At 40.9% G+C, this 72089-nt stretch overlaps 3 protein-coding genes across 3 annotated transcripts; 1 reads left to right on the plus strand and 2 right to left on the minus strand.

The window, feature by feature from the left end:
* The first annotated feature begins 1864 nt into the window (after positions 1 to 1864).
* On the plus strand, positions 1865 to 7221 carry LOC112584407 (testis-specific H1 histone-like). The gene is made up of 3 exons (XM_045165518.1): positions 1865 to 1883; positions 2448 to 2515; positions 5331 to 7221. The coding sequence occupies exons 1-3, from the start codon at positions 1865 to 1867 to the stop codon at positions 6096 to 6098; spliced, it is 855 nt and encodes a 284-aa protein (XP_045021453.1). The 3' UTR covers positions 6099 to 7221.
* Positions 7222 to 15920: 8699 nt separating this feature from the next.
* ZNF641 (zinc finger protein 641) lies at positions 15921 to 26788 on the minus strand. Its single transcript, XM_025284062.2, has 6 exons — positions 26657 to 26788; positions 23807 to 24015; positions 23095 to 23186; positions 21252 to 21381; positions 20513 to 20626; positions 15921 to 19663 (listed from the first exon to the last, which is right to left on the minus strand). The coding sequence occupies exons 2-6, from the start codon at positions 23988 to 23990 to the stop codon at positions 18909 to 18911; spliced, it is 1275 nt and encodes a 424-aa protein (XP_025139847.1). The 5' UTR covers positions 23991 to 24015; positions 26657 to 26788; the 3' UTR covers positions 15921 to 18908.
* A 16663-nt stretch (positions 26789 to 43451) lies between these two features.
* On the minus strand, positions 43452 to 44381 carry LOC102404042 (olfactory receptor 8S1-like). Its single transcript, XM_025282526.3, has one exon. It carries the CDS (start codon positions 44379 to 44381, stop codon positions 43452 to 43454), a length of 930 nt encoding a protein of 309 aa, XP_025138311.3.
* Positions 44382 to 72089: the final 27708 nt, after the last annotated feature.

Below are 72089 nucleotides of genomic sequence, written 5' to 3' on the forward strand. Positions count from 1 at the left end.
CAGGCCCCTCACCCATAAGATGCATTTTGGGATAGTCTTGACACCAAATGGTTCATCCTGGGCCATAGAACGATTAACTTGAATCTTGAAGAAGGGCAGGTTACCATACAAATAGTTTAATTTACGTAGATTAGGGGAACAATATCTGAGTATAACATGCTGGTTTGTCAAGTAGGTTCTGAGTCATGAGGCAGAACCAACTTGAAGACAGAGTTTGGGGTAAATGCATAGTACATTAGCATAGCTTAAGACAAACATTTTCATAAGAAAAATGCACTGGTTATCTCAAGGTTTGAGAATAGTTAACTTCAGGTGAAACCAGGTGTCATTATGGCAACACAGTATTTTAAGAGAAACCTTTTAAATTTGTATAGAGAAGGAAAAAAATACTGCTAGTTTGTTTCCTCCTGCCGCTTAAAAGAGATAAAAATGTCTGACACTTGCAGGCTGTTTCCTCCTTTTGGAGAACCCTGGCCTTCCTGCATGTTACCATCTCACAATCACCATCTGCAGTGGTTTTGGAGTCCAAAAAATAAAGTCTGACACCACTTCCACTGTTTCCCCATCTATTTCCCATGAAGTGATGGGATCAGATGCCAGGATCTTCGTTTTCTGAATGTTGAGCTTTAAGCCAACTTTTTCACTGTCCACTTTCACTTTCATCAAGAGGCTTTTTAGCTCTTCTTCACTTTCTGCCATAAGGGTGGTGTCATCTGCATATCTGAGGTTATTGATATTTCTCCCAGCAATCTTGAATCCAGCTTGTGCTTCTTCCAGTCCAGCATTTCTCATGATGTACTCTGCATAGAAGTTAAATAAACAGGGTGACAATATACAGCCTTGATGTACTCCTTTTCCTATTTGGAACCAGTCTGTTGTTCCATGTCCAGTTCTAACTGTTGCTTCCTGACCTGCATACAGATTTCTCAAGAGGAAGATCAGGTGGTCTGGTATTCCCATCTCTCTCAGAATTTTCCACAGTTTTTTGTGGAGTGTACTTCCCTCTAAATCCAAACAAATCCACCTCTTACTTATCACTGTGTCTCTCACTGAATTTTTTGCAATGAGGCATCAAGAGCCTGAGCTTCATTCATTAGGTCCTAAAACCAGACACCATGGGTTTTGGCCGGTTTCAAGTCCCAGTCAGATATGACTGAGTGACTAAGCATAGTACAGAGTCCCTGCCATGTGGGTTTGAGTCCCAATCTTAGGTAAATGGTTTCAAGCGCAACTTTCATGAATGGAAAGATGATAACCTGCCCAATACTTGGTAAGCAGTGGCATAGATGGAGAGAGGAGCTGAAGGATGGGAGGAAAAAGGAGTGGGAAAAACGTGCCAAGAAATCCCCTTCATAACCTGCCAGAAAATCTGCTGAATACCTGACCTGTGCTCACAGTTTTCATTGGCCTGATCTTTGGCACAAAGAAGATTAAGGACAGAAGAATCCCCACCCACTTGGGCAACAGCTATTAGGGCACCGCAGATAGTGGAGCCTTCGGGACACCCTGGGCACCCACTGCTGTGCGCCTGTTTGCAGGGGGTTCAAGGAAACAAGAGATTGTAAAGGAATTAAAATTTTGTTAGCCATATGTCCTTCCAGCCACAGGAGTGAGGACTTCCTACCGGAATTGGTGGTCTCTGGAGTCTGAGACTGAGCCGGGTGAGCTTTCCGCTGTTTGTTTTTGCTGTCCCGGTTTCCAGCACGGTGGGATTTTTGTCACTTCTCCTGCACTGGGTTTTCTTCGTGTTCAACTTCCACCGTGGAAGCTTTCACTGAGTTGGGCTTCTGCTGTGCTTGGCATCTTGACTCGTGGGGGCTGAGCTGAGATTGTTTCAGCCAGGTTAAACCTGAGTCATGGCACCATGTACGTCGGAGGAGCGTGTAATTCCCTCGGTTCTGTCTTACCGCAGCAAAAATTTGAAGTGGCGGATGGACCAGTGTTATAGCTCAGTTTTATTGGCAAGCAAAGGAAAATACACCCTCAAAGCATGCGGGTGGGCCGACCCAAAAGACATGAAGAGAAGCCCCTGGTTCAATTTTGGCTCCTCTTTTTATGTTTTTTTCTCCTCTCCCTGAGCCTGCTCTATGTAAATTGCACTAGCCAGGAGGGCTGTTTGTTTTACCTGAGGTCCTCACTGTGGTCCTCAGACCTTCCTTTGTTCTATTTTCGCAGGCTTTTCCCTTGTCTTTTAGCCACTGCCATTTTGGACTCCTTTTTCCTATTCTAACTACCTAACTCTATGAAAGATGTCAACTGGCTTTCTTATCCTCTGAGTCATCTGAGTGGTGGTAGGGGCATTTGTTTTCTACCTCCCATTTTTAGTTATTCCTCTCTTATTTACAGCATACTTATACAGAAATCTATGTGAAATGAATGGTTATATATAAATAAAGATGTTTTCTCTTTTTTGTCATAGGTGTTGGTATTTTTTTTTTTTTCCATAGGTTTCCTTTCCTTTGAGTTCAGCCTCAAAGGTTTCCAATTTGCCTCTTTTGTGATCACAGGGGTATCAGTAAACATGGTTTTTTATTTGGTTCTTTCCTTATGATGATACCGTTGTATGCAGTATCATACATAAAAAAACAACCTGTTTTTACCTGGAATCAGCTGATATGAAGGTGATACTTCATTTACTTCCCTCCTGTTCTCAAAGCAAACACTTTTGTCTGTTTTTCTTTTTCTCTGGTGGTTGCCCCTTCCTGTGACCACTGGCCTATGCAACCAGGAAGAATAGCCAGGCCAAGAGACTCTACAAATGGGAGAGATCTAGCACCATGTAGTTCTGCCTCTGCATCTGGTGCATTGTCCCTGTGCTGCTGTGTTAGCCCTTGCCCCTGGAGATCCTCAGGGTCACAGAACTCTGCCCTGATCGAAAGCTTTGGAAAAAGTACAGTCATTGCTTGTAAATACGCTTGACTCTGAGCTGTGATTATAAACTTCCCTCTACTCTATGTATTCAGCTGCTCAGTCATGTCCAACTCTTTGCAGCCCCATGGACTATAGCCCACCAGGCTCCTCCGTCCATAGAGTTTTCCAGGCAGGAATATTGGAGCAGACTGCCATTTCCTACTCCAGGGGATCTTCCCAGTCCAGGGATTGAACCTGTGTCTCTTGCTTCTTCTGCATTAGCAGGCAGATTCTTTACCACCAGGACCACCTGGAAGGCCCCTCTACTCTATAATGGAGATACATAAGGCGGTGGGGAGAAAAGGAAACCTAACATAGTAATTTTAAGAACTCAGGCCTTACAATTAAGTGGAAAGTGAAAGTGAAGTCTCAGTTGTGTCCAACTCTTTGCAATCCCGTGGACTGTAGCCTACCAGGGTACAGTCATCCATCCAGGGGATTCTCCAGGCAAGAATACTGGAGTGGGTTGCCATTTCCTTCTCCAGGGGATCTTTCCTACCCAGGGATCAAACCCAGGTCTCCTGCATTGCAGGCAGATACTTTACCCTCTGAGCCACCAGGGAAGCTCAGAATTAAGTAGACTCAGGTTTAAATCCAAACTCTACCACTTAACTGCTGTGTGACCTATAACATCTGTGTCATTATAATGGTATCTGTCCTTCACAACCTGACCCTCATCTACGTTTCCAGTCTTATCTTCCGCCACTTTCCTTCTCATTGTCTACTCTCCTCTACCCCAGCACTTGTGTTTTATCCAGGAACTACGTGGGACCTTGTTGGTAAAATCTCTGGATCCATCTCAGATCTAATGTATTGGAAGCTGTGCTTTATGAAGTAGGTGCACGTTAAAACTTAACAAGCTCTGGTCTAAGCAACTTCCTGGAACTTTGATTCCTGGAAGGAACAATGCCACACTCCAGCCTATGTCTGCTGATGATATGTGAATGTCCTCTGGAAAAGTATGACATGCTTTGTAACTTGAGGTATTCTTTGAATTATTCCCAACTAAACCGTGTCTTAAATTAGAGGTCCTTGAACAACTAGCTTCCTTGGTTGCCTTCATTTCCAGCCCTTTGAAATTCATCCTGCTCTTTTCTCATGTTTTTCTGGGACTTTCCTTCTGAATCCAGAAAAAGCCTCCTCACCAGCAAGGAGCTTAAGCAGACTCAAATCAAATGCTTGCTATATATAATAATGCTGTATTAGGTACAGCACGGGGTATAGAAATTCAAAGACTGTCTGACTCTGAGCGACCTTTTTATTTCATTGGAAAGATATACAGATCCAGAGTGAAATAACTTTTATGCTTCTTTGTCTATTATCACATCTTTGAAGTTTTGCAGTATGGTGTGTTTCTGTGATGTTGGTAGGAAGGGATTATTAAACGTTTTGCTTAGATCAGGAAGTCAGGTTAAAAAATATTAAGGATTATTAATGTCATATGGCTATTAAAGAGCTAGGATATGTATTCATATCTTCCAGCTCCAGTTTTTTTCTTTTTTAAAATATTGTGCCACACTGTACCTTCTAATATCAAATTAACTTACAGTAAAGAGAAACCATATAGAGTTACAGAAGTAATTGTGGTATTAAGAGGAAAGACATTCTTTTACTGAAGGAGTCTCAGGAGGCTTCAGTGAAGGAGCATTTAGTAGGATTTTGAAAGACAAGCAGGATTTATCTGGACAGAGATGGGATAAGCAATCTAAGAAGAGGACAAGAAGCAGAAAATCACAGAGTCTGTTTAAAGAATATTGATTAGACCAGTGTTCTTAGGCTGTTCTGAATTGTAATCTGGATTGTTCCAATCCAATTGAACGAGGCACCTGAACTTTGCAGGTGTGCGAACTATGTTTAGGGTAGACGGACCACAGTGATACCTTACTTTGTTTCATACTCTTGCACAAAATCCACTGTGCTGAGAGCCAGGGAGATATGACTGCATACATTTTCCTGGTGGGACCTAAAAATGGGAGTTTCTCGGTTGGGTTGTGTTTTATAGACTACCACAGCCACTTGTTAAAGGCAGTGTATTACTTGCGGGTGGTTGGGAGCAACTTCTCTTCCTTTTTAGGAGAATGTGGGTAGATGGTGTGCAGGACCACAGAAAAAGGTGACCTTCAGAAAGCGGCTGAGATCAAGAGCACTGAGAAGTATGAACTTAAGACCAGGAAACAGAACCCTGGATATTATAAAGGGGATTTTTCAGGTGTGCGGAGGCTCTGAAAATCCGAATTGGTTTAGACCTAGAAGGAAACGGTGTCTGATTGGTTTTTCTTTTTTTTTCAAAGTGAGAAAGACCCCCCCCCCCCCCCCCCCCCCATTGGGTCGGTCGCCCTCGTAATAGGACCTGCCTTTGTGACGTGGCCAGGCAGCCGGTCTTATTAGCTCATACCTGGGTGAGTGAGGTTCAGAGCTAGTGGCCCCGCGGGAGCGGGAGCGGAAGCGGGGCCATGGCTGAAGGGGTTGAGCCCATGGACGAATCCCAAGGTACTGAAGTTAAAACCCAGCAGCCCACGGAAAGAGGCCTCGCGGGACCCCTGAGGCGGAGCTCGGGCTCCGTGCTCAAGGTGTCCCAGCTGTTGCTCCGCGCCATCGCCTCACACAAAAGGCTGACCCTGGCGGCTCTCAAGAAGGAGTTCAGAAATGGGGGCTACGAGGTGCACAGGAATTGCGGCCGCCTCTCGGGCGAAAGGTCCAGGTCTGAAGGGAAGGGCCTTCACCTCCGGGTGACCGGCAGCGAAGGCGCCGGCTACTTTAGGATCTGGAAGGTTCCGAAGCCGAAGAGAAAGCCAGGACGCCCAAGGCTGGAGGAGGGAGGGCGCTCGCTAAGGACCCCTCTAGGGGCGCGGAACTCACGCAGGGGCTCTGCGCGCCGAACGGTGGCCAGGAAGGTGAGGAGGGGGCGCTCCAGGGCAGACTCGAGGACGGAGAGGTCAAGGGCCAAGGACCTGGTGAGTTCCAGAACCAAGGAGGAAGGGAGGGCCAAGAAGGAAGACATCAGGCCCAGATCCCGAAATGCGAAGAGGCCAAGCTCCAAGGCCAGGGAAGAAAAGAAGCAGGACCCGGGGAGGCCGGGGAAACGGACGGTCCAGAGGCCAACGGCGAAGACGTGCGACTCGAGGGCTACTCGCACCAAGACTTCTGCTAAAGCTGAAGGTGCTCGGAGTGCCACCGGGAGTCCATAGTGTGGGAGCCACGCCCCTTCCTCCAGGCACAGATGCCTTTCCCCCCATAGGCTCCAGAGAGAGCAGCTCTCCACACTCGTTGAAATGAACAAAATATATACAAGACCTTTCCACCGCATTGTGTGTGTTTCCTCTTTGCCGCACTCGACGGGGAAAGGGTGAGTGTTGAGCTGAGACCTGTAGCAGAAGCCTGTCCAGTGAAGACGGAACAAGGTGTATGACGTTCTGTTTCTGCTGCAGGAGCCAGGAAAATGCCTTTTAAAAGGAAAGAAAACAGGTAGAAGAAAGCCAGCAACTTCACGGGGTTACAGTATGTGTTGGATTAATGTTAGACAGCCTAGCAAATCTAAATTGAGTTTTGGAGAGAAGGGCAAGTAAGGAGAGAAGTAGGGGCATCACTGGGGCAGGAGAATAGACAGCCTTTAGGTTAAGTGGTCCCACTAATCCAAAGTGTTCTTACTGGAAATTCCTTTTAGAAGACGGCCTGTCTCCCGCAATTGATTGTAATGCGTTTGTAATTTTTGCCCTGATTTGACAATTGTTTTAACTTAGAAAAATGTCTTATATGTTAATCCTCAATTGAGTGACAGTGTGTGTGAAAGCGTCTAGCACAAGGCTTGAGTCATGGTAGGTGCTTATCACAAGAATTATATATGAGTATAAATGATTTGTGATAGAGCGATAATGTGCTACCACAGAAAACTATACTGATCAGTACTTAATGAGACCAGGATCCTAGTCAAAGTGCTGCCACTCGGACCTTAACTAGGTTATTTAATCACTCATGGTCTTGGTTTCCTTCTCTGTTTAAAAAAATGCTGAAATTAGAGTAGGATTATTTTAGGTGATCTTAAGTGTCTGTAAAATGATAAGAGGGACTTAGACATCATGGTGTGTGCTTTGATTGACAAAATTCATTAAGGGAATTATCATCTGGGAAAGTACTGTCTCCTACTGAGGAAACTACTAAGATATACAGAATGCATATCAGAAATAAAAGAAGATGGGGAAGGCTAAGTAATGAACAGCTAGATCTTTGCTCTTCTCAAAACACATGTGCTAAGCACTATATACCAAATTGAAGCAAATATATGATTTCTTTGGGTTCTCAAAGCAGGCATAAAGCACACTATGAGAACAGTTCTCATGCCATCGGCTATGACAGGATACAGAAATGGTTCCTTGGGAAGTAAACATACGAGTTTTTTAGAGTATACCTGACCAAACTTTCCCCAGAAAATTCTGATATCTTTTATAAGGGGGCACGGGATTTATATTTAAAACAAACTTCAGTGATACTAATATTCACTGACACCTTTAAATGAAGATCACTCCTTTAGGCCTATACAATGTAACAGCAAAATGCTTGCCCTGTATTTCATCTATAGATGATCTGAACTTTGAAATCTCCCCCTGCTATAGTTTTACTATGCACTTGAATTGTCTGTAAGAGGCAGAATGAAGCAAACCATCAGAAAATAGCCACTTGAAAAAAAGGCAAAGAGAAACATTGTCTACTGAACAGAATTAGAACAGATTAATCAAATGCCTATTTGATCAGCAGATGTTACTGCCCCTTTATAGTTCCAGGATGTTTTTACTTAAAGAACAAGATCATCTCAAATTAGAAATCCCTTTCCCCTAAATTAGGATGGGAGGGACACTGGCAACAACTTGTTTTCTATATTTCCTAGGAATCTTCATGCTTCTGTTTGTATTATGATGTTTTTCTTCATTTAAGCAAATGTTATTAATCACTCAGTAAACTTACAAATTAAGTAAATTATGTATATAGTTTACATAGCTACCAATGGTCATTTCAGATTATTTTCATTGATAAGCTTTAGGGTGACTGTACTCTGATTAAATATAAGGCATGATCTTAACTCATAGGTAGGCCATCCAGATTGTTTAGGTCATGATTCTAACTGGATACTTCCATGGAGAAACTGCCAAGAATAGTTCACTTCATCCCTAGTGTTCATTGATGACTAAGTGTCTGCAAGATTCTGAATGTTTTGCTGAGAATAAAGATGGATAAAACATAATTCCCACTTTTTAGTGCTCACATTCTAGTGGCATATTTAGGTATTTAACTTTGGTCAGAGCAAATAGAACATCCCTGCCCTCAATTCTTTGCTTTCCTTTTTATCTCAACTGCCTAGTGCAATTATGGTCAGAAAATTTTTGGACTTTAGAGTTGTAATGCCATCTCACATCGAATATTCAGAGGTTCTTGAAAAAACAAATGGCCTTGAAAAATATGGAAAAAAGTATAATTTTACTCATAAAGGAAATGTACATTAAAACAATAAGATAACATTTTTAATCAAAATATTTGAGAACCTACTCTATTGGTGAGGCTGTGGGGAAACAGGCACTCATATACAATGCTCAGTTCAGTTCAGTTGCTCAGTCGTGTCTGACTCTCTGCGACCCCATGAATTGCAGCACACCAAGAGGAACTAAAAAGCCTCTTGATGAAGGTGAAAAAGGAGAGTGAAAAAGTTGGCTTAAAGCTCAACATTCAGAGAATGAAGATCATGCCATCCGGTCCCATCACTTCATGGGAAATAGATGGGGAAACAGTGGAAACAGTGGCAGACTTTATTTTTCTGGGCTCCAAAATCACTGCAGATGGTGACTGCAGCCATGAAATTAAAAGACGCTTACTCCTTGGAAGGAAAGTTATGGCCAACCTAGATAGCATATTCAAAAGCAGAGACATTACTTTGCCAACAAAGATTCGCCTAGTCAAGGCTATGGTTTTTCCTGTGGTCATGTATGGGTGTGAGAGTTGGACTGTGAAGAAGGCTGAGTGCCGAAAAATTGATGCTTTTGAACTGTGGTGTTGGAGAAGAGTCTTGAGAGTCCCTTGGCCTGCAAGGAGATCTAACCAGTCCATTCTAAAGGAGATCAGCCCTGGGATTTCTTTGGAAAGAATGATGTTAAAGCTGAAACGCCAGTTCTTTGGCCACCTCATGCGATGAGTTGACTCATTCGAAAAGACTCAGATGCTGGGAGGGATTGGGGGCAGGAGGAAAAGGGGACAACAGAGGATGAGATGGCTGGATGGCATCACTGACTCGATGGACATGAGTCTGAGTGAACTCCGGGAGTTGGTGATGGACAGAGAGGCCTGGCGTGCTGCGATTCATGGGGTCGCAAAGAGTCAGACATGACTGAGCAACTGATCTGATCTGAGGCCTCCCTGTCCATCACCAGCTCCCAGAGTTTACTCAAACTCATGTCCATCAAGTCAGTGATGCCATCCAGCCATCTCATCCTCTGTCGTCCCCTTTTCATCCTGCCCCCAATCCATCCCAGCATCAGAGTCTTTTCCAATGAGTCAACTCTTCGCATGAGATGGCCAAAGGACTGGAATTTCAGCTTTAGCATCAGTCCTTCCAGTGAACACCCAGGACTGATCTCGTTTAGAATGGACTGGTTGGACCTCCTTACAGTCCGAGGCACTCTCAAGAGTCTTCTCCAACACCACAGTTCAAAAGCATCAGTTCTTCAGCTCTCAGCTTTCTTCACAGTCCAACTCTCACATCCATACATGACCACTGGAAAAACCATAGCCTTGACTAGATGGACCTTTGTTCATAAAGTAATGTCTCTGCTTTTGAATATGCTATCTAGGTTGGTCATAACTTTCCTTCCAAGGAGTAAGCGTCTTTTAATTTCATGGCTGCAATCGAAAGGTTGTTGCTGAAAGAAAAGATGCTGGGATTCTTGGCCCTGGAGGAGAAGAATTCAATCCGGGGCCAGAGTCGAGGCTTGATTGCTCAGAGCTTTTGTGTAATAAAGTTTTATTAAAGTATGAAGGAGCTAGAGAAAGCTTTTGACATAGGCATCAGAAGGGGGGCAGAAAGAGTACCCCCCTGCTAGTCTTCAGCTGGATGTTATATAGTCACTAGCAGTCTGTTAATGAAAGAAAGGAATGACTTAAAACTCAGAATGGCACCAGGCCCCTCACCCATAAGATGCATTTTGGGATAATCTTCGCACCAAATGGTTCATCCTGGGCCATAGAATGATTAACTTGAATCTTGTAGAAGGGCAGATTACCATACAAATAGTTTCATTTACATAGATTAGGGGAACAATATCTGAGTATAACATGCTGGTTTGTCAAGTAGTTTCTGAGTCATGAGGCAGAACTAACTTGAAGACAGAGTTTGGGGTAAATGCATAGTACATTAGCATAGCTTAAGACAAACATTTTCATAAGAAAAATGCACTGGTTATCTCAAGGTTTGAGAATAGTTAACTTCACGTGAAACCAGGTGTCATTATGGCAACACAGTATTTTAAGAGAAACCTTTTAAATTTGTATAGAAAAGGAAAAAAAAGACTGCTAGTTTGTTTCCTCCTGCCGCTTAAAAGAGATAAAAATGTCTGACACTTGCAGGCTGTTTCCTCCTTTTGGAGACCCCTGGCCTTCCTGCCTGTTAGCCTCTCACAATCACCATCTGCAGTGGTTTTGGAGCCCAAAAAATACAGTTTGACACTGCTTCCACTGTTTCCCCATCTATTTCCGATGAAGTGATGGGATCAGATGCCAGGATCTTCGTTTTCTGAATGTTGAGCTTTAAGCCAACCTTTTCACTCTCCTCTTTCACTTTCATCAAGAGGCTTTGTAGCTCCTCTTCACTTTCTGCCATATGGGTGGTGTCATATGCATATCTGAGGTTTTTGATATTTCTCCTGGCAATCTTGATTCCAGCTTGTGCTTCTTTCAATCCAGGGTTTCTCATGATGTACTCTGCATATAAGTTAAATAAGCAGAGTAACAATAACACAATGCTAGTGAGAGTGTAAATCTCCATGACCCCAGTGGAAGAAATTTGGCTTTGATAATTATAAATGCAAATGTCCTTTGATTCAGTGGAACCACTTTTAGGAATTTACTTTTTAGATATTAATGCATTTGTGTAAAGACTTATGTGCAAGGTATTTAATTGCAGCATTGCAATAACAACAACAAAAATAGAAAGTAAGGTAATGGCATTAGGGGATTGATTAAACTGTGAAACTTCCATACAGTGAAATAGTACACAGCTAACGATTCTCTATGTATTATGACAAACTCCCCAATATAGATGAAGTAAAAAAAATTCAGGACACTGAGTATACCAAACTACCTTTTGTGTAAAGTGAAGGAAAATGTGTCTCTTTGCAACTGTATAAAAAACTGGAAGGATACACAAAATCCTGTTTGTGTTGTGAGGGGAAGGTAATGGGAACTGTAGAAAACACATAGAAATAAAACTCTCAAAAAAAAAAAAAAAAAAAAAACCAAAACTCTACCATATCTTTTCTTGTATTTGTTTTCAGAATCATGTAAATTGTAACTTGTTCAAAGATAAGGTAGAAATTTCCACATAATTGTCAATTATAGCCTTTTCACTTATACAGTGGTTTATACTTTTGGATGCATTGTTTCATTTTACTTCATGACAGTCTCTTAGATTTTAAGTGAAAAATCTAATGTTAGAAAATGTACAATTAGAAATTGACTTTTAACTGCAAATTCAGTGCTCTCTTCACTATAGTTGTAGTTGAGTAGGGCCTCTACAAGAGTTAATTTAGAGAAAGGTCAGAAGTTTAGAATTCATTTATACACTTGAGTATTTTAATAATTTAGCAATTTCTTGTAGGGAAAGATGTTCAACACATGGTGTGTCGGGGGCGTTGTTTTCTGATCATGAAACTATTTCCATTTGTTAGTGGTCTCAAAACAATAGATTTCTCCTGTTCTTCCTTCTCCTCTGGAGATAGACAGCAAGGCTGTCTGGTTGGACTGCAGATTCAGCCAAAACCTAAGTGCCTAGTAAGGACAGGAAGATAGGCCATTTGGGGAATTGATAGAGGGACACCATGCTGAAAGGGGCTCAAAGAAAGCCAGAGGATTTGGAAGAGAGGGACTGAAGACTGGCTGAGGGGGTGTTAGCATGAGTCCCGTCAATGCTAGGAAAGACATTGATATGGTAAGAAGGAAGTCAGGAAGTCAGTAGTCCCCTGGAGTTGGCGGAGAGGACAGGCCCATCGATGAACAATCACAGTTGTGTTTCTCCTCCTCCTCTTGTCAGTTCCTTCCCTCTTCCCCGTTTTGGTTAGGGGAAAGGCTAGACATGTCAAAAGCTTTATTCCAAGTGACTGGGGGGGGGGGGGTGGCGGGAATTAAGAGTGAATGCAAAAAAATAAGGAAACACATGGAGCACAAGGCAGGTGGCAAACAGCCTGGCTGGTGTTCAGAAAGCTGCAGAGACACATCACCCCTAAGCAGTAGGACTGAAGCTCTTGAAGGCAACTCCCATGGAGAAGAGCAAAGCCTTTGGGGTGTACCCAGTGCCTGCAGAGCGGTTTCCTGCCCCATCCCAGTGAAGCTCCATGGGTAAAAGGCCACGTCAGTGGGTCACAGGCTGGGTGGTTTCCCCTAGGCCAGCTTTCCATTTTTCCCCATGTTGTTTGTCACCCTGTCCTCTTGATACCCTCTAGCAGATGCCCATCCTCTTCACCCTCAACGATGAATGTATCTGGTGGACTCAACTGTGCAGGTTTCTTCTGGGTCCCCCCAAACTTCCAGTACTTGTGAATTTGTCTGGGAGGTCAATTCAATCACCACCTCAGGTTCCAGACTTAGGCTCAGCACTCTAAGGGTCTCCTGAGAGTGGGTCAGCACTTAATCAACCCTGAGATGGAATGCCTCCTTACATTTGTGTGCAAGGCCCTTGTTCCCTCACCCTTGGCCTGGCCTCCTCAGCACTCTGCTCCCTCAGTCTCCAGAATGTGTTGCATCCCCAGATGATGTAAGTGACATCTGGGAGCCAAGGCACTAGGAGGAAGGTGGGAAGACCTAACATGGGTACCTTAAGGTGTTTGTTTCAGGAAGGGAAGCAAGGGGGCTCCTGCATGGCTGTGTGACTCCCCCTAGAGCTGTCTGGTGTTCCCCACTTTGTTGTATCAGGAAAGAAGAGCTGAGAATGGAGGGGAGAGGAGAGGATGGAGAGAGGAAGTCAGAGACACAGCCAGTACATCCTTTATTCAACTGACAAGGACCATGAAGAGTAGATTATAGATCTCTATAGATAGAGATGAAGGTCCCTGGTTGGATGATCCATGGGAAGTTCACTATCCATCAGAGGGAACTAAGTCAGTCAACAGCTAGAAATCTGGAAGGCATTAGGTAGTTAGGCTGGATGGCCAGTGGGTATACAGCCCTGAGGCTGCCTGATGCATGGTGTTCTGAGGTATGGTAGCAAAGTGCTGGCAAGGGAGGGGTCAGCTGAGAAAGATGCTGAGTATAGGGACCATGGCCATACTCAGTCCTCCAGGCCTGGGACAGCCCACACCTGGCACATAGTAAGCACACAAAAAATGGCTTGTAGAATTGAAGCTTATTCTCAGGAGCCAAAAAGAGACAGGGGGGGACTGAGTTTTGGAGACTGCATCAAGGGAAGAAGAGTCTGTAGGGAGGGTGTAAACGGCCTGGGTTTGGCAGTACAGGCAACGTTGGCCTTGTCCAGATGTCGGAAGGTATGTACAAGAGAGAGGCGTAGAATAGGGTGATGGTGGCTGAGCTGCTACAGCCAAGCCAAGAATCTGAGGGAAGAAAGTGACGAAAGGACCCTTCTTAGTGGGCTTGAAGATGACAGAAAAGAAACTGGACAATAGGCAGAGGTACAGGTAGCAAGTAGGCTCACAATAGAATGGAACTCGCTAGAAACTGGAAGAGAGAAACTACAATGGAAGGGTAGGAATTGGGAAAAACAAACGCCCTTGGGAAGGTGTGGCATTCCCCAGGAAAAACAAAAGAGAGAACCAAACCAAATTGAAAAAGAGAAGTGGGAGTGAAGAGTGGAAGAAAAGCTGTTTATTGGACAGGCGGAGGCAGTGACAGGAGAGGGGCAGAGCTTGAGGCCTAGAGTTTCTCTGCCTTAGGAGAGAGGAGCTGATCATTTCCAAAGAGACTGGGGTTCATGCTAACCTTTTGACCTTCCAGAGTCCCAAAGAGGTAGCAGGTTTGCAAGGATCCTCATGGGTATGTCTAGGACAGAGGGTGAAGGAGGTATCAGGGCCAAGACAGAATCTTCAAAGCAGGAAAATGCATTTTTTATATAAGCACTGTGGCTTAATTAGTTACAACCTCTACCTAGTAAACAGTCTAGGTTCAGATTTCATGTCATATCTTACTAAATGAGCATGGTCTCCTCCTATGTCTTGGGGGTCTCTCTGAATCCTCCTGCTGCCGTTGCCCACAGGATTGGCCAAATCATCGTGAGAAATCCTTTGCATGGCACCTTATTGGTCTTCAGTGCAAATGGGAGGTAAGAATACTTGGGTCCTTAAGGGCTTGAGACAGATGGCCTTACTCTGCCTCTGTGCTGAATAAATAAATGCCCACCCCTTTGCCTCCAGGGAAGCTCATATTAGGCCTGAAAAAGACCAGATAAGGAGGACCATTTCTTTGGATGTCCATTTTTATGTTGGATTTACCATCTTTGAGATGTCTGCTCCTTTTTGTCTTTTTAGATTTCTAGACCAGTGAAACCTCAGTACCCGTTTTAGAAGCTCCAGCCTCAACCAATTACAGAAGCTTAGTAGCTACCCCACCACAATTTCTGAAATTGGTGACTAACCCAGTTCTTTTTCTGACTTAAGGTTGGTGGGATACCTTGGGACTCAAGAGGAATTGAACTGAGGAACAACTATCCTAGGAGTTTGCAGAAAATAAATCTAAGAACACGGGTGTTAAGATTCCATCTCTCCCTATTTGAAAATGGAGAAGGCAATGGCAACCCACTCCAGTACTCTTGCCTGGAAAATCCCATGGATGGAGGAGCCTGGTAGGCCGCAGTCCATGGGGTTGCTAAGAGTCGGACATGACTGAGCGATTTCACTCTCACTTTTCACTTTCCTGCATTAGAGAAGGAAATGGCAACCCACTCCAGTGTTCTTGCCTGGAGAATCCCAGGGACAGGGGAGCCTGGTGGGCTGCTGTCTATGGGGTCGCACAGAGTCGGACACGACTGAAGTGACTTAGCAGCAACAACAGCAGCAATTTGAAGAGGGTGAGGAACCACTGGTTAAAATGGAATCTGGATCTCCTAGCCATTGGTTCCATCCGACTTGGGTCCACATCAAATACCCTGGGAGGCAGGTTAAAGACCAATTGCTGGATTCCATCCCCAGTATCTGAATCAGTTTGTCCAGGGTGAAAATTTACATTTCTAAGATAACTTCTTCTAGGTGATGTTGATGTTGCTGGTCCAAAGATTCATTTGAGACCCATAAATATTGCCATCTCAGAATCTCTAAGGGATCCAAGGGAATAGATTTCACTCTCTGTTGTTGCCCAGCCCTGCTCACCCTCATCCAGAGCACTCAACTGAACAGAGCTGGAAAGAACTTGTTCTCTGGAACCTCTGGTTCTGGGTCAGGGTTCACTTTGCCCTTGATGGAAACAAGAAATAGTGATTTGATTGTGGGAGTGCTGGAAAGGGGAGGATTTTATCCCAAATTATCACCTCTTTGCTCCCTGAATGCATAACATCATTTTAACATGAAAACTTTTCCTTCTTCCACTATCAGCTGCTGCTGCTGCTGCTAAGTCGCTATCAGAGCTACAGCTTAAAATGTAGATAGCTCTGGGAAAGTCAACCCTTTGGGTATAGTCTCCATTGTAAGGGATTCTTTGCAGAGATACCCTAATGGGGTGGAAAGGCAGGGATACTTGGGCTCTGAATAGGGTGGAGGCACCACACAGAGGAAAAAAGGTGACAGGTTCCTAAAGACAGACTTCCCTATTTTACATTTTGTCCAGAGAGAACACGGAGACATTTTTTTATTTAAAGGGGATAGGGTAGGGTAGACATGTGGCAGAGGGAGTTGGGAGGAAGATGGGAGTTTTCCCTGAGGGAAAAATCACTCAAATCTCTTTACCCAGCTGGTGGCTGTTGCTTATTTTATTTTTTGTCCAAGGGAAGTGCTGTTGGACGGAGGTAGAGAAGACAGTGGTACAGTAGAAATGACCTAAAGGGATGCCCCTTCTGCCAAATGCCCTTAGACTCCACGATGCCTTTCAGTTGGGTGCTGAGTGCACCTACACTTTGGGGGCTTCATTTTCCCTCCTTAAAATTACAAGAGATCAAAGGCTGGAGGTTAACACCTGGTTTTTAAGAGGTGTGATCCAATGGTATGGAGGGTCACCTCATACAAGTCTTTAGAACAAGGTTTGTGAGAAACTCGATTTGTCACCAAGTCATATAAATTTTTAAGAAAGCACAGAGTGTAAGCAATACCCTTCAAATCATTAAAGACTGAACACTCTCCTGATATCCTACTGCCTCTGGTATCTTAGTCCTTAAAATGTTTAGAGATCCTTGCCATGTAATTCTTGACACAAATATATAATGACCATATTGGATCAGGGTAACTCCTCTTTGACCCCCATTTAGTGATTCCATGGATGAGCTCTGACCCTGCTGAATGTGTATGCAAAATTGAGTGAACTACTAATGTCTTTTCTTCTCAAAAGTGAGTTTCTGTTTTTTATCAGATTCTCAAAAGGGTCTGTGATCCAAAACAGGTTCTGGATGATGCTCACATAGAGCTGATTGTGTTAATGTATGAGGCACAGTGGAAGGTAAAAGAAATGGCATCATTCAGTTTTGCCAATGGAATCCAGTATTTTCCTATGCCCTGGGGTGTCTCCTAATACTGATCCTAAAATGCTCCTGTCTCAGAGGACCTGGGACAAGGATGCCTTACAAATGGCTGGCCATTTTGCTCTATTCATAGGAACATAAGCGAGAGAAGTGCATTCTAGGCAAAATGGGAAGGCTGCCCTGAGCAGAAGGGAGGTAGGGGCTGGATTGCTCAAGTTATATCCACTGTAAGAAGCTCATTCAGTAAAATGACCCTATTTTCGACTCCATTTGGGCCCAGGACTCTGAGGAGCTATGATTCACTCAGTTTTTCCTAAGCAAGTGTAAAAGCCATTAAACTAGATTGTTGCAGCTCACTTCCTCGTCTCTCTGGTTAATTCCACCAACTGTGGTTGAGAAACAAGTGTGTTAAGGAAAAACCAGAATCTAAGCATTAAAGAGAAAATATCCCACTTCCATCCTCTTCGCTCTTCTCCCTCCCTACCCACAAGCTGCTCTTACATACAAGGTAATTTTTAAATTATAAGACTGGTATTAACACATTATCAATAAAGAGAAACAATGACCAATGCATTAAACAATGCTAGAATACTTATACAAGTTAAGAGTCAGTGCATTTTCCCAGAACTGGGAGGAGAACCAACCAGAAAGCTCATTACCCTGCATCAGCCAAATAGCTAAGCCACAGCCATTTTCCTTAAAGTTCTATTTAGGGGAATGAGATCGCAAGAATAACTCTGCCCCTTGATGAGGCAATCAACGTCAAACAAGAGTGACGACAACAACCTGCAAGCACCATGACTCCTGCTGTAACTTCTCAGCACTTAAAACAAGACCCCAAAACCCACTCAGCACACAGCTGCTATATGCACCTGACTTGAAATTAATAAGACATAGCTCACCTCACAGAGGATGTCTCTCTCTCCACTTAGGCAAAAAGAATCTGTGGCCCAGAGATTCAGACCTAGACTTACATATCCAAGTTGTCTTGCTCTCAGTGATCCTGGGGAAGGCTGTATACCTCAACCCCCAAAACTTAAGCCTTTCTACTAGGGCTCCCTTAATCTCTCAGCTTGCTTATTATCTTGAAACAAAACAAACCAAAAACCCCATACAATCCCCACTACCCTCATCCCCAGAACACAGCCCCTAGAAAATCTAGCTTATACAGTTTGCACTTGGCATGCTCTCTTCAAAGACCCTGCACACAGATACACAGACACATAAAGACACTGTCAAGAGGAGAGGGGTCTGTTCAAGGGAATGAAGTATTTTTCTTCTGTGTGGGCCTGGGTTACCTGGGGGTATAAAGTCCATCTCTTAACACTGTAGCGCGATCTCTCAGTTAGATATATGTATATGCAGGGTGAAGGGAGCAGGAACAGGGGGTGAGAAGATTACTGTTTGTTTTTCAGCAGGTGGGGTGAGAGGTGTGGATGTATATTCAGATGATTGGAGTAGGGGTGATGGGCCCACACAGGAATGAGGTCTGCCCCTCAGCTTTCATTGGGATAAAAAAGGGGGCTCTGGGTGCCTGATCACTCTCTGTCTTCTGTTTCCTTATTACTCTGTAACCCAGTGTTCACCAGTGTGGTTCAAGGAGTCACCAGTTCTGTGAGATGCGAGACAAAAAGGATACTGAGGTCAAATAAATTTAGGAAACACTGCAGTAAGAAAGGTTAAACCATTTGCTCTAATGCATAAATTTTCGAGCCTTTAATAAGCTAGTATGTTTTCTCTCTCTCTCTATACATATAGACAGAATATTTATGTTATAGAAGCATGATACTCAAAATATTTAACAACTGGTATGGCACAGGCTTCCACCAATCAGAATGGGCCTTAGCCACAAACTGCTGGTACCACTGTACCCTGGAGAACGGGATCAGGCCGAATATCAGCCCACCCAGTAAGCAGCGTTTCCCAAAAGTTTTGCCCAAAGAACTCTACTTTGTGTGGCATCTCACAGAACTGGGGAGAAAGGCTCTGGCTGATGCTGGAACTGCATCTCTCTAGGGATGGGGCCAGGACTCGTGATTCTGACCACGGGGGCGCAGGAGAGGTGGCAGCTCGGGCAGAGACTCCTGGTAGCACCGGCTGACGGATGTGACTCCAGCTGCAGCAGAAATAGATTTCAAAAGCCAGATGCCCCTCTGTCCCAGCTGCTCCGGGGACTCTGTCCCTGGTGGGTCAGCAGGTGCCTGTCCAGGTGATGTTTGCGGCCGAAGCTCTTCTCACAGCGTGGGCACTGGAAGGGCTTCTCCCCGGTGTGTGTCAGCCAGTGTCTCACCAGGTGGTGCCGTCGGCCAAAGCTCTTCCCACACTCAGTGCACACGTGGCACTTTGGCACAGGTGGTGCACGCTGCCGCTTCCTAGCCCCAGGGCTCTCTCCAACCTCTTGGCCCTTGCAGGATTTGCCATCTGCATGCACTCTCTGGTGGCTGGCTAGATGGGAGTTGCATCGGAAATTCTTGCCACACTCAGGGCACCTGCTGGGCTTGTCATGAAGGTGGGTTTTCTGGTGTCGGATCAGGTGATGTCTTCTCCCAAAGCTCTTCTCACACTTGAGGCAGCTGTAGGGCCTCTCCCCGGTGTGTGTCTGCTGGTGCCTGGCCAGGTGGGAGCCCCACACAAACTGCTTACCACACTGGGGGCATGTGTGTGGTCTTAACAGGGAATCCATTTCTGTGCTACACAGAAGGTTTGAGAAGCTATCTTCCTGAAGAAAAGGTGGGCCTAGGAGCATGCCTCTGGAGCTTCTGGGCATGGAATCCCAGTTCGCATCCTGCTCTGGGTTCCAGAGAACAGTATCTTGAGACACACTAGATAATATTCTGGGAGGCTCTGCTTCTAGTTCAGGGGTATCCCCCTCGTGCTCACTTCCATCTCCTGTGGAAAAAGGAAAATACAGACCTCAAGAGGTGAGTCACAAGGGAGCAGCCCAGGACTTAGTCACAAATGAGGCTGTATGATGCCTGTTAGGGTCTAAACCTCACCCCATAAGGGCTGAGAGAACAGATTTTAATGGTGTACAAGACAGTATAACAGGTACAGTGGTTAAAGCTTAGACTTAGGAGACAGATACCCAGAAAATCTCAGTTTTCCCACTACACTTCTGTAGGCCTTCATGTCTTCTTCTGCAAAATGCGAATAATTATAAGGTAGATGTTATAAGACAGATAGACTAGTACCTGCATATGTTAGACACTATTAAATAGTCCATGCTATTGTTGTTATCTATTTATTACTATTATTTATTTAGCACGTAAAAAAAACTATTAATCACCATCACCATGAAGAGAGGTGAGGAATGGTCTGAAATCACTGGCCAGGTGACACCTTGTCAGCAACACTGGAGACATTGTGGAAGGCATTTCTACGATGGGTGGGAGGTTGAACAACAACAACTAACATTTATTGAGTGCTTACTATGTGCTTGGTACTGTTCAACTATGGTAACATATTTAAATCTCGTAATAATTTATAGATGAGGAACCCAAAGAGAAGTTAATTACTTTTCCAAGGTTCCACAGGAATGGTCCTAGATTCAGATCCACAAAGTTTGGCTCTAGAGCCTGCCCTCTAAATTATTATGTTACAGTCTTGCTTTTGAAGAAAAAGATCTCTAAACCATTCAGTGCTATAACTGTTTGAGGCAGAGGAGGGGTTGGAGGGACATGTAATGATAAACCTCCAAAAGGGGCGAAGGTCGCGGCTGAGTCTATCATACATCATCACCTGTGTATGTGACCTTCAGAATGTCCCTCTCTTCTAAGTCTGGGGGGTCAGGGACCCATTGTTCTTCTCCTCCTCCTAGTTGAGAAAGCATATCCAGTTTGGGAATTGGAAATCCTGACCATGGGAGAAGAAAACAGAGATGTCAGTTTATTCAACTGTAATTTTCATTTCTGAAAAAAGCTTTTTCCTAGATTATTCCTTTGAACTCTATAGATAAAGAAGGCCAGATACAACAAGCCTTTCCCTCTCCCCACTCTCATTTCTGTTAAGTCCCCTCTTCTTTCAGAAAATCATATTCTCTTTCCAACAAGTGTTCTCTTTTGTGCAAATTTCAAATACTTTCAGCTCAACTGTTCTTTCTGGTCATAACTTCACTTAATTAGCCCTACTACAGCTGTCTCACCCCCACCCCCATTCTCATCTTTCCCTAGATGGTTTCTGAGTTTCCAAGGACTCAGTTTCACTTCTTAGGTGTCCTTCTCTCTGAAAGAACCTCCCAATTCCCAACCAAGAATTGCCTAAAGTTCTCTAATAACTCACAGCATTTTGTTGTTGATTTTAAAAAAGTGACGCTTCTATTCTCTTTGGATTAACCCTAGTGCTCTTTCCCTAGTGGAAACCCAGACAGATTCCCTGCCAAGAAAAGAACCCCAAATGGACACTATGCAACAGTCCCAGAGCAGATGGCTCCACTCTCCTAGAGAACAGTCACTGAGTGGCTGGGGAGGGTCGTGCTTACTCAGGGAGACCACTATCCCACAGTTTTCCTGCATGACATATTCTCCATAGAAGTCTGTTTGAGAAGGGTCCAGGCTCCTCCACTCCTCCTGAGAGAAGCACAGTGACACATCCTTGATGGTTACCAGGCCCTGAAACAAAATGCAGCAGCATCTGTCAGCAGCTGTTCTTTAAGGAAAAGAGGGTCTCAGTATAGAAGGCTAAGGTGGTAGTAGAGGAGAGGTGGCAAGAGAAGGTCTAGAAAAAGAACTGCCCAGAGGTTCCTGGGCAGGGAACATGGTTTTGGTGACGAGGAAAGGGGTAAAAGTAATGGTCAGGGTGTGAGCAATAATGTCTGTAGAGGAGATTCCCAAGTTGGGACCATGAGAAGTTGGAGGCACCACAAACTCATTGGTCCCTCTGTGTAGTTACAAGTGTCTACCCAGTCTCTTCTCACCTGCCTTTCTTGGCCTATTCTTGCTGCCTTTCTTCAGTGCAGAAATTGTGTACAAGTTCCTCCTTTCTCTACTTGACCTTTCCTTTCCTATCTGTACAAAACAATATGGATAAAATATTCTTTCTGGCCTCCTCCCCCTATTATGCCATGTCCTTATCTTTTAAGGCAGCAGAGTCTGGCAGTTAGGAGCCCAGATTCTGGAGCCAAATGACTCCTAGCTCTGTCACTTACATTAGCAGTATGACCTTACACAAGTGCCTTAACCTCTTCCTGTCCAATTTTCTTGTCTGGGGATAACTGTGTTTCTCTCAGGGTTAAACGAGTTAATGTACATAAAGCACTCAAAGAGCAGCAAGCATGGTAAGCACTCTGGGAGCGTGGATACTACAACTACTATTATTACTAACTTCCCATGGCTCTCCCCTTGCCCTCTGAATATAAACTTGTTTTCTGTCTCTGGTGCTGCCCCTCTTCATCTCTTTCTATCTTTTATTCATGTCCATAAATGCTCCATCATCCACCTAATCCAGTCTACTTTATGTTCTTCCAAGCTTCCTTCAGGTCCTCTTTTCCTCATCTTTCCAGATTTCTGTTTTTAAATTTAAAATAATTTATTTATTTTTGGCTGTGCTGCGTCTTTGTTGCTGTGCATGGGCTTTCTCTAGTTGTGGTGAGCAGGGGGCTACTCTCCAGTTGCGGTGAATGGGCTTCTCATTGCGGTGGCTTCTCTTGTTATTGAGCTCGGGCTCTAGGGTGCATGGGCTTCAGTAGTTGTGGCACTTGGGCTTTGTTGCCCCATGGCATGTGGAATCTTCCCAGACCAGGGATCAAACCTGTGTCCCCTTCATTGGCAGGTAGATTCCTAAGCATTGGACAAACAGGAAAGCCCAAGATTTATTTCTTAATAAACATTAATGAATTTTTCTTAAATTCTCCCTGTGGCTAGCACAGCTATCTATTAAAACAAAACAAACTCAATCTGTAGGAATTTTCTTCTTCTCATCATGCCTCCATTCATTTTTCAAAAGGGTATAAGTTCCTTAGAAAGGGGTAGAATCTGTGAGGATATCAGACTAAATACCAATAGTGATCAAGTGAAATGACAAATTAATTAAATGAAATAAAGTAAAAGTCACTCAGTCGTGTCTGACTCTTTACAACCCCATGGACTGTGTAGCCTGCCAGGCTCCTCTGTCCATGGAATTTTCCAGGCCAGAATACTGGAGTGGGTAGCCGTTCCCTTCTCCAAGGGATCTTCCCAACCCAGGGATCAAACTCAGGTCTCCCGCACTGCAGGAAGATTCTTTACCATCTGAGCCACCAGGGAACCCAATGGAATGACACAAAGGCTACAAAAAGGCAGCAGTGATTAGACCTTGAGAGAGGCCAAGAGAAGAGCATAGCCCACCTGTGATCCCGCCGCAAGAAGCGCAGCTGCCATCTCCCAATCTGCAGTGCTGCCTTCCTGGGCAATGGCAGGAACCCAGGGAGTGGACTGAGCTGGTGAGGGGAGAGAGGAACCATGAGAGATGGAGCGTCCATCTTTTTCCAGTTACAGCCTGCGCCCTATTTTAGTGAGGCTTAAGCGTCATATTTTTCCCCTATATCTATGTCCACTGGTAAGACTCAAATGCATAAATGTACTGTAGTAGAAGAGACCTTCCCTCAAATGTTCTGAAAGGGTACTGAGTGGTTTTTAGTAGAGCATTTATGTCATTCATTTCTATTAAACTAGCTGTGGTTTGAATTTATATTATTCAAATGTAATTTTCATCTTGTAAAGTGCATTTTACTGGGTGTGTTTTCCAGTGGCAGTCAGTGTTTCTGTCACTTCCTTTGTCTCCCATATTTGTTACCACTAACCGTGTAACAGGTGGAGGGAGTGATTATGTAAGAAATGGGAGAAACCCAGTTACATGGTTTGCAGAATCCAGATGCTGCTTATATTTTTCTGACTAGGGCCTGTAAGTTCTTTCTATTTCTGTGGCCTAGTCCTGGTACTAACTGTGCTGTTCACTCACTCCATGGCCATTTGGAGATTTTTAATTCTACTTTTTCAATAGAGATTAGAAGATTATTCTCTGCATTGTGCTTCCCACACACACCCTATGGGCTCTCACCCTTCTCCTGAAGGGACTGTGGCTCCTCTTCAAGGTCACAGCATAGGTGCTCCAATGGCCCTGGAGCTGTTCTCCATGGCCCCTCTTCCTGGCTTCCCCTTTCCACCTGGGGCTCTGCTCTATCCAGCTGGACATTCATTGACTCCCATCCTGTCCCCAGGGCTGCTGTCTGTTCTGAAAGCATTTTTGCTGCAAACCCAAATTGTGACCTGGAACAAATTCATATCAGTTATGCCCATGACAATGGAAAGGGGTGATAGTCCTAAGGGAGAACAGTCCAGGGATAAAAGATGAAACTGGATAGGAAGAGCTTGATGGAAGATGAACTTTAAAAGTTTGATGTGTTCCAGTCAACTGAACCTGAGCCAGAAATGAGCAAGTGCTATATAGTCAAGTCACTAATGGTTATTTTGGGGACCTCATGATTGGCAGAACTTCATTTAAAAAAATCCTGGAAATTCAAAAGCTATCAATTAATTTCAACCATGGAAAATACTTAATCTGGGAATCTCAACCACTGAAAATAAGCAATCTGGAAATATGCAGGAGGGAATGCAAACAGATTTGCATTCAACAAAAATGGAGGTAATCCCACATAAGATTTTCTGCCACAAACTCCATTCTCATCAGTTTAGAATGAAATGATTATTATAGGTAGAAGTCCTAGTCAAACGGTGTATTTCTCATAAGGCTGAACCAAATGGTGTCTTAGAACAAGCCTCAACTAAGAGACTTACAACCTATCATTCTGTTGTTGAAAATCAGAACTGGTAGTAAATATGGTGGACAGATCAATAACTTGGAAAGCAGATGTAAGACTCTAAAGCAACCCTAACAGATAAGAGAAACTGCTGGCAGTGAGGAGCTATGTCTAAAGAAAAAAAAAAAAAAAAAAGAACAGAAAGAATTTCATATAGGGAGAAAAAGGGGAAACAGGTGTTGCTAACATGACCCTGGGGTGAATAACAGCCCTGTGATTTAAGACACAGCAAAGAACCTGAGACACATGATAGAACCAGCCAGATCTAATTATAAAAACATATTCAATTTTAAAGAAGGGTATGGTGAAGCCAGAGTGTATTCCATCACAAGAAACAAAAGTTAAGAAAGGGATGGGAAATGTGTCCATTAGGGAAACGTTCAAAACAATGGACCTAGTCTTCTCTTGCCTTGGGAAGAAGGCTCATGAATGATGCTGCCAATGAATAAAAAGAGAGATGTTTTCTTTCTCTATGTAGATCTGTTCTCTTGATTGCAAGAGAATAGATTTAGGTAAGATTTAAAAATTCTTAATAATCCTGCAGAGCACAGAGTTGAAGGCTCTTTGCTCTGGACCTCTTCGGAGCACGACAGTTTGTGTTGTGATAGCAGTCTTTCTGCCTTACAGCAGAGAAAGCCTATAATACTGTGCAGAGTCACTTTTTGCTTGGCAACATCATATTTTTGTGATTCTTATTCAATGTCCAAGCAATCAGAGCCAAAGTGTTCCAAAAACAGGTCAGAACCTCTGTAACTGTTCTGGCTCACTCACATTCATCTAATGACATCTGCAAGAACCCAGAAGCCTGGAACAGATAATGACAAATGTCAAGTCGTTTATTTTCTTGCCTATCTGTCTTTGACAAAAGAGGTAAATGAGAACCCTAAGCTCAATGAACAGCAAGGGAACAAATTCCCCTTTCATCTCAGATGTCCAAAGATGTCTCAGGGCCTCTTGGGAACATTCTGGACTGATTCCCAGCTTAGGAGGTTTCCTTTTCAGAGACTTCTCATGAGAAAGGAAAATTCCCAATAAAGCAATAAAGGGGGAGTTCCATTTTAGATTTCTCCTCTGAATTCCAGCCCCTGTGTTCTCGTCACTTCTAATATGTAAAGCATGGATTCCCCCTCTTCACCAAAGGTCTTCCTCATCCACTAGCTTCCTTGGAAAGTCCTACCTCAGGGCTTTACCTCTAGGTAAATATCTGGACACCTGTCTGGGATCCATTTCTCCATCTCCCTAGCAGCAGAGTCCCTTGATAGGAAGCCTCTTTCTCAGGCCAGATGTGAGACTCTCCAGACCACTGACAAAACCTGTGGAAGAAATCTCAGCAAAGGAGGGGGCGAGTACTTGTCCTCAGATTGCCTTTGCTAAGATGTGCATGCTGTCGGAGCCAGCACCTAGGCAGTTAAGGTGTCAGCCCTAACCTGGATTTTCCTGGTTCCAGGATGTACCTCGGGCCTACTGGAGTCAGGGTTCTAGAAGTTTCGTTTCCCCTTTTGCTTCACATATCTTAGGGGGGCATGGCACCTGCAGAAGTTAGTTTCTGCAGCGAGTGTTGTTGGACAGAGAAAGGGCCACGCTACCGAAATGAGTAGTAGCCCAAGGGCATAGGGACAGTCGCTGTCAGAGAAGCCTGGCCCCGGTCCCGGGCGGGGTGTGGGCGGGGCGGGTGCCCACTCCAGAGTTGGGTTGCTTCGTCCCTCTTCGTCTCCGTGCCCCAGGAGAGGGTCAGGTTTCAGAGAACTCGAGAGAGAGGCAGAGCTGGAGCAGGGGAAGTGAGGTCAGAAAACAGGTTGCCCGTGAACTGGGACAGGAGCAAGTGAAGAAAAAGGAGCCACGGGGAAACCTGCGCGCGGTGACAGCGGCGGGAACCCGCGGGGCCTGACAGCGACGACGCTGGGGACGAAGAGACAGGAGAGGGGCGGGCACAGAATGTCAGCGCAGCCGAACCTGGGAATGGCAAGCGACCCAGAGGCCGCGTCGACCCTCCTCCCCGCCCCCACGGGTGACCAGCCCCACTCGCCGCCCGGGGAAGCCAGGTGTCCCTCCCTCCAGCCGTGACTCCCGCCGGCCCGGTCCCAACTCACCCGGGTCGGCTTGGCCTGCAGCCCGGTGTCTCCCTCCCGGGCGCCGGCTGCCCCTCCCCTCCGCCCTCGCTTCGTCGGAGCCGGCGTCCGCGGAGCCAGCGACAGGCGGAGACGGCGGCCCGGCGGGCGCGGGTGGGGCGGGCACAGGAAATCCCCGCCCGCTTCCGGGGCTCGGCGGCCGCGGCGGCGCTAAGAGGGGAGGGGCCGGTGCGGGGGACGGGCTGCGGCTCCGGCGACCCCCGGCCGGCCCAGCCCCGCACTTCAGCGCCCGCCACCCCGGGGCGTCGCTGGCCCGAGCGCGTGGATCCCGGCTGAAGGTGGTCGCTCAGCCCCGCCCTCTCCCTGACTGGTCACCTTCCCTCCCGGCCACTCGGCCCCCCGCCGGGTCCTTTGCGCTTGGGTTCGTTAATTACCTTGACATTATAACAACCGCTGGTTATACGCCGGCAATCGCTATGAGGCTGATTTCTAGAGACAACGGTCTGAATTCTTCAAGGAATGAATGATGGTGATGATAAGGGGCTGAGAGAGCGCTGAGAAGGAGTCACTAATTCTGAACGAGGTTGACTTCACCCAAGACGTGTCTCAAGTAGGCCTTGCGGCTGCATTGTCCAGTTTGCGAAAGCCACCAGCCACAGTCCAGACAGAGAGGTGTGTTGTAACATACGCATCAGATAATTCGGAAGACAAAATTAGCGAAATGTACAATAGCTAATAAACAATATTTTGAATATGTTGAGCTAAAATGTTTAAATTCACTTCACCTACTTCTTTTAGCTTTTTAAATATGGCCACTAAGGTGTTTGTATATGTGGCTTACGTATTTCTATTGGACAAAGCTACTTTGAAACAGTAAGATAGATTTGACTGGAAAAGATGAGAAAGGGCCTACAAAACAGAATAAACACACTAGTCTTAGAATCTGTTTATAATCTACAAATCGCGTTCTTTGTCGTCAGAACAATTTTGTACAATTGTATTTTATAGGCTTAACAAGTGACTCACTTAAGATCATAGGGGACAGACATTCCTTTAATATATAGTTATTTTTGCTATGTGCCAGGCACTGTAACTAAATCCTGGAAGTCAAAGATCCCAAAGGAATTGTCTGCCCCTAGAGTCAAAAACTCGGTCTGTGGAAACACATGTTAACAAATATTTGCAAAAAAATATAACAGATGCAAAAGTGGAAGAGTATACTTTGCACTAGGAGCAAAGAAGTAAATGTGCATGGGTGGGAGGTCAGAGAAGGCCTGACAGAAGTCTTGAGGGAGAGAAGGGTGGGGAAGACTCCATTAATGAAAGAGAATGTGCTAGACATGCAGTTGCAAAAGGATATAGACCATATTCAAGAGCCAATCATAGGGTATTTTGCAGAAGTAGTAGAGCCAGGATTTATATCTCAGTTCCTGGAACTAAATCCAGAGGTTCTTTTCATTTATATTTCCAAAAATGAGAAATACAAGGTATGTTAATCTGGGTATTTAGTAATACCAATATCTCAGTGACTGAACATAATAAGAGCTTATGTTTCATGTAAGTCAGTGTGTAGCAGGCTTGTTGGGGCCAGTGAATGGGTTACGTGCTCCTTGCAATTATGGAAAGACCAGGTTTCTTCCATCTTGTGGCTCCACCATCCCTTGTTGCCTTGGAATCATCCAATCTGTGGGCTGACTTGGTGGAGGTATCAGGGCCCAGCCCTGGAAGTGCTATACATCATTTATACCCCATTTCCTTAGCCAGGGTTCAGGTACATGATTACAGGGCTGCACCTAACTGCAGGGGGTGTCTGTGAAGTGTGTGTACCCCAATAGAAAAGGAAATGGGGTTTGATGAATGGTTAGCATTGCTTCTGTCACACATATAATTAATCAAACACCTAAACCTGACTTTACCTGAAGGAGATATTTGGGGAGTGGTGGCAGATTATATATATATTAAAAAAAACAAAGAAAAAGGCAAAATAGTCATCTTTGGCCTGATGACACAGTAATGGGACATTAATATTTAATAAACATCTACTTTATGCCAGAAATTTGTTTTTTTAACATCACGGGGCAAAATATAAAATGTCTTTATTATTAGCTTTAATGTGCCATCTCTTTAGATATCAGTCAGCAAGCTGTGAGGTGTAGATATCATCTCAGCAAGGATTTAAGAGCATTCAGTGAGCCAAAAGGCAAAATTAGGAATTGAACTCTGGTCTTCGATTTATAATCTGGTGCACCTGTCACCAGAGTGTTACTTTACCTTTCACAGTAATACATGGATGAATCAAATTCCTATGTAAGGTGGAATAATTAAACATGCAGGGAGTAGCAGGCAGATGATTCCATCTTTTTAAGACTTTCCCGTCTTAGATCAAGACTGGATCAGCTTTGAAGGCAAGATGTAGGAACAGCATCTTGTGTACATGCTGTGGGGTGAAGAACATATGCAGATGTGCCTATTTAGAGAAGAAATGAGGAAAATGATAGAAAGATTAGAATAGTGGGTCCAAGACTTCTAACTTGCCATGTCAAGTTATAGAGAGTCACTATATTTAGTGTTATAAGCAAGAGATAAACCTGATAGGTCTAATTATATCATTCTAAGGAGACTCTTTTACCCAGGACTGCCCTATTGATAGAGTTCAGAACAATAGAATGGGATGAGTTGGACCTAAAGCCAGATTCTAGTGTGTATAGTACAGAGTTCCTCAGGACATAGCAGTATTCTTCCTGGGGCTCAGGGAAGTCACAGTCATTTAAAGTTCCAAGTTCTCTGTGAGGACTTCAAAAGACCTTAAGAGGCTCAGTCTCTTGTCTGTCAGCCTTGGCTCCTTCATTTCTGAACTCTTGTTCTGCCATGGTTTGAATAAAAAAGTATAATTCAGGTGTTCACCAGTTTATGATTGTGTTATGAGTTTATCAGTTAGTTGATTGTAATAAATTATCAGCTTGGCTTATAAAAATGTGTTCCACTGTAATAAACATACCTCCAATTGCTAATTAGAGCCCAACCACCATTTATAACACTGCTTTTCTTCCACTCAAAGTTTCTGAAGCTTGATGTTGGAGATGAGTTTTCACTAACAGGGCAGTGCAGTTATTTGCTTCCTCTATGTCTGTGTCTATAAAAGAAAGAGGAAGGTCAAGGAAACTGTAGTAGGACTCCTGTGGAAAGAAAGGTAAGGGCGCCTTCAGTTCAGTTCAGTTCAGTCGCTCAGTCGTGTCCGACTCTTTGTGACCCCATGAATTGCAGCACACCAGGCCTCCCTGTCCATCACCAACTCCCGAAGTTCACTCAGACTCACGTCCATTGAGTCAGTGATGCCATCCAGCCATCTCATCCTCAGTCGTCCCCTCTCCCCCTATCCCAAACCCTCCCAGCATCAGAGTCTTTTCCAATGAGTCAACACTTCGCATGAGGTGGCCAAAGTACTGGAGTTTCAGCTTCAGCATCATTCCTTCCAAAGAAATCCCAGGGCTGATCTCCTTCAGAATGGACTGGTTGGATCTCCTTGCAGTCCAAGGGACTCTCAAGAGTCTTCTCCAACACCACAGTTCAAAAGCATCAATTCTTTGGCACTCAGCTTTCTTCACAGTCCAACTATCACATCCATACATGGCCACTGGAAAAACCATAGCCTTGACTAGATGGACCTTTGTTGGCAAAATAATTTCTCTGCTTTTGAATATGCTATCTAGGTTGGTCATAACTTTCCTTCCAAGGAGTAAGTGTCTTTTAATTTCATGGCTGCAGTCACCATCTGTAGTGATTTTGGAGCCCTCCACAATAAAGTCTGACACTGTTTCCCCATCTGTTTCCCATGAAGTGATGGGACCAGATGCCATGATCTTAGTTTTCTATGCTTAGTCAGTAGTTAATAATTAAAACTGGTACTTGTAGAGCGCTTTAAAATTTACAAAGTACTTCTGTATACATGTGATCTTCATAGCTCAGGGAGAGAGACTAATCATCTTTATCCCTAGTCTTCACAAAGAGATACAACTGAGCAACAACAATAATAATCCCTGGTTTGCATTTAAGGAAATAGCAGTTCAGATATTTAAAATTGCAGAACCTCACTTTTTATTTCTATAATTCTGGGCAGATTTATATAGATATATCTGTTTTCTAATCAATAAAATGAATGTCATTATACCTACTCTGTAGGGTTGTTCTGAAGAATAAATGAGATAATATAAATTGCCACCTAAAAATTGTCACTCACCATTTGCCTCTACAAGGATTAGGTCACTAGCTGCTGTTGTCACTGACCTTCAACACATCTTAAAAAGACTTCAGGGTGGAGATCAAGGATGAGGCACTCTGTGCTCTGGGAAAAACGGGCAGAACAGGCTTTCAGATAGTTAGATATTTTCAGAAGGTTTTGTGAGCCTAGTTTCTTGTATCTTCTCATATCTAGGTAAGCACTAATATCATTAATGAGGACATTCTCTCCTTGTGACTATCAGCAATCTTCTGTGACTAGCAGTAACCTGCCAAAGTATATGCTGGATACATGTATCCCCCCTTCAGCAAAATCAGGTATATACTGACCTCCCCCCTACCTCTTTAAAGCAGTTCCTCAGAGCTATCTGAGAGGGCATCTCCCAGGCTATAGTCCTCATTTTGCTCCAAATAAAACTTAACACACAACTCTCACATTGTGGATTTTTTTTCTGTCAACAGAATAGATAATTTAACACATAGGAACAATTCAGTAAATGATAAGACCTAGGTATGGAGCTGTATAATTGGTGAAAAGAGGACTTTAGTAGGGTGGGACAGAGCAAAGATGGGATAGAAGATAATTTATTCCTGAGTCTCAGTGAGGTAGACAAATTGATTGGAGCTGAAGGTGTAGGTGGCAGAGTGGGAGCTTTAACTGCAGCTTGGGATAGGGGCTACACTTATTGGTAATAACTAGGTATAGGGTATGACTGTAAAAGTGAATGACTGAGGTTGTGGACAAGATTATTTAAGGTAAGAGAAAGTCAAGGAATGGAGAGGCTGGGTATTAGTGGGGATAGTAATCAAAATATTAAACTACCAGTACTGGTGTGGGCATAGGTCCATTAAAATGAAGTAGCTTATAGTTCTGTGCAGGGTCCTGGCGGCACTAGTGGCAATGGCAGCGTTTCAGTATTTTAATGATCATGCTTGCACAGTTGAACCCAGGGCATAAGATGGGTCATCCACATGGACACTACCATGAATGATGATGAGGTTACATACAGTGAGATAGCAAGCTAGTTGAGGGAGTCTTTAATGAAAGAAGGAGAATGACCAGGACTATGGTAGGTGATAATAACAAGGAAGGGTAATGTGCGGAATGGCCTGACGTCTCAAAGGAGCAGGACATTACTTGGGGAGAAAGGAGGATAGTGGTACTTGAGGCAGTAATGAGCAAAGAGCCTATTTATTCTACTTCTAACCCTATAAAGTGTAAAGCCGTGGCTTTCAAATTTCATATATTGTATTTGAAAAAAAAATATATTTGAAAGTCATCATTTATATACTTGAAAAAAATAGCTTACTTTCATGGAACAATACCTTAACTACATGCAGTATATGCTGATATTTTTCTATTTATTTTTAAAGTTTTTTTATTTCCTACCCATTAAATTAATTTCATAAACCATGAATAGGTTGCAATTTACCATTTGAGAAGCATTGGTATGTATATTGTCAGAGAAAAGTCCCCTTGAGAGGACTGCAAAAGAAGCATGCTTTTTCCTGAAGAGGTAGCCAAGTTTCAGATAGATAAAAGAGGTGAAAGAAACGTCTGTCAAAGAGGTTGAAGGATATAGGAGCATCTTAGTCTGTTCAGGCTGTGGTAACAAAATACCATAGACTTGGTGGCTTATTAACAGTGAACATTTTTTTTTTCACAGTTCTGGAGGGTGAGAAGCCTAAGACTGAGACACTGACAGATTCTGGTGGAAAACTGCTTCTGGTGTCTTCTTGCTCTGTCTTCACATGACAGAAGAGGCAAGGGAGTTCTCTGAGGCCTCTTTTATAAAGGCATTAATCTCATTTATGAGGGGTCTGCCCAAAAGACCTAATCGTTTCCTTGAAGGCCCCACATCCAGATACCATCAAATTGGGGATTAGGTTCCTATATATGAATTTTGGGAGGGCACAAGCATTCAATCTACAGCAATGGGATTTTATTGATGATGGGTCCTGAATTCCAGAGATCACAGTGGAAGAAGTTAGAAGTTGTTTTGAGGGTTAGAGTGTGATTCAAATTAGGCAATGTAGAAGACAGTAATAGGGTAAGAATCTCTACGGTGAGGGGTGATCTGGAGGCCAAGTATTCTTGTGGCCAGTGTTGTAAGCAGAGATATAGGACATGATGGATTAGTACTCTCGGGGGGAGGTGTATAGTCAGTTCTTATGATAGTCATCTTGTCAGTGGTGAGGTGAGGTTTAAGGGTTAGCTTGGGATCAGTAGATGAAGTGTTTGTAATAGAATGAAAGTCTCACTAGAAGTGTGCTGCACTTGTATACTCTGTTTCAATCGTGTTGTGAACAGAGTTAAGGCCAGAGGGCCTGTCTTTCCAGAAGTGCCAGAGCTCCAAGGTCTCTTAGATCATGCTTGGCGATAGTGGTGGTGGTGTGAAGGATTAAGGAGTTCTGTGGCTTAACCTTAAATTTTACTTTCCCTGATATTGAGGGGACGGAAGGAGTAGCCTTATACGGAGGTAACAGTTTCTTGTGTACTCTTTTTTGTTGTTGATTTTATTTTTTTTTTTTAGCTTTTGATGTGGACCATTTTTTAAGTCTGGTGTTTTGCAGTCCATGGGGTTGCAGAGTGAGACATGACTTAGCGACAGAACAACATCATTTCTTAAAGTCTTTATTGAATTTGTTGCAATAGTGCTTTTGTTTTATGTTTTTTTTTGTTTTTTTTTTTTTTTGGCCACGAGGCTTGTGGGATCTTAGCTTCCCAACCAGGGATGGAATCCACACCCTCTGCATTGGAAGATGTAGTCTTAACCACTGGACAGCCAGTTAAGTCCCTCTTGTGTACTCTTTAAATGGGAAAATTTTAATATGAAAGACAGTGCTAAATTGAATAGTGGGCACAGAGTCGTGCTGGAAATAGCACTAAACTAAGAAGCAAAAGATTTGTTTTTAGCTCTGACTTTGCCCCTAGGTGTCAGATCAATCAACTTGGTATAATGTCATTCATTCTTCTTTTCCTTAAAAGCTGTTATGAAGACTCAATTAAGTAATAATATAGGCGCATCGTGTAAAATTTTTAAAACACTTGTAAGCAAGATGTTGGCAATTGATGTTACCTGGCAGAAATAATTTGCAGTCAGTGCAAACCGTGAACCAAGTGCCAGCAGCTGTCAGTTAGTGACAGCTGGTGTTGCAATCAGGGTAAGACTAGATGTTTTTATAAGATTTAAAAATTTTTTTGGTGGTAGGACACAACTCAGAGACAGACAGGTGAAAGGCAGAACTCTTTGTTACTTGCAGCTATAGACCAGAGAAGGCTGTCACACGGGGTCACACGGGAATTTTGCCCAGGGACAGGTAACAGTAAGCTGGAACTGTAGGAAATGCTTGAGGAGTCCTAACTGCTGGACTGCCAGGGAATCCCAGCACTGTGACATATTATGTTATACTCAGACAACTGCAAAGTGGTGTAATCTCAAATTGTCATTATTTTATAGTACAAAAACTTAATTCTAAACAGATTACTCACTGATATAGTATGGTATCTTAATTTAGTTCTCTGTTGCTTTTTCATTGAAGACTAGTGGATTTATAATATTATATTAGTTTCAGGTATACAACAATGACTGAATATTTTTATAGATTAAACCCCATTTAAAGTAATTATAATATGTTGGTTATATTCCCTGTGCTGTACTGTGTTCATATTGCTTATTTATTTTATACCTACTAGTTCATACCTCTTAATCCCATTCCCCATCATGTCTCTCCTCTCACTGCTCTCACCACTGGTAAAAATAATTTGTTCTCTGTATCTGAGTATGTTTCTGTTTTGTTATATGCATTTATTTGTCTTATTTTTAAGATTCCACATATAAATGAAAACATACAGTATTTGTCTTTCTCTGACTTATGTCACCTTTCATAATACTCTTCAAGTTCATCTATGTTGTTACAAATGGTAAATTCTTTTATATGGCTGAATAATATGCCGTGTGTGTGTGTGTGTGTGTGTGTGTGTGTGTGAGACAGTTTATTTGTCTGTTCATGATGAACAGTTTATTTGAATGAGCAGTTTGGACATATGAATGGACAGTTTATTTGTCCATTCATCTTTTGATGAACACTTAGATTGCTTCTGTGAATGTCAGATTCTTCTTAGATGGCTTCTTAGATGGCTATTGTGAATAATGCTGCTATGAACATTGGGGGTGCAAATGTCTTTTCAGGTTAGTGGTTTTTTTTTTTTTTTTTCATTTTCTCTGGATATATAACTAGGATTGGAATTGCTGGATCATATGATCATTCTATTTTTAATTTTTGAGAAAACTTAATACTGTTTCCACAGTGACTGTACCAATGTATATTTTGACAAGCAGTGTACTATGCTATGCTAAGTCACTTCAGTCGTGTCCAACTCTGTGTGACCCCATAGACGGCAGCCCACCAGGCTCCCCCGTCCCTGGGATTCTCCAGGCAAGAACATTGGAGTGGGTTGCCATTTCCTTCTCCAATGCATGAAAGTGAAAAGCGAAAGTGAAGTCGCTCAGTCGTGTCCAAGTGTTCACGACCCCATGGACTGCAACCCACTAGGCTCCTCCGTCCATGGGATTTTCCAGGCAAGAGCACTGGAGTGGGGTGCCATTGCCTTCTCCAAGCAGTGTACTAGGGCTCCCTTTGCTCCACATTTTCACCAACGTTTATTATTTGTTATCTTTTTCACGGTAGTCATTCTGACAGATGTAAGGTAGTAACTCATCATACTTTTAATTTGCACTTTGCTGATTATTAGTGATGTTGAGCATCTTTTCATGTGCCCATTGGCCATCTGTATATCTTCTTCAGAAAAATATTTATTTAGGCAATCTGCCTATTTTTAATTAGGTTGTTTTTTGATATTGAGTGGTATGAACTCTTTGTTTTTGATATTACCCTTATCAGTCATACCAGCGTAAATATTTTCTCCCATTCAGTGCTCAGTTGCTTCAGTTGTATCCGACTCTTTCTGACCACATGGACAGTAGCCTGCCAGGCTCCTCTGTCCATGGGACTTTCCTGGCAAGAGTACTGGAGAGGATTGCCAAGCCGCCCTTCAGATCTTCCCAGGGGTCAAACCTGTGTCTTCTGTGTCTCCTGTATTGCAGGCAGATTCTTTACTGCTGAGTCATGGGGAAGCCCTCCCATTTAGTAGGTTGTTCTTTTGTCAGTGGTTTCCTTTGCTGTGCAAAATCTTCTAAGTTTAATCAGACTTCCATTTGTTTATTTTTGCTTTTGCTTTTCTTGCCTAAGGTGACAGATCCAAAAAAATATTCCAAAGACTTATGTCAAAGAATGTATTGCCTATGTTTTCCTCTAAGACATTTAAGGTTTCTGGTCTTACATTTAGGTCTTTAATCCATTTTGCATTTATTTTTGTATGTAGTATGATAAAATGTCCTAATTTTATTCTCTTACATGTAGCTGTATAGTTTCCCCAGCACCAGTTATTGAAGAGAGTGTCTTTTCCCCATTTTTTCCACCTTTGTTATAGATTGATTGATCATAAATGCATAGGTTTATTTTTGGGCTTTCTGTTCTGTTCCATTGATCTATGTGTGCATGTGCCTGTACCATACTGTTTTGATTACTGTAGCTTTATAGTATAGTCTAAAGTCAGGGAATGTGATACCTCAGTTTTGTTATTCTTGCTTAAGATTGCTTTGACTGTTTGAAGTCTTCTGCAGTTTCCTATAAATTTTAGGATTGCTCTAGTTCTGTGGAATATGGCATGAGTATTTTGGTAGGGATTATATTAAATCTGTAGATTGTTTTGGGTAATATAGCCATTTTAACAATATCACTTTTTTTCTAATTGTAATTCATGAACATGGGATATCTTTCCATTTATTTGTATTATCTTCACTTTCCTTCATTAATGTCTTATATTTTTCAGAGTATAGGTATTTTATCTCCTTGGTTAAGTTTATCCCTAGATATTTTTTTCTTTTTGATGTGATTTTGAATGGGATTGTTTTGTTGCTTTCTCTTTTTGATAGTTCTTTATTAGTGTATAGAGAAGCAATGGATTCCTGTATATTAATTTTATATCCTACAAATTTACTAAATTCACTTATTCTAAATTTGGTAGAGACTTTAAGGTTTTCTATATTTAGCATCATGTCATCTGTACATAGTTATAGTTTTATTTCTTCCCTTCTAATTTGGGTGCCATTTATTTCTTTTTCTTGTCTGATTACTCTGGCTAGGATTTCCAATTCTATATTAAATAGAAATTGTGAGAATGGCATCCTTGTCTTTTTCCTGATTTTAGAGGAAAAACTTTCAGCTTTTCACCATTGAGTATGATGTTAGCCTTGGTTTTGTCATAGATGGACTTATCATGTTGAGGTATGTTTCCTCTATACCAACTTTCTTGAGGGTATAGACTTTTTTTTTTTATCATGAGTGGTGTTGAGTTTTGCCAAATGCTTTTACTGTGTCAGTTGTGATGATCATGTAATTTTTATCCTTTGTTTGTTAATGGGGTGTGTCACACTGTTAGTTTGTGAATATTACACATCCTTGCATCTTTGGAATAAAAGATTTTTAAGTTTGAGTGTTTCTATGTATCAGTTCAGTTCAGTCACTCAGACGTGTCCAACACTTTGCAACCCCATGGACTGCAGCATGCTAGGCTTCCCTTTCTATCACCAACTCCTGAAGCTTGCTGAAACTCATGTCCGTCGAATTGGTGATGCCATCCAACCATCTCATCCTCTGTCATCCCCTTCTCCTCCTGCCTTCAATCTTTCCCAGCATCAGGGTCTTTTCCAATGAATAAGTTATAAGGATCATGAATAAGAGAGTGTATCACAACAGATCCTTCATAGACTTAAAAGCCAATATGAGGAATTTATGAATGATTTTATGCCAATGCATTTGACAATTTAAATGGAGAAATTCTTTGAAAGACACAGATTAACAAATTACAAGAATATATAGAAAACCACAGTAGCACTATCAACTATTGAATTTGTAACCATCATCAGAAGGAAACTCAAGGTCCAGATGGTTTTACTGGTGAATCTGATCAAACTTAAACAAAAGGATAGTAATTCTACAAACTTTTTTTAAAAGAAATTTTTATTCAGATCTTGTTTTATGACTAAATATAGTTTTAGTCATATAAATTCTGTATTTTTTGGTTAAATTTATTACTAGTTATTTTATTATTTTGTTGATAATGTGAATGGATTTTTTTTTCCACTTTCAGTTCAAATTGGTTTTTGATAGGATAGTAATAAAATTTTTTTGATTTATTTTTTGTGTTGTCAACTTAATCTCTCTTATTAATTCTCATTCTTCCCTTCACCTCAGCCTATTGAGTCTAAGAATTAATCATATCATCTGCATACAAAATAAGTAATTTTGTATTTTATAATTATTTTAAGTATTTCTTCTTCATGTCTTATCATAGTAGTTATAAGTTTCAAAACAATGTAAGGAAACCGTAGAGAAAACAGGCATGTCAGCTCAGTTTCTGGTTTTAATAGAAATCACTTCAGTATTTCACTATTTATAGTTTATCCAAGAAATTAAAATTACCATGTTTACTAAAAATTCCATGTAATATTTGTGTATAACTTAACAATTACTTAATAAAGCAAAGATATATGTGATCACTGTATAAGAAAAAATTTAAAGGTTAAGAAATAGTACATTACCAGCACTGGGAATGTACATCATTCTGCTACAGGAACCCTGTCTCTTCTCCTCTTAGTACTAACACAGGTTGCCCTAACATTCTTACTTTCCTTACTTTCTTTATAGTTTTACCATTTATACATGCATCCCTAAATATTATAGTCTTGTTTGCCTTTATTTGAACTTTATATGAATGAAACAGTTTTATGTAACATTTTGTACAATATTATATCTAAGGTTGATCCATGCTACTTGGTGTGGAAATGTTTATTCATTTTCTTTGGTTGTATTCACTTCACATATACATACATATGCATGTCTGCTCAGTCGTGTCTGACTTTTGCAGCTTTATGGACTGAAACCCGCCAGGCTTCTCTGCCCATGGAATTTTCCAGGAAAGAATACTGGAGTGCGTTGCCATTTCCCATTTCCATTGGGAAGATTAGGGGATCTTCCCAACCCAGGGATCAAACCTGCATCTCTGGCATCTCCTGCATTGGCAGGCAGATTCTTTACCACTGCACCACCTGGGAAGCCAATTCACTTCACCACCTGGGAAGCCAATTCAAAAATTATCTTTTAATTTCTATTGTAGATGGCCATGCAGGCTTCCCTGGTGGCTCAGCCAGTAAAGAATCCACCTGCAATGCAGGAGACCTATGGGGTCACATAGAGTTGGACACAACTGAGCGAGTTTGATTATGGTATTATGGTATGGGTTATTTCCTGTTTTTGGTTATTACAAACACTGCTACCATGAACATTTTTGTACATTTATTTTGGTGCAATGAATAAGAGTTTCTCTAGATAAATCCATAATAGTGGAATTTGGGGCTGAATTAACTTTACCACATAATGGTTAACAAAAAACTTTTTCCCAAATGAGAATTTTCATTGTTCTACATTATTGCCAATACCTCGTTTTATTGGGCTTCTTAATTTTTGCATTTTGTCATCTGCCTAATGGTACTTTTCACTGTGGTTTTCATTTGCATGATTCCTATTAAGGATGAGGATCTAAGAGATTTGGATTTCCTCTTTTCTCAAGGTCCTGTTCCAGACCATTGCTGATTTTCCTATCTGAATGATTTCTTTTTTTATAATGGATACTAGGATTTTGCTGCTCATGTGTGTGGCATATATTTTTTACTGATCTTTTCATTCTTTTTTTAATTTTTAATTTTATTTTTTAACTTTACAATATTGTATTGGTTTTGCCATATATCAACATGAATCTGCCACAGGTATACACGTGTTCCCCATCCTGAACACTCCTCCCTCCTCCCTCCCCATACCATCCCTCTGGGTCGTCCTAGTGCACCAGCCCCAAGCATCCAGTATCCTGCATCGAACCTGGACTGGCGACTTGTTTCATATACGATATTATACATGTTTCAATGCCATTCTCCCAAATCATCCCACCCTCTCCCTCTCCCACAGTCCCAAAAGACTATTCTATACATCTGTGTCTCTTTTGCTCTCTTGCATACAGGATTGTCGTTACCATCTTTCTAAATTCCATATGTATGCATTAGTATACTGTATTGGTGTTTTTCTTTCTGGCTTACTTCACTCTGTATAATAGGCTCCAGTTTCATCCACCTCATTTAGAACTGATTCAAATGTATTCTTTTTAATGGTGATCTTTTCATTCTTAATGAGGTTCTTTTTGATAAGTCAAAGTTCCTAATCTTAATATAATTCCATTTATCAACATGTTTTGGTAGTTCAGTTCAGTTCAGTCGCTCAGTCATGTCCAACTCTTTGCGACCCCATGGACTGTAGCATGCCAGGCCTCCTTGTCCATTGCCAACTCCCTGAGTTTACTCAAACTCATGTCCATTGAGTTGGTGATGCCATCCACCCATCTCATCCTCTGTCGTCCCCTTCTTCTCCTGCCTTCAGTCTTTCCCAGCATCAGGGTCTTTTCAAATGAGTCAATTCTTCTAATCAGATGACCGAAATATTGGAGTTTCAGCTTCAGCATCAGTTCTTCCAATGACGATTCAGGACTGATTTCCTTTAGCATGGACCGGTTGGATCTCCTTGCTGTCCAAGGGACTCTCAAGAGTCTTCTCCAACACCACAGTTCAAAAGCATCACTTCTTCAGTGCTCAGCTTTCTTTATAGTCCAACTCTCACATCCATACATGACCACTGGAAAAACCATAGCTTTGACTAGACGGACCTTTGTTGGCAAAGTAATGTCTCTGCTTTTTAATATGCTGTCTAGATTGGTCAGAACTTTTCTTCCAAGGAGCAAGGGTCTTTTAATTTCATGGCTGTAGTCACCATCTACACAGATTTTGGAGCCCCCCAAAATAGTCTGTCACTGTTTCCACTGTTTCTCCATCTATTTGCCATGAAGTGATGGGACCAGATGCCATGATCTTAGTTTTCTGAATGTTGAGTTTTAAGCCAACTTTCTCACTCTCCTCTTTCACTTTCATCAAGAGGCTCTTTAGTTCTTCTTTGCTTTCTGACATAAGGGTAGTGTCATCTGCATATCTGAGGTTATAGTACTTTTCATATCTGGTTTTTAAAAATCCTCCTCTGCCATGAATATATTGTCCTATATTATGTTATAAAAGATTTTTAGCTTTGCCTTTCACATTTAATACTTTGACTGGAACTGTTTTTTGCTTATGTTGGGTGAGGATAAAATTTTATTAATTTTCTACATGAAGAGCTAATCATCCCAGCAGTATTGATTGAAAAGTACACCTTCAATGAATTGATTTACCTTACCATCTCAGTGTTTACTTCTGAGTTTGGGGTCCATTTCTGAGTTCTCTTTTCCATTAGTGTATTTGTCTGTCTATTTGTTCGTAATATAAAGTCTTAATTACATAGTTTTATAATAAATCTTGATGTCTTATTCTTCTTAACTTGGCCTTTATTGAGTTGTTTGCTGCTACTGCTGCTAAGTCGCTTCAGTCCTTTGCATAAATTTTGGAATCAACTTTTCAAATTAATAAAAAATTGTTCTGGAATTTAAATTGAAATTATACTAAAAATATGGGCTTCTCTGGTGGCTCAGTGGTAAAAATCCGCCTGCCAATGCAGGAGATGTGGGTTTGATTCCTGGGTCAGGAAGATCCCCTGGAGAAGGAAATGGCAACCCCACTCTAGTATTCTTGCCTGAAAAATCCTATGGACAGAGGAACATGTCAGGCTACAGTCCATGGGGTTACAGAAGAGTTGAACATGATGTAGCAACTAAAACAACCACAACATACTAAATATATAAATGATTTGGGAACAACTGACATTTTAAAAATCATCTAACATTTGTAAACATGATATATTACTTTCTATTTAGGTTTTCATTTGTGTTTCTCAATAGGCTGCTATTATGTATTTGTTTATTAATTACATAGATGCAAAGGGGTACCTTATTGACCTTTTAATTTTACTTCTATAATTATTCATGCCTATTGCCTACTCCATATACTGTTATACAATATGTACCTGGATCAAATGCACATGCTGTATTTTTTAAATGTAAGAGCTCGGCAAGAGAGCTTAGGAAAAATAAGACAGGCATGATTTTTGGATTTCTAATATGAGAATAATTTAATTTTTTTCACCTTTTCCTGCCATATTGGTCACAATTCTAAAAAACAGAACTGATAGACTATGTATATAAATACATAGATATGTAGAAGAGATTTATTGTGAGACATTGGCTCACATAATTATGGAAGCTGAGATAATGCCATCTGCAAGACAGAGGCTTAGGAAAGACAGTGTTGTAATTCTAGTCAAAACTGAAGGTTTAGAAACCAGGGGAGCTAGTGAGAGAAGTCCCACCTTTAGTCTGAAGGTCCAAGAACCGGAAGCATCACTATCTAAGGGCAGAGAAAGCAAACTCACCCTGTTTTGTTCCATTTTAGCCCTTAGCAGTTGGATGATACCCAGGCACATTGTGATACCCAGGTGCTCTTCTTTGCTAGGTCTATGGATTCAATGCTAATTTCTTCTGGAAACACTGTCATAGACACACCCAGAAATAATGTTTTGCCAGCTATCTGGGCATCCCTTAATCCAGTCAAGTTGACATGTAAAATTAACCTACACATCAGCCTATACAGGTTCACTGGCCTTTTGGTGCCAGAGAATACCACCAGGTCTTATGAATGGATGGCTCTGACTGTTTTCATTCTGGAGTATTATTTATACCTGATTTCTTCTTTGTTGTAGGCTCCTTTCTTTATTGTGTGCCTTTGTAAAAATGCCAAGAAAAAGTTGACATTTTGGCCAGAGACCCTGTTCTGCTTCAATATACTTTATGTATGTCAGCAAGCCCTGCTATTTCCTCACACAGAGCCAAGGTCTCTCTCTGTGAACATGTGTGTGAAGTGAAAGTTGCTCAGTCGTGTCCGACTCTTTGTGACCCCATGGACTATACAGTTCATGGAACTCTCTAGGCCAGAATACTCGAGTGGGTAGCCTTTCCCTTCTCTAGGGGATCTTCCCAGCCCAGGGATCAAACCCAGGTCTCCTTCATTGCAGGCAGATTCTTTTACCAGCTGAGCCACAGGGGAAGCCCAAGAATACTAGAGTTGGTAGCCTATCCCCCAGTAGATCTTCCCGACCCAGGAATTGAACCAGGGTCTCCTGCATTGCAGATGGATTCTTTACCAATTGAGCTATGAGGGAAGCCCTTTGTATGAGGGAAGCTATGAGAGAGCTGTGAAGGTCTCTCTATGATTATTTTGCAAAGGGCTCCTGGATAGGAACCTGTACATCAAGCTCTTTTTCCCCTAACCCCCTCCTCTCTTTTTTTGGGGGCAGCTTATTTACTTCAAAATCCAAACAAATAGTTAAATATAATTGAAATTCAATTTCCCCAAGTGCTCTGTGCCTATAAACATCTTTCTCCTTTAGAGATACATTTTCTCTTTCCTGAGCAGAAGCACACAGCTTTCTCTTACCTGCTGGCACACTTCTGTTGCCTCAGCAGTCGCTGTAGAGCTGTTTTTACTTCCTGGTTCTTGAAACTGTAGATAAGGGGGTTCAGCAAGGAAGTGATCACACTGTACTGAATGGAGGCTACTCGCTCCAACACTGAGCCTGAGTCAGGGCTGATGTACCTGAACAGAGCCGTCCCATAGAACAGGAGCACCACAGTGAGGTGGGAGGAACAGGTGGAAAAGGCCTTGCCTTGGCCCTCAGCGGAGCGGATACTCAGTATGGCAGAAATGATTCTTGAGTAAGAAAAGAGGATTGGGGGAAGTGTCAGCAGCCCTAAAGATGTACATGACACAGCTAGAAGAATCTCGTTGACAGTGGGGTCAGTACAAGACAGAGGGAAGAGTGGAGGTAGCTCACAACTGAAATGGGGGATGATGTTGGAACCACAAAAATGTAACTTGTGAACAAAGAGGCTATTCATCAAGGAAATAGAAAATCCCACTGCCCAAGCTATGCTCACAATCCCAGTGCAGAGAGGTCTGTTTATGACCACAGTATAGAGCAGAGGGTGGCAGATAGCAGCATAGCGGTCATAGGCCATGGCAGAGAGAAGACAGGCTTCTGTCCCCCCTGAGAGAGTGAAAAAGAAACTCTGAGTGATGCAGCCCCACACTGAGATACTTTTCTTCTGAGACAAGAAGTTCTGTAGCATATGGGGCACAGTGACTGAGGAGAAACTGAGATCCAGAAAAGACAGGTGTCCGAGGAAGAAATACATGGGTGTGTGGAGTCGAGCATCAGCCTTGATGATCAGGATCATCACTGTGTTCCCCACTAATGTCAGCAGGTAAATTCCCAGGAACAGCACAAAGAGCACGGTCTGGATCTGGGGGTCACTGGACAATCCCAGAAGGACAAACTCCGTAATAATACTGACATTTTTCATGGTTGCTTAGAGATTTTGTCCCTTAAAAGAAATGAATGGTTCTACATTTGTGAGACATTAATCTGAGTCATTTTCCATGAACAAGAGACTTCTGCTCAAAGAGAGTATATCTCTTTCTGTGCTGTGTGCTAAGCCGCTTTAGTTGTATACCTTCTTACCTATAGACCAAAATGGGAAACTCAGGGTAAGGGAGTGTCATCTCAGATGCTATATTCTTACTTGACCTTGTTTTCTAATTGCTAGCATTATCTTGTCATGATCTTTAATCCGTCACCCTACTTTGTCACTCTTAGTAATAATAATAATGATAACTCATGTGCATTTAATAATAACAATGTATCATGCATAGGAAAATCAGGTTCTGGATTCAAAACAAGGGGCAGAGCCCAGAAAACCCTCCCTGGTTAAGGGCTGAGAGGACCATGGGAAAGTGATTCCCTCTTAGAATAGTGACATCATAGACTCACAGTATGCTAGGATGTTGTCATAACGGCTTTTAACCCCTTCATTTTATAAATGAGGTGAATGCAATGCCTAAGGCCTCATAGCAAAGTGAAGTCAAGGTTGGGATTAGCCCAGATGTTTCAATTAGTCTTGCATGCATCCTCATGTACCACACTTACTGGTTTTAAACTGATTGTTAAGATGAGTTTTGTGTGGTTTTGGGGTCATGGACAACTTCATCAGTAGGGAGTTCACCTAAATTATGTCTAGGTATTCCTTGGCTCTGATATAGTGCTCCCTACCGTTCTGGGACAGCAGCTATTAAGTGGAAAGAGTGCTAGTTCTAGAGTACTAACCTTAGTTTGAGTCTTGGCTCAAACATTCTAATGGTATCATCTGAGAAAAGTTACTCAGTTTCTTGAAACCTTCCCTTTTTCATTTATGAAATTGGGCAAATGAAACATGCTTTTGCAAACTGTCTAGCCCATGACACGCTGCACAAAAACACCAAATGTGTGTATGAACAAAGATTGACACAGAAAATTGAAAAATAGAAGTGATTTCTCTATTGGTTAGTAGGCTTATTGGCATTCATTTCTTTTGAACAGTTTCTCTAATGTTGTAAAATTATTTTTCTACTGAACATTTCTTTATATATATATATATATATATATATATAAAGAAAAGATTTGGAGACTTTCAGGAAACTCTCAGCTTAGCTCTGTTTTCTTCATAGAGAAATACTGAATTGCAGTGAGAGAAAGCTCCTGGGCAAAGGAAGCTGAACCTCTAAAATGCGAATTGTTTTGTGGTTTCTTCCCCATTACCATTGGGCATCTCAGTAGTTTGATACTACTCAGTACTTGTCCCAAGTCCTACTTGGGTACGTGGGACTGAACCCGGTGCCATTTTAAAATATTCCAGGCCCAGGATCTCAGAATACTTCACGGCACTGTTTTCAAAGTGTGAAAACTGTTTGCCATAGTGCTTTAGGGAGACACCCTAAGTATCAAGAGGCTGAGGAGTTACAGGGTGTTTGGGGTTCTCACATCCATCTCAATTACCCCATCTCTCCATTCATCTATTTAATCATACTTGACGGTAGGATTTTGGTGGTAGGATTTCATCAACGCAAAGCATCCCATTAGTACAAACTTTCGAAAACCCTGCAACCTAGGGATTCCTTGGCCAGAATAAAGTTGTCTTTCTCACTATATTCTCCACCCTTCTCATTTTCAGTCCTCCAGGACATCTCCTTACTCTTCATCTGGTTTTCAGCCAGTAAAAACATTCCCATTTAAAATAAAGGCCTAAATTCCGGGGGAGGGAGGGTCCCAGAACTTGATACATAAAGGAACAAACAGGAAGACTCCAAATGGACAAAGGGCAGAAGGCTCAATCTTCCAGCTCAGCCATTACCTGAATGAAGGTAGCAGTGTCTGACTTTGAGAAAGATACTTCCCTAATCTGGATCTAATTTCCTTCTGTGGAAACAGCAGGGGCTTGGACCAGATACCTGTACAGCTCTCACTAGTTGCATATAACTATGCACCTTTAAGTCTCTCACCTGCTTTACTAAGCATGGCTGCTCAGGGTTTGCTGCGTCTTTCAAATTTCCAACCAGGCTGCTTGCCACAGGACACTATTGCTGGAAGGAGACTTGACTCCAGCAGTTTGAGATGAGAGACTTCAGTCAGGTCCCAGGAAAGGTGGACTTTGTTTCCCAGCCAATAATATGGCCAGAGACAGATAGAGACAGGCAGTGGTTAAGAGTCAAAGTGTTCAGGTGTGGGTCTCTTTGGAGAGGGTGCTCTTAAGACTTAGGTTTTTCTCTTGTTTTCTCCTTGTACTCCCTCAGTCCCAGGGAGAGCTCCTGGATAGTTTGTGTGACTTGTATTTCCTCTTTCATCAGAGTCCTGGGATCTTGTGCCAGGTGGGCCCTGGGGAAGAATGGTGAGAAGACGCTCCAGAGTCAGGAATTGTCCACTGCCCATGGGAAAGGTACCATTAGCTAGAGACAGAAAGGCCACTGGTCCTGGGACTGAATGGTTACTGACATGGCTGTTTCCAAGAGTATCCGGTTGAGGGCCCAGGAGTTTAGAAAGCTCCTGGTCGCAAATTGCTCTACTAATTAAGAAGCAGAGGATCCAGAAGTTCTATAAAGGATTCATCTTGTCTCTGACAGCTCTCTTGGATTTTGAGCATGAGTATGTGCATGCACACAAACACATATACCCAGGTCTATACAATTTGAAAGTGTATTACTCTTATGAAGCCATTTGCTCCATTCTAAACCCTTGTTTCTCTAGCAATCAGCTTAAGCCCTTGCCTCCTACTTCATGGAGGAAATGTTTCCATGCTTATTTTAATTTTGTTGTATCTCTTCCTCTGTTAGGCTTTAGTACTGGTTATTGCTCATGTTTTTCATTTTTAAAAATGTAGTGAGAACAAAAACAGAAATATAGACCAATGGAACAAGATAGAAAGCCTAGAGATAAATCTACGCATCTATGGACACCTTCTCTTTGACAAATGAGGCAAAAGTATACAGTGGAGAAAAGATAGTCTCTTCAGTAAGTGGTGCTGGGAAAGTTGTTCAGCTATATGTAAGATAATGAAATTAGAACACTTCCTAACACCATACACAAAAATAAACTCAAAATGGATTAAAGACCAGAAACTGTAAAACTCTCAGAGGAAAACATAGGTAGAACACTCTTTGATATAAATCACAGCAGGATCCTCTATGACTGACCTAGAGAAATGGAAATAAAAACAGAAATAAACAAATGGGACCTAATTAAACTTAAAAACTTTTGCACAATGAAGGAAACTATAAACAAGGGGAAAAAGACAACCCTCAGAATGGGAGAAAAATAATAGCAAATGGAACTATTGACAAAGGATTAATTTCCAAAATATACTAGCAGCTCATGTGGCTCAGTACCAGAAAAGCAAACAAACCAATCAAAAAGCGGGGAAAAGACCTAAACAGACATTTCGCCAAAGAAGACATACAGATGGCTAACAAACACACGAAAAGATGTTCGACATCACTCATTATTGGAGAAATGCAAATCAAAACTATAATGAAGTATCATCTCACACTAGTCAGAATGACTCTCATTAAAAAGTCTACAAACAATAAATGCTGGAGAGGGTGTAGAGAAAAGGAAACCCTCTTCACTCTTCATGGGAATGCAAGTTGATATAGCTACTATGAAGAAAGTATGGAGATTCCTTAAAAAACTAGGAATAAAACCATCATACAACCCAGCAATCCGACTACTGGGCATATACCAGTTATGGGCATATACCAATTATGAGGAAACCATAATTGAAAAGGATGCATGCACCCCAGTGTTCTTTGCAGCACTGTTTACAATAGCTAGGACATGAAAGCAACTTAGATGTCCATTGACAGATGAATGGATAAAGAAGATGTGGTACATATACACAATAGAATATTACTCAAGTATAAAGAAGAACACATTTGGAGAGAACAAGATGGCAGAGGAGTAGGTGGACGTGGAGTACATCTCTCTCCACGGATACATCAAGAATACACCTTCAGACACAGAAGTGCATGCAGAACACCAGCTGATAGCAGACAGGAGTACCTGACCAGGGGAAAATAATATATAGAACCAGGCAAAACTTGGTAGCATGAAGGAACTAGGGGGAAAAACATTAGTGTTAGTAGGACTGGACCTGCCCTCCACCAGTGGGGGAACTGAAACAGGGGTCCGATCCCCACGTTGGGGCAATTGTCTGAGTCAGAGGAGGAACATTTAAGGCTTAGAGTGAAACAGCTAATCTGTGGCAGCCTAAATGGGATGAGAATCAGATAGTTCTTGCCACAGCCATACATACCCTGGACAGGAACACAGGTCCCCTGGAAGGCGCAGTGGCTGGGAGTTGGAGTTTAGGGATTGTGGAGTAATCCCAGGGAGAGGGCTGCTGTTGACTGCGGAGAGACGGATCAAAGGGATGTGAGGGAGGAGATTGTGGTGGGAAATGCCCATGGAGGAAAGCCAGGCAGGCGTGGAAGCAAGGCGATACTGCTGAGTCACACATGGGGGTGGAGCCCCCACCATAGCCTCTCTCTCCCCACATGCCAGTATTGACAGCTGAACAATAGAGAGGCTGGCCATCAAACGCCAGCCTGAACTACAGAGCAGGACCTCACCCAAGGTGCTCCTTTAAGTGACTGATGCCCCGAACTACAGAGTAGGACCCCAGCCAGGGGGGGCCCTCTATGTGCCTGATGTGATGAACAACAGAGAAGGGCCCCAGAGAAGGGAGCCCTCTAAGTGCCCGAATGGGCAGAGCTATGGAGAAACTGGCCAAAGAGGCCTTCTGATTGTCAGCTACAAGAGGCTCAAAAAAAGACTCTGATGGGGCCATAACTCCTGTGGCAGAGGCAGTCCATGTCCCCACAAACGAAGCAGCTGCACCACCTTCATACTCAACTCTCACTGGGGCAGAGCTGCCACAGGCAAAAAAGTCTTGTGTCTATGCGTGCAGGGTTGCTTCGGTAGTGTTCGACTCTTTGCGACCCTGTAGACTGTGGCCTGCCAGGTTTCTCTGTCAGGAACGGGGATTCTCCAGGCAAAAATACTGGAGTGTATTGGCCATTACTTGTTGCCACACCCTTCTAGAGCACTGTATTTCCTGCTGCCCTAGCTGCCAACTCCCCTGAGTACCTGGTGCTGCCAGAACCCCTGTGGCCCAAGCAGGTGCACCACCTCCACACCTGGCCCTCACAGGGGCAGACCCAAGTCCTCCAGGGCAGCTTCAGGAGCAGAGCCCAGTGGACGACCCACAGGCAGAGGTGGAAATAAAACCACAGTTGAAACCCAGGGGCAGTGTGGCTAAGGAGGAAGACCCAAAACCTTCTCACCTGCTGTACAAGCTGCAGATTAAATCCACACAATCAACTAGGGAGGCTCTGTGTCTATGGAATATATATATATATATATATATAAAATTTGGACATTGAGACCTCCCACAAAAGAAAATGTACTAGTTCTGATAGCTGTGGACGTTAGAGGCAAGAACACACTGGAGAAGGATCAGATTAGAATCTGAGCTGCCCCCACAGCAGGTCCAGAGATCAGCACAGTGTTGGAAGGCATCCTAGGGAGGTGAGGTAGACTGTGACTCCCAGAGAGGGAAAGGACTATGACAGCAGGGACTCAAGAAAAACATTTATTATTCTTATGTTGTGACTTGTTCTGTAGATTCTTTTGAATTTTTTTCTTTTTTTTTAATCCCTTTTTTCTCCCCACTGTTGTAGTTGTCGATTTTATCAGCACTATGAAATCCAATTAAGCTTTTGAGCTTTCTTTTTTTTTTTCTTGGTCACATTTTTTATTGTTGTTATAAACCTCTGCCTCTATGTTGGGCTTTTGCAGTTCTGTGGATTTTCCCCTTTTATTTCTTTTCTCTTTTTTTAATTTTAATTTTTAAACCTATTATTATTTTTTCTACATTTATTCCTTTGCTTTTCCTACTGTTCTTTCCCCCTTGTAGTTAATCTTTAATGTATATAATTCTTTATTTACCTCTATTTAACTTTGCATATCTATATTTTCTTTTTTTTCTTTCTTTCCTTTCCTCTTAACATATTTGTTAGTTTTCTTTCCATTGCTTTCTTCCCTAGTTGGCACTTTGCTTTAGTTTTGTTTTCCAGTTTGTGCTTTAGTTAGTTTTGTTCTGGTAGATATAATTTTTGGTTTCCTTTGTTTGCCGGGTCAATCTATTGTACTTTATTTTTGTTGGACTATTTTGATTTAGCTTATGGGTGTATATGTGTATGTGTATATTGTCACACTTTTTATTGTTGTTATAAACCTCTGCCTCTACATTGGGCTTTTGCAGTTCTGTGGAGTTTTCCTTTTTTATTTCTTCTTTTTTTATAATTTTAATTTTTTAAAACCTATTATATTTTTTCTATATTTATTCCTTTGTTTGCCTTTCCTACTGTTCTTTTCCCCTTGTGGTTAATCTTTAATGTATGTAAATCTTCTTTGTCTACTTCTGTTTAACTTTGCATATCTATTCTTTCTTTATATTCTTTCCTCTCAACACAACTGTTAGTTTTGTTTTCATTGATTTATTCCCCACTTGACATCTTGCCTTAGTTTTGTTTTCCAGTTTATGCTTCCGTTAGTTTTGTTCTTAACTGGTAAATATAATTTTTGATTTCCTTTGTTCACCAGGTCAATCTACTGTACTTAATTTTTTGGACTCTTTTGACTTTGCTCATACATAAACATATGTATATGTGTATATTCCATTATTTTAATTATTATTTGCTGATTTTGTAGCTGCCATTTGTCTGTGATTCATCTTTGGTTTCTCATTTTTGGATATTTGTTTTAATCTCACTTAATGCTTTAACAAACCACTTGTGGAATCTTTGTTCCTGACCAGAGATCAAGCCTTGAGCCTTTGGAGTGGGAGCACTGACACCAAGGCCCTAGACTACCAGAGAACTAACCCTAGGGAGTATCAAATAGTGAGAATTCACACAAAGAAAACCATTTGAATATAAGACCTGGCATCACCCAACCACCAGTAGCACCCTGTGCAGGATGCCTCATCTAAACAACAAACAAACAAAAAATACAAACCCAATCATCAGCAGACAGGATTACCACCTCACTCAGCCTTGTCCATCAGAGGAAAAACAAACAAACAAACAAAAATTCAGCATAAATCTCGCCCTATAGGAAGCTTACACAAACCCCTAGAACAACCTTATGAGGACAGAAACCAAAAGGAAGAAAGAATTCAACCCTGAAGCCTGGGAAAAGGAGACCTAAAACACAAAAAGTTAAAAAAAAAAAAAAAGGTAGAGATATACTACACAAACGAAGGAACAAGCTAGAAACACTGAAGTCCAAATAAATGAAGAGGAAATAGGCAAATTACCTAAAAAAGTATTCAGAATAATGATAGTAAAGGTCAAAAACCTTGAAAACAAAATGGAGAAAATACAAGAATCAATTAATAAAGACTTAGAAGAATTAAAGAATAAACATACAGAGACAAACAGCACAATTACTGATCTGGGGAGTTCATCTTTCAGTGTCCTATCTTTTTGCCTTTTCATACTGTTCATGGGGTTCTCAAGGCAAGAATACTGAAGTGGTTTGCCATTCCCTTCTCCAGTAGACCACATTCTGTCAGGTGGGCCTTAGGAAGCATCACTACGAACAAAGCTAGTGGAGGTGATGGAATTCCAGTTGAGCTATTTCAAATCCTAAAAGAGGATGATGTGAAAGTGGTGCACTCAATATGTCAGCAAATTTTGGAAAACTCAGCAGTGGCCACAGGACTGAAAAGGGTCAGTTTTCATTCCAATCCCAAAGAAAGGCAATGCCAAAGAATGCTCAAACTACTGCGCAATTGCACTCATCTCACATGCTAGTAAAGTAATGCTCAAAATTCTCCAAGCCAGGCTTCAGCAATACGTGAACCGTGAACTTCCAGATGTTCAAGCTGATTTTAGAAAAGGCAGAGGAACCAGAGGTCAAATTGCCAACATTCACTGGATCATGGAAAAAGCAAGAGAGTTCCAGAAAAACATCTATTTCTGCTTTATTGACTATGCCAAAGCCTTTGACTATGTGGATCACAATAAACTGTGGAAAATTCTGAAAGAGATGGGAATACCAGACCACCTGACCTGCCTCTTGAGAAACCTGTGTGTAGGTCAGGAAGCAACAGTTAGAACTGGACATGAAACAACAGACTGGTTCCAAATAGGAAAAGGAGTACATCAAGGCTGTATATTGTCACCCTGCTTATTTAACTTATATGCAGAGTACATCATGAGAAATGCTGGGCTGGAGGAAGCACAAGCTGGAATCAAGATTGCCGGGAGAAATATCAATAACCTAAGATATACAGAGAAGAACTAAAGAGCCTCTTGATGAAAGTGAAAGAGGAGAGTGAAAAAGTTGGCTTCAAGCTCAACATTCAGAAAACAAAGATCATGGCATTTTGTCCCATCACTTCATGGCAAATAGATGGGGAAACAGTAGGAACAGTGGCTGACTTTATTTTTCTGGGCTCCAAAATCACTGCAGGTGGTGATTGCAGCCATGAAATTAAAAGACCCTTACTCCTTGGAAGGAAAGTTATGACCAACCTAGACAGCATATTCAAAAGCAGAGACATTACTTTGCCAACAAAGGTCTGTCTAGTCAAGGCTATGATTTTTTCAGAAGTCATTACGGATGTGAGAGTTGGACTATAAAGAAAGCTGAGCACTGAAGAATTGATGCTTTTGAACTGTGGTGTTGGAGAAGACTCTTGAGAGTCCCTTGGACTGCAAGGAGATCCAACCAGTCCATTCTAAAGGAGACCAGTCCTGCGTGTTCATTGGAAGGACTGATGTTGAAGCTGAAACTCCAATACTTTGGCCACCTGATGTGAAGAGCTGACTCATTGGAAAAGACCCTGATGCTGGGAAAGATTGAGGGCAAGAGGAGAAGAGGATGACAGAGGATGAAATAGTCGGATGGCATCACTGACTCAATGGACATGAATTTGGGTAAACTCCGGGAGTTGGTGATGGACAGGCAGGCCTGGAGTGCTGCGGTTCATGGGGTGGCAAAGAGTTGGACACGACTGAGCGACTGAACTGAACTGAAATGAAGTTGAATGTATCAGTCAGCTTAGGCCAAGTTATCCTGTGAAAAGTGACCCAAAATTTCACCAGCTTAACAACAGTAAATATTCACTTCTCATTCTATGTGCCTGTTAGGATAGCTGTGACTTTGTTACTACACAGAATTTTCTTCAGGACCTAGACTTTTAGAGCAGCCTTTAAACTGGGGTATGGCTATTGTTTGGGCTGTTAGAAAAGAGTACAATGATGAACTGTGAGCTGATTCTTGAAGCTTCTGCTCAGAAACCATATGGGACTTTGGACCACACTTCACTAGCCAAAGCAAGTCATATGGCCACACTTGACATCAGTAGGGCAGAGGTGTATCATCCTCCCACCAGGAGGCACAGGTAAAACCTGAGGTGTGTGGGCTGCGGAGAAATTCTGACTCTTCCTCAGGAGGGGTTAGCAAGTAATTTAAACAGTGATACAAAACCATGTTGGGAAAGGAATTAATGGTCAGCAAGGAGGTCAAAACCTGCTTTCACCACTTTCTTTTCTCAGTCTATATAAATGCAAATAGTTGTTTTTTTTTTTGCATTTTTAAATTTAGGTATAGTTGATTTATAGTATTTTATCAGTTTCAGATATACAGCACAATGATTCAAATTTTTGTAGATTATACTCCATCTAGTTATTATAAAATATTGGCTATATTCCTTTGCTCTAACAGTCTATCCTTGTACTTTATTAATTTTATATTTAGTATTGTAGTCCTTAATCTCCTATCCCTATTTTGCCCATCTCCCTTTCCTTCTTCCCCCAGGTAACCACTAGTTTCTTCTCTGCATCTGTGAGCCTGTTTTGTTATACGGATTCATTTATTTTTTTAGATTCCACATATAAGTGCTAACATACTGTATTTGTCTTTATTTCACTAAATGTAATACTCTCCAGGTTCATCCAAATTGTTCCAAATGGCAAAATTTAATTTTATGGCTGAATAGTACTCCATTGTATATATATGTATGTGTGTGTGTGTGTATGTGTATACACACACACATACATGCCATATCTTTATCCATTCATCTGTTGGTTGCTTCTGTATCTTGCTATTGTAAATAATGCTGCTGTGAACACTGGGGTGCATGTATCTTTTGAAATTAGTGTTTTATTTTCTTTCAATATACAACCAGGAGTAGAATTGCTGGATCATATGGTAATTCTATTTTTAGTTTTTTGAGGAAACTCCATTCTGTTTTCCACCGTGGTTATACAAATTTACACTCCCACCAACAGTATAAAGGGTTCCCTTACTCCACTTCCTCACCAAACTTTATTTATTTATTTTTAACGATTTATTTATTTTTATTTTTGGCTTTGCTGGGTCTTTGTTGCTGCACACAGGCTTTCTCTAGTTGCTGTGAGTGGAAGCTCCTCTCTAGTTGTGGTGCATGGGCTTTTCATTGTGGTGGCTTCTCTTGTTGCCAAGCACAGGCTCTAGGCATATGGGCTCAGTAGTTGTGGCTCACAGGCTTAGTTGCTCTGTAGTATGTGGGATCCTCCTGGACCAGTGGTCAAACTGGTGTCCCCTGCATTGCAAGGTGGATTCTTAAGCAATGGACCACTGGGAAGCCCTATTTGTGGCCTTTTTGATGATAGTTTTCCTGATAGATAAAAGGGGATATCTTATTGTAGTTTTGATTTGCATTTCTTTGATGATTAGCAATGTTGAGCATTTTTTCAAGTGCTTGTTGGCCATCTGTACATCATCTTTGGAAAATATCTATTCAGGTCTTCTGCTGATATTTTAAACTTTTGTTTTTGATATAGAGTTGTGTGAGCTATTTATGTATTTTGGATATTAACCCTTTATTGGCCATATCATTTTCAAATATATTCTCCCATTCAGCAGGTTGTCTTTTTTGTTTTGTTTATGGTTTCCTTTGCTTTGCAAAAGCTTTTAATTAGGTCCCATTTGTTTACTTTTGTTTTTGTTTCTTTTGCCTTAGGAGACAGATCCAAAAAATAACTGCTGTGTTTTATGTCAAAGAGTATTCTGCCCAAGGTTTGGTTCTTATGGTTTCCAATCTTACATTTAGGCCTTTGATACATTCTCAGTTTCCTTTTGTTTCTGGCATGAGAATATTTTCTTATTTCATTCTTTTACGTGTATCTGATTGTTTTTCTCAAACCACCTATTGAAGAGACTGTCTCTTCCCCATTGTTTATTCTTGCCTCCATTGTTCTTGATTGAGGGATAGAACAAGAGTGACAGTAGACAGATTGTCCGTCATAGGCCACAGCAGAAAGTACTCAGGCCTCAGGGCACCCTGAGAAGGATGACATACTCTGGGTGATACAATCCTCAACAAGAAATATAGCATCCTGCTTGATTTATTCTCTTCTTATTAGCATACTTTACCAAAAACTGCAGAGAAGGCAATGGCCCCCCCTCCAGTACTCTTGCCTGGAAAATCCCATGGATGGAGGAGCCTGGAAGGCCGCAGTCCATGGGGTCGCTGAGGGTTGGACAGGACTGAGCGACTTCACTTTCACTTTTCACTTTCATGCATTGGAAAAGGAAATGGCAACCCATTCCAGTGTTCTTGCCTGGAGAATCCCAGGGACGAGGGAGCCTGGTGGGCTGCCGTCTATGGGGTCTCACAGAGTCGGACATGACTGAAGTGACTCAGCAGCACCAAAAACTGTTTTCAGAGAAGGTGGACATTGGGTAAATTTTCCAAGGCTTTCTATCTAAGAATATTATTGGGTCTTAACTTTTAAGAGAAAGCATCACTGGGCAGATATTCTTAATCTTAAAATTTCTTTCCTTCAATGCTTTAAAGTCTTTCTTCACTCTCTCTCTCTATATCTTTTGTTACTTTTAAGTGTTAATCTGATCTTTTTGCTTAGTAGGGAATTCTTTATCTCTAGAAATATTTTAGAAACTTTTAAGAATGTCTTTTTCATCTTTGAAGTTCTCAAATTTCACTGTATATTAAGTGATTACATTGTGTTTTAAAAAAATTATCTATCCAGCTTGGCACTCCGAATTCTCATGAAGTATATCAGACATGAAAAAGGCTATATATTTTGTCTATGTGTGGTAAAATTTACAATAAATGGACCTCTGTGTACATTCAACTGAAGGGAAAAAACATGATAACACTTTGAAAGATCCCTGTACACTCCTCCCTCTGATAACCATTATCCTAAAATTTGAGTTTATTGTTTTTTCCTTTTGTTTTTATGATTTTATCTCAAATGTATGTATTGCTAAGCTGTATGTTTAGTTTTGTATATTTTTTAACCCTACATAAAGGAAATAATAATATTATGCAGTGACATGTTTTATTCTCTCAAAATTATGTTTATGAGATGAAAACAATATTTGACAGGATGGAGATGTCAAATCAGTAGGAAAGGAAGGAACTTTTCAGTAAATGGAACAATTGGTATCCATTTGGAAAAAAATTAAGTTGGATCTTTTCTTATATCACACATTCATAAAATAATTTCTATGTGGATTACAGGCTTAAATGTAAAAAATACTTTAAGAGTTTACTGGAAAATTTAGGGAAATTTATGTTTGGTTTACAGTGCAAGCTGTACCATCAATTTCCCAAGGGTATACGCCTTTATTTCTGACTTCTCTATTCTGTTCAATTGGCTTATTTGTCTATCTTGCCACTAATGCCACATTAGCTTTGTTATAAATTTTGATATCCAGTAAAGAGAATTTACTCATATTGTTATTCTTCAGAGGTGTATAGATGCTTCCTGAAATCTGACAAGCTTATTATTTGACAAGCTTGTCAAATTTCAAGATGTTATGAGATCTATGATTTGCTTTTAAAGACCTAAGCATATTATATTGTGTTAGTTATTTTACTCTATAGTTTGGAGTTGGTCAACTATTCCAATCTGGAATACATGTTACTGGCATGGTTTGTTAGCACTTAGGTCAGATTTGGGGGCTTCCCCAGTGTTGCAAGTGGTAAAGAATCCACCTGGCAATGTGAAGATGTAAGAGACACTGGTTTGATTCCTGAGTCAAGAAGATCCCTTGGAGAAGGGCATGGTAACCCACTCCAGTATTCATGCCCAGAGAATCCCATGGACAGAGGAGCCTGATGGGCTACAGTCCAAGGGGTCACAAAGAGTTGGACACAACTGAAGCGACTTAGTACAGCACATACTACAGGCACTTTTAACTATATTTCCTATTGTACCTTGAAGCTTTATTAGCATGGGTTAGCTTATCTATGGGAGAAGGCAATGGCTCCCAGTGGATGGAGGAGCCTGGTAGGCTGCAGTCTATGGGGTCGCTAAGAGTCAGACATGACCGAGCGACTTCACTTTCACTTTCCACTTTCATGCATTGGAGAAGGAAATGGCAACCCACTCCAGTGCTCTTGTCTGGAGAATCCCATGGACAGAGAAGCCTGGTAGGCTACAGTCCATGGGGTCGTACAGAGTCGGACACGACTGAAGCGACTTAGCAGCAGCAGCAGCTTATCTATATTTTTAAAAATTGAAGTACAGTTGACAATATTTTTTAGTTTCAGGCATACAACATGGTCATCCAATATCCTTATAGATTCCTTCAATATCTATAAAAATTTACTGTAAAATATCAACTATTATTCCCTGTTCTGTACATTACATCCCTGTAATGTATTTATTCATAACTGGTAGTTGTATTTCTTACTTCCTTTTGCTTACTTTTCTCCTCCTTGCCTCTAATAACCATTCAGTTCAGTTCAGTTCATTTCAGTCACTCAGTCGTGTCTGACACTTTGCAACCCCATGAATCACAGCACACCAGGCCTCCCTGTCCATCACCAACTCCTGGAGTTCACTCAAACTCATGTCCATTGAGTCGGTGATGCCATCCAGCCATCTCATCCTCTGTCAACCCCTTCTCCTCCTGCCCCCAACCCCTCCCAGCATCAGTCTTTTCAAATGAGTGAACTCTTTGCATGAGGTAGTCAAAGTATTGGAGTTTCAGCTTCAGCATCAGTCCCTCCAATGAACACCCAGGACTGATCTCCTTTAGGATGGACTGGTTGGATCTCCTTGCAATCCAAGGGACTCTCAAGAGTCTTCTCCAACACCACAGCTCAAAATCATCAATTCTTCGGTGCTCAGCTTCCTTCACAGTCCAACTCTCACATCCATACATGACCACTGGAAAAACCATAGCCTTGACTAGATGGACCTTTGTTGGCAAAGTAATATCTCTGCTTTTCAAGATGCTATCTAGGTTGGTTATAACTTACTTTCCAAGGAATAAGCGTCTTTTAATTTCATGGCTGCAGTCACCATCTGCAGTGATTTTGGAGCACCAAAAAAAATGCCCCCCAAAATAAAGTCTGACACTGTTTTCACTGTTTCCCCATCTATTTGCCGTGAACTGATGGGACCAGATGCCATGATCTTAGTTTTCTGAATGTTGAGCTTTAAGCCAACTTTTTCACGTCATCAACAGGCTTTTTAATAATCATTAGTTTATTCTAAAAGAGTTGGATATAACTTATCAATTAAACACCACCACCAACATCTAGTTTTGATGACAAGAGCAAGGTAGTAAGACTTTCTCCTCTCCATCATTTCCAAATAGATATGTGGTAGAGGATTCCATACTGTAACTCCAGAACTGAAAACTATTAGAGTCAGAGTTTTAATTGGTACTAATTGTAATATAAAAAAGGCAGATAACATTATAGATATGCTAGTAATAGGCTATCAGTATCTTCATTATGAGGAATCCAGGCACTTATTGAACAAATAAATGGTTTAAACAAAATATTGATAGCAGCAATACAAGAGGAGTACTCTTGGGAGTCAAACAGCTTATGCAAACTCTTCTGTGTAGCAGTGCCAGATATTAGAGGTTGACTTTTAGAAAAAAAGAAAAACCACTAACATTTCATATCACACCATTTAATAATCCTTGAGTCTGTTTACACATACATACTGCCAGATCTTATCTAAATGGATACAGAACACAAATCAGCAGAGAAATTTCCACCATAGTTAAAAAATATCTCCTATACCTACAGTTATAACCACTCTTTATCCCCAATATTTTTTTTTCTTCAATCTGCCAGAAGTTGTTTTTCAAAGAACTGTCTTCTGGCTTTTAAAAAATTTATTTAAAATATCTATCTGTCTTTCCTCAATTTTATTGAGCCATAATTGATATGTAGTACTATAAGTTTAAAATATACAATATAACAATTTAACTTACATGTACCATGAAATAATCATCTCATATAGACACAGCATAAAAGAAATAGAAAACTCTTTCCCTTGTGATGAGAACTCTTAGAATTTACTTTCTTAATAACTTTCATTTATAATGTACTGCATTATTAATTATTTTTATCATGTCGCGCATTACATCCCTAGTACTCACTTATTTTATAACTGGAAGTTTCTACCTTTTGACACAGTTTGTCTAATTCCCCCTCCCTCACCCTCCACCTCAGGTAGCACAAATCTCATCTCTCTTTTTAAAAATTTGTTTTTAATTGAAGGATAATTGATTTACAATATTGTGTTGGTTTTTGCCATACATCAACATGAATCAGCCATAGGTATACATATGTCCCCTCCCTCTCAAACCTCCCTCCCACCTCCCACCCCTTCCCACCTATTCGCTCCCCTCTAAGTTGTTACAGAGCCCCCATTTGAATTCCCCAAGTCATACAGCAAATTCCCATTAGCTCTATATTTTACATATGGTAGCATATATATTTCCATGCTACTGTCTCCATTCATTCCACCCTGTCCTTCCTCCCAGCCCCCTGCCCCTGTCCATAAATCTGTTCTCTATGTCTGCATTTCCATTGGTGGTGGTTTAGTTGCTAAGCCATGTCCAACTCTTGTGACCCCATGGACTGTAGCTTGCCAGGCTTCCCTGTCCATGGGATTCTCCAGGCAAGAATACTGGAGTGGGTTGCCATTTTCTCCTTCAGAGAATCTTCCTGACCCAGGAATCGAATCCGGGTCTTCTGCACTGCAGGCAGCTTATTTACCAACTGAGCTACAAGGGAAGCATCTGCATTGCTGCTGCTGCTGCTAAGTCGCTTCAATCGTGTCCAACTCTGTGCGACCCCATAGACGGCAGCCCACCAGGCTCTGCCGTCCCTGGAATTCTCCAGGCAAGAACACTGGAGTGGGTTGCCATTTCCTTCTCCAATGTATGAAAGTGAAAAGAGGAAGTGAAGTCGCTCAGTCGTGTCCGACGCTTTGAGACCCCATGGACTGACTGTAGCCTACCAGGCTCCTCCATCCATGGGATTTTCCAGGCAAGAGTACTGGAGTGGAGTGCCATTGCCTTCTCCAATTGCTGCCCTGCAAATTGGTTCATCAGTACTATCTTTCTAAATTCCATATACATGTGCATTAATATATAATATTTAGTTTTTCTCTTTCTAACTTACTTCACTCTTTAAAATAGGCTCTAGGTTCATCCACCTCATTAGAACTGACTCAAATGCATTCCTTTTTATGGCTGAGTCATATTGCATTGTATATAATTGCCACAGCTTCTTTATCCATTCATCTGTTGATTGGACATCTAGGTTGTGTCCATGTCCTAGCTATTATAAATATTACTGCAATGAACATTGGGGTACATGTATCATTTTCAATTTTGGTTTCCCTAGGGTACGTGCCCTGTAGTGGGTTTGCTGGGTCATATGGTAGTTTCATTCCTAGTTTTTAAAGGAATTGCCATACTGTCTTCCACAGTGGCCACATCAATATGTATTCCCACCAACAGTGCAAGAGGATTTCCTTTTCTCCACACCCTCTCCAGCATTTCTTGTTTGTGGATATTTTGGTGATGGCCATTCTGACCAGTGTGAAGTGATACTTCATTGTAGTTTTGATTTGGATTTCTCTAATAATGAGTGATGTTGAGAATCTGTTTATTAGCCAACTTGTGTCTTCTTTAGATAAATGTCTATTTAGGCCTTATGTTCACTTTTTGATTGAGTTGTTTGTTTTTCTGGTATTGAGTAGTATGAGCTGTATCTATATTTTGGAGATTAATCCTTTGTCAGTTTTGTTTGCTATTATCTTCTCTCATTCTGAGGGTTGTATTTTCACCTTGTTTATAGTTTCCTTTGCTGTGCAAGTTTAATTAATTAAAATTTTAAGTTTAATTAAGTACCACTTGTTTATTTTTGTTTTTATTTCCATTACTCTAGGAGATCAGTCATAGAGGATATAGCTGTGATTTATGTCACTGAGTGTTCTGCTTATGTTTTCCTCTAAAAGTTTTATAGTTTCTGGTCTTATGTTTAGGTCTTTAATCCATCATCTCTTTTTTAATAAGTTTGTTTTTGAAGTATAATTGACCTACAACACTATGTCAGTTCCTGTTACACAACATAGTGATTCAGTATTTCAATACATTTTAAATGATGAGCACAAGTCTAGTTGTTATCTGTCACCATACAAAGATATTACATAATTAATGACTATATTCCCCGCACTGTACATTTTATTACCCATGACTCATTTGTTTTGTATCTGAAAGTTTGTACCTCTTAATCTCCCTCCCTATTTCTATCCCCCCTTATCCCGCTATCATCTGGAAACCACCTAGTTTTTCTCTAGGAACTCTGTTTCTGTTTGGTTACGTTTGTTCATTTATTTTGTGTTTTTAGACATTACATATAAATGAAATCATGTAATATTTATCATTCTCTGACTTTTTAATTTAACATGTACCTTTTAAGTCCATCTCTGTTGCTACATATGACAAGATTTCATTCTGTTTTATGGATGAGTAATATTCCATTGTGTGTGACATATATCTTCTTTATTCATCTATTGATGGGCACTTAGTTTGCTTCCATATTTTGACTACTGTAAATAATGTTGTAATCAACATGTAGGTGCATATATTTTTGAATTAGTATTTTCATTTTCTCACAACAAATACCTAGAAGTGGAATTGCTAGATTGTATGGCATTTCTATTTTTCATTTTTTGAGGAATCTCCATACAGTTTTCCGTAGTAGCTATACCAATTTACATTCCCACCAACAATACACAAGAGTTTCCTTTTCTCCACAACCTTGCCAACACTTATTTCTTGTCTTTTTGAAAATAGACATTATGACAGGTGTGATATCTCATTTTGGTTTTGATTTGCCTTTCCCTGATGATTAGTGATTTTGAGAATTTTTATGTGCCTTTTAGTCATCTTTTTTTTTTTTTTGCAAATGTATATTAGGCCCTCTCTCCTTTTAAAAAATCAGAGTTTTTTTTTAATGTTCAGTACATGAGTTCTTTTCATATTTTGGATATTAACCCCTCATCAGATATCATTTGCAAATATCTTCTCCTGTTCAAAAGCAGCCTTTTTGTTTGTTGGTAGTTTCCTTGGTGTGAAAAAGCTTTTTAATTTGATGTAGGGTCCCATTTATTTATTTTAGCTTTTGTTTCCCTTGCCTGAGGAGACTGATTAAAATATTGCATTGCTAAGAACTATATCTTAGAACATACAGCCTATGTTTTATTCTAGGAGTTTTATGGTGTCAAGTCTTGCTCTGAAGTCTTTAATCCATTTTGAATTTATTTTTGTATCTGTTATAATAAAATAGTCCAATCTGATTCTTTTACATGTGGCTGCCCAGGTTTCCTAATAGGATTTATTGACGAGGCTGCCTTTTCTCCATTGTATATTCTTGTCTTCTTTGTCATAAATTAATTACCTGTATACGTAAAGGTTCATTTCTGGGCCCTCTATTCTGTTCATTGATCTATGTGTCTGTTTTTGTGCCAGTGCCATACTGTTTTGATTACTGTAGCTTTGTGGTATAGTTTGAAATCAGGGAGCATGATACCTATCATTTTATTTTGTTAATAAAATTATTTTGGCTATTCTTTTCTGTTTTGATACAAATTTTAGGATTATTTGTGCCAGTTCTGTGAAAAATGCCAGTGGTATTTTGATAAGGATTGCACTGAATTTGTAGATTGCCTTGGATAGTACAGCTATCTTAACAGTATTAATTCTTCCCATCCATGAGCATGGTATAACTTTCCATTTGTTTGTATCATCTTCAATTACTTTTATCAGTGTCCTAGTTTTCTCTTTACAGGTCTTTTACCTGTATAGATAGATTTATTCCCAGGTATTTTATTCTTTTTGGTATGATTATGAGTGAAAATGGTTTCTTAATTTCTCTTTCTGATAGTTGATTGTTAGTGTATAGAAATGCAACAGATTTCTGTATGATAATTTCGTATCTTGCAACTTTACTGAATTCATTTATGAGTTCTAGTATTTTTTGGTGTTATCTTTAGGATTTTCTCTGTATTGTATCATGCCATCCAGAAACAATGGCAGTTTTACTTCTTCCTTTTCAATTTGGATTCCTTTTATTTCTTTCTCTGTCTGATTGCTGTGGCTAGGATTTCCAATACTATGTTGAATAAAAGTAGTAAGAGTGGATATCCTTGTCTTGTTCCTGATCTTAGAGGAAAGCTTTCAGCTTTTCACCATTTATTGTAATATCAGTTGTGGGCTTGTCATATATGGCCTTTATTATGTTGATATACTTCATGTCTAACTTTCTTAGTTGTAAGTTTTTATCATAAATGAATGTTGAATTTTGTCAAAGCTTCTTCTGAGTCAATTGAGATGATCATATGATGTTTATTCTTCAATTTGTTGATATGCTATTTAACCTTGACTGCAAATATTGAAGCATCTTTTTCTCTGAAATGAATTTCAGTTGATTATGATGTATGATCCTTTTAATGATGTTGAATTCAGTTTGCTTATACTTGATAACTATTATATTTATGTTCATTAGTGATATTGGCCTATATTTTTCTGTTTTGTGATTTTTTTTGTCTGGTTTTGGTATCACAGTGATGTTAGATGATTGGAGCATTTCACTTCACTTAATAGCCCCAACATACATCTACATTGTCCCAGCTGGCAAAATTTCATTTTTTAAATATCTGAGTAATATTCCATTATCTTTCTATCTAATCTTACATCTTCCCTATCTATCAGTGGATATTTAGGTTGCTTCCATATCTTGGCTATTATAAATAATGCTGCAATGAGCATAAAGATGCATATTTCTTTTTGAATTAGTGGTTTTTTCCTTTACATAAATACTCAGAAGTAGAATTACTGGGTCTTATGGTAGTTCTATATTGAATTCACTTTGGAATCTTCATAGTGTTTTCTTTAGTGGCTGTACCAGTTTACATTTCCATCAATAGTGCATGAGGGTTCCCTTTTCTCCACATGCTTGCCAGGACTTGGCATTTCTTGTGCCTTTGAAAATAGCCATTCTGACAGGTGTGAAGTGATAGCTCTTTGGTTTTGATTTTAATTTTCCTTATGATTAATGATGTTAAGATCTTTTCATATGCCTGTTGGCCATCTTTATGTCTTCTTTGGAAAGATATCTATTCAGATCCTCTGTCCATATTTTTAAAAATTGTTTTTTGAGCTGTATAAGTTCTTTATATATATTTGAATTTTAACCCCTATTGGCAATACAGTTTGCAAATATCTCCCTCATTCAGTAGATCACCTTTTTATTTTGTTGGTTGTTTCTTCACTGTGCAAAAATGTTTTTGTTTTATGTTGTTTCACTGGTTTATTTTTGCTTTTGTTGCCATTGCCTTTGGAGTCAGGTCCAAGAAAACATTGACAAGAGTGATGTCAATGAGCTTATTGCCTGCTTCCTTCTAGGAGTTGTATGATTTCTGGTCATATATTCAAGGCATTTTGAGTTAATTTTTGTGTATGATGTAAGACAACTGCTATCTTTGGAAAAGCCCACTTGTAACATTGGCTCCGGCTGATGACTTCAAGATGGTTCCTACCATTCTTCAACTGATAGGAGTGTTTCATTATGCCTTAATTGTTTCTACAAATAATATTGTTTATGTTCAACAGATGCTTTCTATTTTTGAGTATAGAATTATATATATATTATACTAGGGGTGCCCACATAACCAGCCTCCAATTTAAAACTGTGGGCACTGAGCCTCTAATGAGCTGTTCTGGTCAGCAACATTTCACATATGCAGTCACAACACCTTGGTTGGGAAATACGTGTGTCCTGTAAGTGACTTAGCATGTACACACATGAGCCTCTACTGGGAGAGGAATTTTGGAATCTGGTACTTCATTTTCTCTGGACGTTGCCCCAGGCATCTTTTTCTTTTGCTGATGATTTTATTTTGTATCTTAATACAACTATGTGCTGAATTCTGTGAGTCCTCTTAGTAAACCAGTAAACCTTGGGAGTGATCTTGAGAACCCCCAACATACCTAGTTATAAGGAGGACTATAGAATTTAGTTTCTAGCTGGGTAGCCATGTGTCCAGCTAAAACTATAGAACCATGGGACAAGGGAAGAATGGATTGGGGTAAAAAAATAGAACCCTGCCTCACCCACATGTTTATTAACTTCGGTGCTTATTATTCCTAATTATACTTTAGATTTTCCTTTTAGATTTATTTTCCTTCTTTTTAGGAGATATTCCTTATCACTCAGCATAAAAACCAAATGCTTAGTGTGGCCTCAAGATCTTTGTGATGTGGCCTAGATATCTCTAGGACCTCATCTTTTCCAACACTCCCCATTCTAATTTCTCTCTAGTAGCTCTAGTCTTATTGCTGTTCTTTGAATATACAAAACACATTCCATTTTATGACTGTGCTTGCTGTTTGCTCTGTGCGTAGTGCTCTTTTCCCAGATAGCCATATGGCTCACTAACTCCTTTTTTGCCCCCTTACTTCTGATCAAATGTCACCTTATTGGAGAGGACTTCTATGATCACCTATGAAAAACATCAACGTTTTAGCATACTGTCATATTTGTCCTCCTTTAGATTTCTCCACAGCATGCAATATTGTGTCACTGTTACATGATGTTATTTGCTTGTTTATTGTCTGTCTCCTCTCATTAGAGTATTAATCTATGAAGATAGATTTTATTTATTTTATCCATGACTGTATCTGTAGCACTTACAGCAGTGCCTGGAATATAATAACTTAATAACTATTTTGTAAATGAATGAAAAACTGATGAAATCCCTTAGAAGCTACTTCAGTGTATTAGTTTTCAAGAATTTCTGTAACAAATCACTGGAAATCAGGCAGCTTAAAACACAGTTTAGTCCCATGGTTCTGGAGGCTGGATGTCAGGAGGGCTGTGTTCTCCGACAGTTCTAGATAAGAATTCTTTCTTGCTTCTTCTAGCTTCTAGGTGTGTGTGTTTTTTTTTTTTTCTTTTGGAGAGGCAATCCTTGGTGTTCCTTGTAGGTGCATTAATCCAGTCACGTGGTCATTTACTGCCTGTGTGTCTTGTCATTTTTATTTTCTATATGTCTGTTTCTGTGTCCAAATTGCACCCTTTTATAAAATATCAGTCATATAGGACTAGAACCCATCCTAGTGAACTCATTTTAACTTGATTATCTCTGTAAAGATCTTATTTCCAAAGAAGGTGTGAGGTACTGGGTGTTAGAACTTCAGCAAACCTATTTTGGAGGCAAAATTCAACCTTTAAAAGTGAGAGTGAACTTTTATAGCATTTATTTGTCTGAAAAAGCTAACCTTATATTTATTGTTGAATTAAGACTGTACTGATTATGCAATTATAAGTCATAGTTATTTTTTTCTCAACATTTTGAGGGTAGTACTCCACCTTTTTTGGCTTCACTGATGTGATGAGAGTCAAATTGTTGTTTCTTTGTAGAATATAAACCTTTTCTTTCAGGCTAATTTTAAAGTCTTTTTGTTTTTGATGATCTGAATTTCACTAAAATACAAAAGGGGGTAGATTTGTATTTTTCTAAAACTCATTATAATTTCTGTATCAGAATCATTTCTTATCCCTAATCAAAAATTGTTAAAGTAAAATATCTTTCCATAATGAAAGCTCCATGTCCAATTGCTTTACCAGTATATATTCTAAACATTAAAGAAACAATGACACCAATGTTATACAAACTCTTTTGGAGACTGAAAAAACACTTCCCAACTTGTTTTACAAGCCTAATATAATCTTGACACTGAAACTCACAAAATCATTGCAATAAAGGAATGTTACAGGCCAATCTCTGTCATGATCTTAGATGTAAAATTCCTAAACAAAGATTAACAAATATAACTCAGTAAATGTAGAGAAATTATAATTTAATCGAAACAACTTGAATTTATTTATAGTATGCATCATTGCTTTAACATCTTAAAAATTGATCAGTATAAATTCACTACTTAACAGGATAAAGGAAAACAAATCATATGAATTTCAATAGATATAGAAAAATTGTTTAATCAGATTCATCCCCCTTTCATGCTTAAAACTTGTCAGAAAACTCAGCAAAAGAAACACTGATGTATAGATCAGTCTTATGGACTCTGTGGGAGAGGGAAAGGGTGGGGAGATCTGGGAGAATGGCATTGAAACATGTATAATATCATGTATGAAATGAGTCACCAGTCCAGGTTTGATGCACGATACTGGATGCTTGGGGCTGGTACACTGGGATGACCCAGAGGGAGGGTATGGGGAGGGAGGAGGGAGGAGGGTTCAGGATGGGGAACACAGGTATACCTGTGGCGGATTCATTTCGATATTTGGCAAAACTAATACAATATTGTAAAGTTTAAAAATAAAATAAAATTTAAAAAAAATGGTACACATCAAAAAAAAAAAAAAAAAACTTGTCAGAAAACTAAACATAAAAGGGAGAAGGGAACTTTGTCACTCTGATACAGTGTTCACAAAACCTGCAACAAGCATACTTAATGGTAAAATATTAAAAACTTTTCCCCATAGGTTTGAAATGAGACATGAATACCCACTATACAGCTTAAACTTTACACTAGAGACACCAGCCAATGCAATAGGCAAGGAAAAGAATAAAAGTTATAAGGAATGGAAATAATAAGATAAACGGCTATTATTTGAAAATTATGTGATATTATATGCAAAAATCAAAAGAATCTACAGATAAACTATTATAATTAACAAGTGAGTTTAGGAAATTTACCACATACAGGGTCAATATATAAAAATTAAATTGTATTTTTATTAATAAGAAACCTTGGAAGAAAAACTATGGCAAACTTAGACAATATATTAAATAACAAAGACATTACTTTGCCAACAAAGGCCTGTATAGCTAAAGCTATACAGTAGTCATGTATGGATGTGAGAGTTGGACCGTAAAGAATGCTGAGTACCGAAGAGTTGATGCTTTTAAACTGTGGTGTTGGAGAAGACTCTTGAGAGTCCCTTGGACTGCAAAGAGATCAAACCAGTCAATCCTAAAGGAAATCAGTCCTGAATATTCATTGGAAAGACTGATGCTGAAGCTGAAACTCCAATATTTTGGTCACCTGATGTGAAGAACTGAATCCTTGGGAAAGACCCTGATGCTGGGAAAGATTGAAGGCAGGAGGAGAAGGGGACAACAGAGGATGAGATGGTTGGATGGTGTCACCAACTCGATAGAAATGAGTTTGAGCAAACTCCAGGAGTTGGTGATGGACAGGAAAGCCTGGCACGCTGCAGTCCATGGGGTCACAAAAAGTTGGACACGTCTGAGTGACTGAACTGATTGAACTGAAGTTGCATTTTTATGAATAAGAAACCATTGGAAAATAAAATAAAAATTCAGTTTTATAATAGCACCAACAAACACCTAAATATAGATCTAATAAAAAGATGTTCACTATCTCTATACAGAACACTATAACACATTGTTAGAGAAATTAAGGAACTAGATGAATGGTGTGTTGTTCATGTTCATGGGTTGGAAAGTACAACAATGTAAGGATGTCAATCTCCCAAATTGACTGTACCAGCTATCAATTTATTGCTCCTTAGCTCCAAATCTACCTTGCCTTGCCTGATCTGTGATAACAGAGCTGGAATCGGTGAGTATTTTTCCCTTGTCAGCTGACATGATTTTAACTTTGTCAGTAGAGGGCAGTAGAGGGATAGTGGTAAAGAAAGAGGTTCTCTTCTGGTTCTGGTGAACTCCCCTAGGCAGGCTCCTGAAGTACGTGTCTTCTGCATCATGGGGCTCCTGCAGCTCTCGACTTCTGAAATGCCAGGCTCATTCAGTGCATATAACTTATACAGGGCCTGCTTCACTAACTCGAATGGCTTATGTAGTGCCTGGTTTCAGCAGTGCTCAGCTCAGCACCTCTCATGAGTGGCTTCCTTGGCATCTCTTGCATGTCTGTAATAGGGTGCTACTGGTCTGACACCACCCTTTGAATGGCTTCTTCTGGAAATCGCTCAGGTGACTTTGCAGAGATATCAAAATGAGATATCACCCCCACACTGGTCAAAATGGCCATCATTAAAACGTCTGCAAATAAATTCTGGGGAAGGTGTGGAGAAAAGGGAACCCTCAGAACAGTATGGAGTCTCCTTAAAAAATTAAAAATAGAGTTACCATATGATCCTGCTATTCCACTCCTGGGCATACATCCAGAAAATATGAAAACTCTACTTCAAAAAGATATATACCTCAGCATATACAGCATATACAGCAGCAGCAGTATTTATAATAGCCAAGACATGGAAGCAACATACATATCCATCAACAGATGAATGGGTAAATATGTGATATATATGTATCTGTATCTGTATCTATCTATATATATATATGTATCTCTGTGTGTGTGTGTATATATATATATATATATATATATGCCTAAAACTGTATGTATAAGCTTCCCAGGTGGTGCTAGTGGTAAAGAACCCACCTGCAGGAGGTGTGAGAGATGCAGGTTTGATTGCTAGGCTGGGAAGATTCCCTGGAGTAGGAAATGGTAACCCACTCCAGTATTCCTCCCTGAAAAATTCCATGGGCAGAGGAGCCTGTGTGGGCTAAATTCCATGGGACTGCAAAGAATTGGACATGACTGAACACAGTCCTTTACTTACCTGCTTATGAAAGAAAATAACATACATACATACATACAGCAGAATATTAGTCATAAAAAAGAATGAAACAATGTCATTACAGCACATGGATGGAGCTAGAGGTTATTATACTAAGTGAAGTAAGTCAGACAGAGACATACAAATATCATATGATATTGCTTATATGTGGATTCTAAAAAGTGATACCAATGATACACACTGAGGAAACCAGAATTGAAAGAGACACGTGTACCCCAATGTTCATCGCAGCACTGTTTACAACAGCTAGGACATGGAAGCAACCTAGATGTCCATCAGCAGACGAATGGATAAGAAAGCTGTGGTACATATACACAATGGAATATTACTGAGCTATTGAAAAGAACACTTTCACTTTTCACTTTCATGCACTGGAGAAGGAAATGGCAACCCACTCCAGTGTTCTTGCCTGGAGAATCCCAGGGATGGGGGAGCCTGGTGGGCTGCCGTCTATGGGGTCATACAGAGTTGGACACGACTGAGGTGACTTAGCAGCAGCAGCATTGAAAAGAACGCATTTGAATCAGTTCTAATGAGGTGGATGAAACTGGTGCCTATTATACAGAGTGAAGTAAGTCAGAAAGAAAAATACCAACACAGTATTTTAATGCATATATATGGAGTTTAGAAAGATGGTAATGATGACCCTATACGTGAGACGTCTTTACACAGATGTAAAGAATAGACTTTTGGACTCTGTGGGAGAAGGCGAGGGTGGGATGATCTGAGAGAATAGCACTGAAACATGTATATTACCATGTGTGAAACAGATCACTAGTCCAAGTTTGATGCATGAAACAGGGCACTCAAAGCTGATGCACTGGGACAACCTGAGGGATGGGATGGGGAGGGAGGTGGGAGGGGGGTTCAGAATGGGGGACACATGTACACTCATGGCTGATTCATGTCAGTGTATGGCAAAAACCACTACAATACAAACAATATTGTAAAGTAATTAGCCTCCAATTAAAATAAATAGATTAATTAATTAAAAAAATACAGAAATAGACTCACAAATATAGAAAACAAACTTATGGTTGTCAGAGAGAAAAGTGAGAGGGAAAGTTAGGTTGAGAATTTGTGATATAGCAGATACACTACTATATACAGTACTGCTGTAGTACATAGTAGCACTATGCATGCGTGCTCAGTCACTTCAGTCATGTCTGACTCTTTGCAACCTTGCAACCCCATGGACTGTAGCCCTCCAGACTCCTCTGTCTATGGGGATTCTCCAGGCAAGAGTACTACAGTGGATTGCCATTTTCTCCTCCAGAGAATCTTCCCAACCCAGGGATCAGACCCATTATCTCTTGTGTCTTCTGCATTGGCAGGTGGATTCTTTACCACTGCACCACCAGGAAAGCCCATATATGTGTATGTATATGTCAGTCACTCAGTCATGTCCAACTCTTTGTGACCCCATGGACTATAGCCTGCCAGGCTCTTATGTCCATAGAATTCTCCAGGCAAGAATACGGGAATGGGTAGCCATTTCCTTCTCCAGGGATCTTCCTGACCCAGGGATTGAACCCAGGTCTCTTGCACTGCAGGCAGACTCTTTATCATCTGAGTCACCAGGGAAGCCCAACTTAAAGGCTGGGCTATGTCTGCCCAAAACAAGGGGTGCAGCCCCATGTATGTGTATGT

The sequence above is a fragment of the Bubalus bubalis genome, chromosome 4 (genome assembly GCF_019923935.1).
Source record: "Bubalus bubalis isolate 160015118507 breed Murrah chromosome 4, NDDB_SH_1, whole genome shotgun sequence".
Lineage (NCBI taxonomy): Eukaryota > Metazoa > Chordata > Mammalia > Artiodactyla > Bovidae > Bubalus > Bubalus bubalis.

What these genes read in the sequence shown, in the direction of transcription:
- LOC102404042 (XM_025282526.3), bottom strand. Translation starts at nt 44,381, where the DNA reads ATGAAAAATGTCAGTATTATTACGGAGTTTGTCCTTCTGGGATTGTCC.
- ZNF641 (XM_025284062.2), bottom strand. Translation starts at nt 23,990, where the DNA reads ATGCTTTCAGAACAGACAGCAGCCCTGGGGACAGGATGGGAGTCAATG. An exon ending in TTCTTGCGGCGGGATCACAG is followed by an intron (nt 21,382 to 23,094) that starts GTGGGCTATGCT and finishes ATTTTGTTTCAG; the next exon opens with GGCCTGGTAACCATCAAGGA. An exon ending in TCTGAAGGTCACATACACAG is followed by an intron (nt 19,664 to 20,512) that starts GTGATGATGTAT and finishes CTTTTTCCACAG; the next exon opens with GAGATGGAAGTGAGCACGAG.
- LOC112584407 (XM_045165518.1), top strand. An exon ending in TTGTGATCACAGGGGTATCA is followed by an intron (nt 2,516 to 5,330) that starts GTAAACATGGTT and finishes GTTCAGAGCTAG; the next exon opens with TGGCCCCGCGGGAGCGGGAG.